The 72,089-nt window shown below is 47.8% G+C and overlaps 1 protein-coding gene across 2 annotated transcripts; it reads right to left on the bottom strand.

Moving 5' to 3' along the window:
* Window positions 1–27,451: 27,451 nt before the first annotated feature.
* On the bottom strand, window positions 27,452–70,016 carry LOC135056964 (zinc finger protein 271-like). Of its 2 annotated transcripts, none has more exons than XM_063962760.1 (7): window positions 69,776–70,016; window positions 64,767–64,860; window positions 32,489–32,667; window positions 31,890–31,968; window positions 31,672–31,769; window positions 30,873–31,554; window positions 27,452–29,605 (listed from the first exon to the last, which is right to left on the bottom strand). In XM_063962760.1, the coding sequence occupies exons 4-7, from the start codon at window positions 31,921–31,923 to the stop codon at window positions 27,948–27,950; spliced, it is 2,472 nt and encodes an 823-aa protein (XP_063818830.1). In that variant the 5' UTR covers window positions 31,924–31,968; window positions 32,489–32,667; window positions 64,767–64,860; window positions 69,776–70,016; the 3' UTR covers window positions 27,452–27,947. The 2 variants fall into 2 exon arrangements, with proteins under 2 accessions (XP_063818830.1, XP_063818831.1); XM_063962761.1 differs by having other exon boundaries at window positions 27,452–29,602.
* Window positions 70,017–72,089: the final 2,073 nt, after the last annotated feature.

The raw sequence follows: 72,089 nt of genomic DNA, 5'->3' as shown, positions 1-72,089 counted from the left end.
TGTTAACTTTTTCTTCAAGGTCCTTAGTATCCACAGGGCACCCACCCTGAGGCACTTACCTTCAATGGGTACTCTTCTCGGTCACCAGTTTCCATCTCCTGATGAGAGTGTGTTTTCTGTGTGTACCACCCTTTCTTCTATCTCCAGCTCCTGCTTTGGGCTTGTTAACTTAAACTGGAAAGCCTAAGCTGTGGGCAGGGTATGAGGCAGAAGGACCAATGCATCTTGGGAGCTCTTATTTTTACTCATGACAGCAACGAGTGCTATGTGTGCAGACGCCCTATTACACACCTCATATACCCACCAAGCCAGCGCATTACACATGACTTACTTGGGAGGTCATTCCGAGTTGTTCGCTCAATATTTTTCTTTCACAATGGAGCGATTAGTCGCTAATGCGCATGCGCAATGTCCGCAGTGCGACTGCGCCAAGTAAATTTGCTATGAAGTTAGGTATTTTACTCACGGCATTACGAGGATTTTTCATCGTTCTGGTGATCGTAATGTGATTGACAGGAAGTGGGTGTTTCTGGGCGGAAACTGGTAGTTTTCTGGGTGTGTGCGAAAAAACGCTGACGTTCCTGGGAAAAACGCGGGAGTGTCTGAAGAAACAGGGGAGTGTCTGGGCGAACACTGGGTGTGTTTGTGACGTCAAACCAGGAACGACAAGCACTGAACTGATCGCAGATGCCGAGTAAGTCTGGAGCTACTCAGAAACTGCTAAGAAGTGTCTATTCGCAATTTTGCTAATCTTTCGTTCGCAATTTTACTATGCTAAGATTCACTCCCAGTAGGCGGCGGCTTAGTGTGTGCAAAGCTGCTAAAAGCAGCTTGCGAGCGAACAACTCGGAATGAGGGCCTTTATGAGCTACGTGCTGCCGATGTCAAATGTAGGAGGTGGTCATAATAATGACTTCACCGTGTAGGAGCTCTAGTTTTTGAGATATTGCTGACATCATTACCTATTGTTATGATTACTTTATATATACTTTCCGTACACTTGGTTGTAACATGAGCATCAAAGTGAATTACCTCCACAGTCATGTGGATTGATTTCCACATTGGGGGTCATTCCGAGTTGATCGCTTGCTAGCTACTTTTAGCAGCACTACAAACGCTTTTCCCCCGCCCACCGGGGAGTGTATTTTCGCTTAGCAGAAGTGCACACACTTGTGCAGCAGAGCACCTGCAAATCCTTTTTGTGCAAAACAAGACCAGCCCTGGACAAACTCTACGTGTCCGTTGATTTTAACGTTCGAGGGTTGGCTTTTGACGTCACACACCCGCCCAGCCACGCCTTCATTTTCCCTGGCACGCCTGCGTTTTTCTAAGGACTCCCTGAAAACGGCCAGTTGACACCCAGAAACGCCCCTTTCCTGTCAGTCTCCTTGCGATCGCCAGTGCGAATGAAATGTTCGCTAGAACCTGTGCAAAACCACAATAGACGTTGTACCCGTACATCGCGCGTGTGCATTGCGGTGCATGCGCAGAAATTATGTTTTTTAGCCACATTGCTGCGCTGCGAACGGCAGCTAGCGATCAACGCGGAATGACCCTTATTGTCTTGGTGATGTAAGCAATGAACATTGTGAACAATTTCACCAGGAAATAAGGACCATGGAAGAATGTCCAGGAACATCTCATCACAGGATATCATAGAAACGTGGTGTCAGTGACATGACTATGAAGATACTTTTGTTTTGTTGTTCGCGTTCTAGGCTTCTTGGGATTGATCTTCGTACCTTCATTTGGTTGGCATTAATTACATGTATAATACAATATGTATAAATGTGTACAGGTATATGTTATATATTTGTATAACTGTGCACTATTTTCTGTTTTACATATGTTATACAGTATCTTGATAAGACCAGATGGACAAAAACTAATGTCATTTCCAGAATCTACAACACTAAAAAGTGTCTAACATCTCCATCGCCAATCTCCAAGTCTATATTCACAATTATCCACAATTTAGAATAGCGGGTTTAAGGTTTGTTTTATTGTTTATATCCACCTTATATAGTGTGTTTCCGTATATTAGTTCATGAACTCCTTTTCCAGAGTTTGGCCCCACTTCCTTATATTTCTCTTACGTCCTAGAGGATGCTGGGGACTTCGTAAGGACCATGGGGTATAGACAGGCTCCACAGAAGACATGGGCACTCTAAAGACTTTAGTATGGGTGTGCACTGGCTCCTCCCTCTATGCCCCTCCTCCAGACCTCAGTTAGCTCTTGTGCCCAGAGGAGATAGGGTGCATTACAGGGGAGCTCTCCTGAGTTTCTCTGAAAAATAATTTTGTTTTTTATTTTCAGGGAGCACTGCTGGCAACAGGCTCCCTGCATCGTGGGACTGAGGAGAGAGAAGCAGACCTACCTAAATGATAGGCTCTGCTTCTTAGGCTACTGGACACCATTAGACCCAGAGGGTCGGAACGCAGGTCTCACCCTCGTCGTTCGTCCCAAACCGCGCTGCCGTCCTCCTCACAGAGCCGGAAGATAGAAGCCGGGTGAGTATAAGAAGTAAGAAGACTTCAAAGGCGGCAGAAGACTTCAGATCTTCACTGAGGTAACTCATTGCTCCCACACACAACGGGCACTGTAGGGTGCAGGGGGGGGGGGGGGGGGGGCGCCCTGGACAGCAATAATAAACCTCAAGGGACACTGGCTATATTGGCTATATATATATATATATATATATATATACATACATACATACATACATACTGCGGAGGCAGTATATTAAATAAACCCCCGCCAGTATAAAGGATTTGAGCGGTACCGAAGCCCGCCATTGAGGAGGTGGAGCTTGATCCTCCAGCACTAACCAGCGCCATTTTTTCCACAGCACACTGCAGAGAAGCTGGCACGGTTACAGAGGGGAAAAAAGAGGGGGGGGGGCACATTTAATTGGCGCAGTGAGTATATATATATATATATATATATATTTTTTTTTTTTTTTTTTTTTTTATATATAAAAGCGCTGTCCTAACTGGGATTTTACTCCAGTGTCCGGTGGCGCTGGGTGTGTTCTGGCATACTCTCTCTCTGTCTCTCCAAAGGTCTTATTGGGGAACTGTCTCCATATAGATTTTCCCTGAGTGTGTGTGGGTGTCGGCATGTCTGAGGCGGAAGACTCATCTAAGGAGGAGGTGGAGCAGATGATTGTGGTGTCTCCGTCGGCAATGCCGACACATGATTGGTTGGATATGTGGAATGTTTTAAATGCAAATGTAAACTTATTACATAAGAGATTGGACAAAGTAGAGTCCAGGGATACAACAGGGAGTCAATCCACGGCTTTGACTGTGTCACAGGGCCCTTCAGGGTCTCAGAAACGTCCCCTGTCCCAAGTAGCAGACACTGATACCAACACGGATTCTGACTCCAGTGTCGACTACGATGATACGAGGTTACACCCAAGGGTGGCCAAAAGTATTCATTATATGATTATTGCAATAAAAGATGTTTTACATATCACTGATGACCCCTCTGTCCCTGACACGAGGGTGCGCATGTATAAGGAAAAGAAACCTGAGGTAACCTTTCCCCCATCTCATGAGCTGAACGAATTATTTGAAAAGGCTTGGGAATCTCCAGACAAAAAACTGCAGATTCCCAAGAGGATTCTTATGGCGTATCCTTTCCCTGCACAGGACAGGTTACGGAGGGAATCCTCACCCAGAGTGGACAAGGCTTTAACGCGCTTGTCCAAAAAGGTGGCACTACCGTCTCCAGATACAGCAGCCCTCAAGGATCCTGCAGATCGCAGACAGGAAACTACCTTAAAATCAATTTATACACATACGGGTGCTTTACTCAGACCGGCAATAGCGTTGGGTTGGGTTTGTAGCGCAGTTGCAGCTTGGACAGATACCTTGTTATCTGACATTGATACCCTGGATAGGGATACCATTTTATTGACCTTAGGTCACATTAAAGACGCAGTCTTATATATGAGAGACGCTCAGAGAGACGTTGGGCTGCTAGATTCGAGAGCCAACGAAATGGCGATTTCTGCTAGGCGAGCCCTGTGGACGGGTGATGCTGACTCAAAGAGGCATATGGAAGTTTTGCCTTACAAAGGTGAGGATTTATTTGGGGAAGGTCTCGCGGACCTGGTTTCCACAGCTACCGCAAGTAAATCTACTTTTTTGCCTTATGTTTCCCCACAGCAAAAGAAAACCCCACAATATCAGATGCAGTCCTTTCGGTCGCATAAGTCCAGAAGAGGTCGGGGCTCTTCCTTCCTCGCCAGAGGTTAGGGTAGAGGGAAAAGAATGCCTGCTACGGCTAGTTCCCAGGAGCAGAAGTCCTCCCCGGCTTCTACTAAATCCACCGCATGACGCTGGGGCTCCACTGATGGAGTCTGCGCCGGTGGGGGCACGTCTTCGACTCTTCAGCCATGTCTGGGTTCAGTCAGATGTGGATCCTTGGGCAATGGAAATTGTATCCCAGGGTTACAAGCTGGAATTCGAAGATGTGCCTCCTCGCCGGTTTTTCAAATCGGCCCTGCCAGCTTCTTCCCCAGAAAGGGAGATAGTTTTAGCTGCAATTCAAAAACTGTGTCAACAACAAGTGGTTGTAGAGGTTCCCCTAGTTCAACAGGGAAAGGGGGTACTATTCAACCCTATTTGTGGTCCCGAAACCGGATGGCTCGGTCAGACCCATTCTAAATTTGAAATCCCTAAACCTGTACTTGGAAAAAGTACAAAATCAAGATGGAATCGAAACGGGCAGTTATCTCCAGCCGGAAAGGGGGGATTTTATGGTGTCACTAGACATAAAGGATGCATACCTTCATGTCCCCATATATCCCCCTCATCAAGGGTACCCGAGATTCGCTGTACAGGACTCTCATTACCAGTTTCAGACGTTGCCGATTGGGCTTTCCACGGCCCCGAGGATTTTCACCAAGGTAATGGCGGACATGATGATGCTCCTGCGCAGGCAGGGAGTCACAATTATCCCGTACTTGGACGATCTCCTGATAAAAGCGAGATCGAGAGATCAGTTGCTGAAAAGTGTGTCGCTCTCCCTGAGAGTGCTGCAGCAACATGGCTGGATTCTAAATCTACCAATGTCACAGTTGGTTCCAACGACTCAGCTATCTTTCTTAGGCATGATTCTGGACACGGAACAAAAGAGGGTTTTTCTCCCGATGGAAAAAGCCCAGGAACTCCAGAACATGGTCAGAGACATGTTTAAACCGAAAAGAGTGTCAGTCCATCAATGCACTCGAGTACAGGGAAAGATGGTGGCAACCTACGAGGCCATCCCCTTCGGCAGGTTTCATGCGAGGACATTTCAGTGGGACCTTCTGGACAAGTGGTTCGGGTCCCATCTTCAAATTCATCAAAAAATAAGCCTGTCCCCCAGGGCCAGGGTGTCTCTCCTGTGGTGGCTGCAGAGTGCTCACCTTCTAGACGGTCGCAGGTTCGGCATTCAATACTGTGTTCTGGTGACCACGGATGCAAGCCTCCGAGGATGGGAAGCAGTCACACAAGGAAAACATTTTCAGGGAACATGGTCAAGCCAGGAGGTTTGTCTACACATCAACATACTGGAATTAAGGGCCATATACAACGGCCTACAACAAGCGGAGAATCTTCTTCGCGAACTACCGGTTCTGATTCAATCAGACAACGTCACAGCCGCGGCTCATGTAAACCGCCATGGTGGGACAAAGAGCAGAGTGGCAATGGCAGAAGCCACACGGATTCTGCGCTGGGCGGAAAATCACGTAAGCGCTCTGTCAGCAGTCTTCATTCCGGGAGTGGACAACTGGAAAGCAGGCTTCCTCAGCAGACACGATCTCCATCCAGGAGAATGGGAACTTCATCAAGAAGTTTTTGCAGAGATAACAAGTCTTTGGGGACTTCCTCAAATAGACATGACGGCGTCACGCCTCAACAAGAAGCTTTGCAGGTATTGTGCCAGGTCAAGGGATCCTCAGGCAGTAGCGGTAGACGCCCTGGTGACACCATGGATGTTTCAGTCGGTCTATGTATTCCCTCCTCTTCCTCTCATCTCAAAAATATTGAGAATCATAAGAAGAAAAAGAGTGCAGACATTACTCATTGTTCCAGATTGGCCTCGAAGGGCCTGGAGATGATCACAGAAGATCCATGGCCTCTTCCTCTCAGGGAGGACCTGTTGCAGCAGGGGCCCTGCGTGTTCCAAGACTTACCGCAATTACGTTTGATGGCATGGCGGTTGAACACCGAATCCTAGCTGGGAAAGGTATTCCGGAGGAAGCCATCCCTACTCTGATGAGGGCTAGGAAGGAGGTGACGGCGAAACATTATCACCGTATCTGGAGGAAGTATGTTTCTTGGTGTGAAGCCAAGAATGCTCCTACGGAAGATTTCCACCTGGGCCGTTTTCTCCACTTTTTACAGAAAGGAGTGGATATGGGCCTAAAGTTAGGCTTCATTAAAGTACAGATTTTGGCCCTATCTATATTCTTTCAGAAGGAATTGGCTTCTCTCCCTGAAGTCCAGACGTTTGTAAAGGGAGTGCTGCACATCCAGCCTCCTTTTGTGCCCCCAGTGGCACCATGGGACCTTAACGTGATGTTACAGTTCCTTAAGTCACACTGGTTTGAACCTCTTCAAACAGTTGAGTTGAAATTTCTCACTTGGAAAGTGGTCATGTTGTTAGCCTTGGCATCTGCGAGGCGGGTGTCCGAATTGGCAGCTTTGTCTCACAAAAGCCTGTATCTGATTTTCCATATGGATAGAGCAGAGTTGAGGACTCATCCTCAATTTCTGCCTAAGGTGGTTTCATCATTTCATATGAACCAACCTATTGTGGTGCCTGTGGCTACGGGGGACTTGGAATCCTCCAAGTCTCTTGATGTATTCAGGGCCTTAAAAGTTTATGTAGCCAGGACGGCTCGGATTAGGAAAACAAAGGCACTGTTTGTCCTGTATGCAGCCAACAAGGTTGGCGCCCCTGCTTCTAAGCAGACTATTGCCCGCTGGATCTGTAACACGATTCAGCAGGCTCATTCTACGGCTGGATTGCCGGTACCAAATTCGGTAAAGGCCCATTCCACTAAGAAGGTGGACTCTTCTTGGACGGCTGCCTGAGGTTTCTCTGCATTACAACTTTGCCGAGCAGCTACTTGGTCGGGTTCAAACACTTTTGCTAAATTCTATAAGTTTGATAGCTTGGCTGAGGAGGACCTCATGTTTGCTCAATCGGTGCTGCAGAGTCATCTGCACTCTCCCGCCCGGTCTGGAGCTTTGGTATAATCCCCATGGTCCTTACGGAGTCCCCAGCATCCTCTAGGACATAAGAGAAAATAAGATTTTACTTACCGGTAAAGTTATTTCTCGTAGTCCGTAGTGGATGCTGGGGACTCCATAAGGACCATGGAGAATAGACTGGCTCCGCAGGAGACATGGGCACTTTAAGAAAGAATTTAGGATCTGGTGTGCTCTGGCTCCTCCCTCTATGTCCCTCCTCCAGACCTCAGTTAGAGAAACTGTGCCCGGAAGAGCTGACAGTACAAGGAAAGGATTTTGGAAATCCTAGTGGAATTGGCCTTAACTGATTTTGGCAGCGGCAATCCAGCCGCAGAATGAGCCTGCTGAATCGTATTACAGATCCAGCGAGCAATACTCTGCTTTGAAGCAGGCGCCCCAAGCTTGTTGGAAGCATACAGGATAAACAAAGATTCTGTTTTCCTGACCCTAGCCGTTCTGGCTACATAAACCTTCAAAGCCCTGACCACATCCAGTAATTCGTAATCCTCCAAGTCAGTAGTAGCCACAGGAACCACAATAGGTTGGTTCATATGAAAGGATGAAACCACTTTTGGCAGAAATTGTGGGCAGGTCTGCAATTCTGCTCTATCCGCATAGAAAACCAGATAAGGGCTTTTATGTGACAAAGCCGTCAATTCTGACACCTGCCTAGCCGAAGCCAAGGCTAGTAGCATGACCACTGTCAGGTTCGGTCTGGTTTGTGTCCCCGGAGGGGGCGCTAGTGGGTCAGTGGAGGTAGGATGGAAGAATGGAGGAGACTGGATTGGATTCCCGCGCATGTGCGCAATGTTATTTATTAACATAAAAGTTCACACAATAAGGCAGCAGAATAACGAGCAGGAATAAACAATAAAAAGTATGCACCGGAAATGGTGCAGCTTGGAAGCTGAGAGTCTATGGAAGGAATGGTAATATGACAGTATGATGGATAAGTCCACTGGTGTGGAAACCAGAGTGGTTTAAAACGGGGAGCCAGCAGAGATGGTAATAAATGTATAGCAACCTGGTAGCAGATGCAGGAGACTCAGGTGAATGTTCACAGTGCAGTTCGTTAAGCACAGGCAGCTAGCAAGCTGCTTCACAGGTGAGGTAATGGAATGCACCTGGAGAGAGTCTCTACTGCTGAGGCTGAAGCACACTGTGGTTGTAGATAGGTGTGGAGCCAAATACAGATGCAGGGGTTGCTGATGCTTGTAGTTCCACGGAAATGCAGGAAGGTAACCAGGAACACGGAGGATCCAGGAAGGTAACCAGGAACACGGAGGATCCAGGAAGGTAACCAGGAACACAGGGGAACTGGAGACTGGAACACAGGAACTTGCACACTGAATGTCACAGGAGAGCTGGAGTGGTTGCTGGAACTTGTAGTTCCACAGGAACAGCTGGAAACTGGAACGGAACTGGAACAGCTGGAACCTGTAGTTCCACAGGTCCAATACACAAGGATATCTCTGTAGACAGAGGATTGCAAACAGGAGCCGCCTGTTCACAGAATGTGACGTGTTGTCCAAGGCGATGTGAGAGAGCCACAAACTGGAAGTTATACGTCCTGCCCAGCAGTGATTGGACACAAACTGCAGGCAGAGATACTAGCTGGATTAGGTGTCCAGATCAGCTGTGAGTTAGCTGAAGCACTCCAGGCTGCAGAGGACTGAAAACTAGAACTGGAACAGAACTGAACTGCTGGAACCTGTAGTTCCACAGCAGTGATGCGATGGAAAATGCAGATTCCTGACAACCACCTTCCACGTGAGATATTTAAATTCCAACGACTTGAGTGGTTCAAACCAGTGTGATTTCAGGAAACTCAACACCACGTTAAGATCCCAAGGTGCCACTGGAGGCACAAAAGGGGGCTAAATATGCAGCACTCCCTTTACAAACGTCTGAACTTCAGACAGAGAAGCCAGTTCTTTTTGAAAGAAAATGGATAGGGCCAAAATCTGTACCTTAATGGAACCCAATTTTAGGCCCAAAGTCACTCCCGACTGCCGGAAGTGAAGGAAACGGCCCAGCTGGAATTCCTCCGTAGGGTCATTCCTGGCCTCACACCAAGCAACATATTTTCGCCATATACGGTGATAATGTTGAGCCGTCACGTCCTTCCTAGCCTTTATCAGCGTAGGAATGACATCATCCAGAATGCCTTTATCTGCGAGGATCCGGCGTTCAACCGCCATGCCGTCAAACGCAGCCGCGGTAAGTCTTGGAACAGACAGGGCCCCTGTTGCAACAAGTCCTGTCTTAGAGGCAGAGGCCACGGGTCCTCTGTGAGCATTTCTTGCAGATCTGGATACAAAGTCCTTCTTGGCCAATCCGGAACAATGAGTATTGTTCTCACTCCTCTTTTTCTTATGATTCTCAGGACCTTAGGTATGAGAGGAAGAGGTGGAAATACATAGACCGACTGGAACACCCACGGCGTCACCAGTGGGTCCACAGCTATCGCCTGAGGGTCTCTTGACCTGGCGCAATACTTCTGTAGCTTTGCAGGAAGGTAACCAGGAACACGGAGGAACATGAAGGTAACCAGGAACACGGAGGATCCAGGAAGGTAACCAGGAACACAGGGGAACTGGAGACTGGAACACAGGAACTTGCACACTGAATGTCACAGGAGAGCTGGAGTGGTTGCTGGAACTTGTAGTTCCACAGGAACACTGGAACAGCTGGAACGGAACTGGAACAGCTGGAACCTGTAGTTCCACAGGTCCAATACACAAGGATATCTCTGTAGACAGAGGATTGCAAACAGGAGCCGCCTGTTCACAGAATGTGACGTGTTGTCCAAGGCGATGTGAGAGAGCCACAAACTGGAAGTTATACCTCCTGCCCAGCAGTGATTGGACACAAACTGCAGGCAGAGATACTAGCTGGATTAGGTGTCCAGATCAGCTGTGAGTTAGCTGAAGCACTCCAGGCTGCAGAGGACTGAAAACTAGAACTGGAACAGAACTGAACTGCTGGAACCTGTAGTTCCACAGCAGTGATGCGATGGAAAATGCAGATTCCTGACAGTACCCCCCCTTTTATGGGTGGGCACCGAACACCCACGCTGGAACTTGGAGGAACCTTGAAAAAGAACTTAGGAAAACACAAAAGCAGAGGTCCTCAAAAGTCTTCCCAACTTTCATCTTCAGAAGACAGATTTTCCTCGTCAGAACAAGTAGACCATTCAGGGTCATTTGAGACAGAATTTACTTCCTGGGAAAAGGCATAGCTAGGAAGGATAGAACCTCCCATAATGTAACTTGAGTCTTCATCAACAAACTCACTTTCAGAGTCAGAGTCCAGGTCTAGTGTGGTCATGGGAGCCTTTTGTTTAGGAACAACAGAATCTGAGACAATCTGTGGACCAGTGAATTTGAAACTATATGAGACACCAAGACTAGGGGTAACGGCAGCATAGCCAATACTTACATCCACAGATGGTAGACTTTGAACTGGTTTTTGAGCTCTCCAATTCTTATAATTCTTGAAATCTCTGATACATTGATTCAACAGAACCTGATCGTGTTTGGAAAGAGTTGAGTCGAAAAACTGAGAACTGGAAGACTGATCAGAAGATGGAGCAGATGTTGAATCCGGGAAGTCAATACTTTCAGAAGTGTTGCTGTAGGATGGAGACACGGAAGTATATGCCACTTTCAAATCTGAAGTCTGAGAACCTTGTCTTGACTTTGCAGCTTGGAAACCTTTAATAGCTTGGTCTAATGTATCCTGATCTTGCACAGAGAGAGATGTTGGAGAGGATTTAGCAGTAGACAAACTGTTGACAAATTGGGCAGAATGCCCAAATGACTTTGAATGCATAAACTTTGGAGCAAACTCCTGTTTTACGGCTTCGCAGAAAGCGGGAAGATCACTCAGTAGCGGATCTTTAGATTCAATGAGAGGATTCGCCCAGTCCAGTGCTCTACCTTTGAAGAACAGGAGGAAGTATCTAATTGCATTGGCTGGAGTAATACTCACTGAAGATTCTGACTCAGTAAAAGCGAGGTATTGGCTCGCCACTGCACGGAACTGAGCATAGTCACCATCAAAGTAGACTGGAGCTTTTGTATCTAGCGGACACGTGGAAGGCTGAATGTCAGTTGAAGTCTTGGAAGACAATGTAAGACACTTGAGAGTAGAGGACTGGAATAAGCATTCAGAAGCAGGAGTAGAATCAACTTGAAATGCTCGAGGGTGGAGAGAGGACGTCATCTCCTGGATTGACTGACGGGAATTCTCTGCTGAGGTTGACAGAACGCCAGAAGCTTCATCTTGGGGTGAGATGCTTAGAGCCTCCATCTGAGTTGAGGCAACTGCAACATCTGCAAGAACTGTAGACTCTGGACATAGCGACAGGAGTTGCTTACTTGAAACACTGGAGAGAACCACACCGGGTTCAGAGGAACTGGAATCGGCAGGAACCGACGAGAACTTTGGACAAACGGATGGAACAGGGATTTGTCCAGGACTACTTGAATTGACTTGAACTGTAGGAGGCTGATCTGGACAGACGGATGGGACCGGATTGGGTCCAGATAAGCTTGAACCGGCTGGAACCGCAGGAGTCTTCGGACTGACGGATAGAACCGGATTTGATACAAAGAGACTGGAATTGGCTGGAACCGAAGGAGTCCTCGGACTGACGGATAGGACCGGATTTGATCCGAAGAGACTGAAATCGTCTGGAACCGAAGGAGTCCTCGGACTGACGGATAGGACCGGATTTGATCCGAGGATCCTGGAATCGGCTGGAACCGAAGGAGGTAGTTCAGCATTGGAAACAGAGCTACTCGGGCTGGATGGAACCAGAGGAGGCTGATCCGGACAGACGGATGGGACCGGATTGGGTCCGGAAGAGCTTGAACCGGCTGGATCCGGAGGAATCTTCGGACTGACGGATAGGACCGGATTTGATCCGAAGATGCAGGAATCGGCTGGAACCGAAGGAGGCTTACTGGAATCGGCTGGAACCGAAGGAGACTGATCCGGACAGACGGATGGGACCGGATTGGGTCCGGAAGAGCTTGAAGTGGCAGGAACCGGTGGAGTCCTCGGACTGACGGATAGGACCGGATTTGATCCGAGGATTCTGGAATCGGCTGGAACCGAAGGAGGTAGCCCATCATTGGAGCCACTCAGGCTGGCTGGAACCAGTGGAGACTTTGGACCGACGGCTGGAACCGGGCTAGGTCCATTGACACTTGACTCTGTATAGACAGAATCCGGATGTTCTGATGATCCCTCTTGGAGTGGTACTGAGCTGGTAGCACTCTCTGAAGTTGGCAAACAATAGTTCATGTCTGTATCTGTGGCTTTAAGAATTCCTCCTGGGATCTTGGCCCTGGATTCCTCACTTGAGGCTGAAACTCCAAAGACCCCTCCTGGGGTTAATAGATCAGACACACTTCTTTGAGTTGCATGCCCGGATGCCACTTCTGGAACCTGAACATCAGATGCCCCACCTGGGGCTGTAGGCACGGATGCCCCTTCTCGGGCTGTAGGCACGGACGCCCCTTCTCGGGCTGTAGGCACGGACGCCCCTTCTCGGGCTGTAGGCACGGACGCCCCTTCTCGGGCTGTAGGCACGGACGCCCCTTCTCGGGCTGTAGGCACGGACGCCCCTTCTCGGGCTGTAGGCACAGATGCCCCTTCTCGGGCTGTAGACACAAACTACTTTAGTTATGGGTAACATAGATAGTCTCTGTTGATTTCTGAACTTGGGATTGGGTCTATTTGTCACAGGACCCCAATTGTAGACTTTTTGGACACTCCTGGCCCGGGTAAAGGAACTTGAAACTTTAGAGGATATGTTGGAAGGTTTGCAGGTGAAAACACTGTGATGTTGGGACCTGTCACCAACTTTTGAGTTGCGGAAGGAACAGTCCTTAATAAGATGACTAGAACTTCCACAGTAAAAGCAGAGGTGAAGCTGCTTGCGATGCCGGCGTTCAGCTTCCGTGAGTTTGGAGCGCGGGTAGCTCTGGAATCTGCCCTCTCTCTGCATAGGAGAAGAGACTTTAGTTTGAAAAAAAGTTGACACGGAGGTCGCACTAGTCTCAATACTTTGAGCAGTACTCTTCACTGCGTTTAAAGCACCACCCAGGATTTCTGGCATCATTGGAATGATTTTTGTTAGGAGACTTTGAAGTTGTTCCAATAGATGATAAAGAGTGCTTATTGGTTCAGAGTTTACAGCAGACAACAAAGGAGACTTGAAGCTTTCAAAGGAGGAAGTCGCTCTCTCAGGAGAATTAGCTGTGAAGGAAATGCCATAGGACTGACTTGAGCAAGATCCATCCACAGGAACGGATTGTGCAGGGAAAGTTGAAATGACTGGAGCAGGAGTGACTTGAACAGGAACTGGAGAAACAACAGAACTTGGAAGGGATTGCTGCAAGGTATCCAAACGGATAGACATTCCCTGTAGGAACTGGAACATCTGCTGCTGCGCAGCCTCTTGACCATCCAAACGGGAGACCAGATTTTGTAAGGCCCCTGACCCCACATTCTGACCACCACCCGAGTCCATGGGCCTTGGACAAACTGACAGGTTCGGTCTGGTTTGTGTCCCCGGAGGGGGCGCTAGTGGGTCAGTGGAGGTAGGATGGAAGAATGGAGGAGACTGGATTGGATTCCCGCGCATGTGCGCAATGTTATTTATTAACATAAAAGTTCACACAATAAGGCAGCAGAATAACGAGCAGGAATAAACAATAAAAAGTATGCAATGGAAATGGTGCAGCTTGGAAGCTGAGAGTCTATGGAAGGAATGGTAATATGACAGTATGATGGATAAGTCCACTGGTGTGGAAACCAGAGTGGTTTAAAACGGGGAGCCAGCAGAGATGGTAATAAATGTATAGCAACCTGGTAGCAGATGCAGGAGACTCAGGTGAATGTTCACAGTGCAGTTTGTTAAGCACAGGCAGCTAGCAAGCTGCTTCACAGGTGAGGTAATGGAATGCACCTGGAGAGAGTCTCTACTGCTGAGGGCTGAAGCACACTGTGGTTGTAGATAAGTGTGGAGCCAAATACAGATGCAGGGGTTGCTGATGCTTGTAGTTCCACGGAAATGCAGGAAGGTAACCAGGAACACGGAAGATCCAGGAAGGTAACCAGGAACACGGAGGATCCAGGAAGGTAACCAGGAACACAGGGGAACTGGAGACTGGAACACAGGAACTTGCACACTGAATGTCACAGGAGAGCTGGAGTGGTTGCTGGAACTTGTAGTTCCACAGGAACAGCTGGAAACTGGAACGGAACTGGAACAGCTGGAACCTGTAGTTCCACAGGTCCAATACACAAGGATATCTCTGTAGACAGAGGATTGCAAACAGGAGCCGCCTGTTCACAGAATGTGACGTGTTGTCCAAGGCGATGTGAGAGAGCCACAAACTGGAAGTTATACGTCCTGCCCAGCAGTGATTGGACACAAACTGCAGGCAGAGATACTAGCTGGATTAGGTGTCCAGATCAGCTGTGAGTTAGCTGAAGCACTCCAGGCTGCAGAGGACTGAAAACTAGAACTGGAACAGAACTGAACTGCTGGAACCTGTAGTTCCACAGCAGTGATGCGATGGAAAATGCAGATTCCTGACAACCACCTTCCACGTGAGATATTTAAATTCCACCGACTTGAGTGGTTCAAACCAGTGTGATTTCAGGAAACTCAACACCACGTTAAGATCCCAAGGTGCCACTGGAGGCACAAAAGGGGGCTAAATATGCAGCACTCCCTTTACAAACGTCTGAACTTCAGGCAGTGAAGCCAGTTCTTTTTGAAAGAAAATGGATAGGGCCAAAATCTGTACCTTAATGGAACCCAATTTTAGGCCCAAAGTCACTCCCGACTGCCGGAAGTGAAGGAAACGGCCCAGCTGGAATTCCTCCGTAGGGTCATTCCTGGCCTCACACCAAGCAACATATTTTCGCCATATACGGTGATAATGTTGAGCCGTCACGTCCTTCCTAGCCTTTATCAGCGTAGGAATGACATCATCCAGAATGCCTTTATCTGCGAGGATCCGGCGTTCAACCGCCATGCCATCAAACGCAGCCGCGGTAAATCTTGGAACAGACAGGGCCCCTGTTGCAACAAGTCCTGTCTTAGAGGCAGAGGCCACGGGTCCTCTGTGAGCATTTCTTGCAGATCTGGATACAAAGTCCTTCTTGGCCAATCCGGAACAATGAGTATTGTTCCCACTCCTCTTTTTCTTATGATTCTCAGGACCTTAGGTATGAGAGGAAGAGGTGGAAATACATAGACCGACTGGAACACCCACGACGTCACCAGTGGGTCCACAGCTATCGCCTGAGGGTCTCTTGACCTGGCGCAATACTTCTGTAGCTTTTTGTTGAGGCGGGATGCCATCATGTCCACCTGTAGCAGTTCCCACCGACTTACAACCGACGTGAAGACTTCTTGATGAAGTCCCCATTCTCCCGGGTGGAGGTCGTGCCTGCTGAGGAAGTCAGCTTCCCAGCTGTCCATTCCCGGAATGAACACTGCTGACAGTGCGCTTACGTGATTCTCCACCCAGCGAAGAATTCTGGTGGCTTCTACCATCGCCACCCTGCTCCTTGTGCCGCCTTGGCGGTTTACATGAGCCACTGCAGTGATGTTGTCTGACTGAATCAGAACTGGTTGGTCGCGAAGTAGGGACTCCGCTTATCGCAGGGCGTTGTATATGGCCCTTAGTTCCAGGATGTTGATGTGGAGGCAAGTCTCCTGACTTGACCACAGACCTTGGAAATTTCTTCCCTGTGTGACTGCCCCCCACCCTCGGAGGCTTGCATCCGTGGTCACCAGGACCCAGTCCTGAATGCCGAATCTGCGGCCCTCGAGGAGGTGACCACTCTGCAGCCACCACAGGAGAGACACCCTGGCCCTGGGGGATAGGGTGATTAACCGATGCATCTGAAGATGTGATCCGGACCATTTGTCCAGTAGATCCCATTTAAAGGTTCTTGCATGGAACCTGCCGAAGGGAATGGCCTCGTATGATGCCACCATCTTTCCCAGGACTCGCGTGCAGTGATGCACCGACACATGTTTTGGTTTCAATAGTTCTCTGACCAGTGTCATGAGTTCCTGAGCCTTCTCCATCGGGAGATAAACCCTCTTCTGGTCTGTGTCCAGAATTATGCCCAGGAAAGGCAGACGAGTCGTAGGAATCAACTGCGACTTTGGAATATTTAGAATCCAGCCGTGTTGTCGTAACACTTCCAGAGAGCGTGCTACGCTGGTCAGCAACTGCTCCCTGGACCTCGCCTTTATGAAGAGATCGTCCAAGTATGAGATAATTGTGACCCCTTGCTTCCGCAGGAGCACCATCATCTCCGCCATTACCTTGGTAAATATTCATGGTGCCGTGGAGAGACCAAACGGCAACATCTGAAATTGGTAATGACAATCCTATACCACAAATCTGAGGTACGCCTGATGAGGTGGATAAATGGGGACATGAAGGTATGCATCCTTTATGTCCAGAGACACCATAAAATCCCCCCCTTTCAGGCTTGCGATGACCGCTCTGAGCGATTCCATCTTGAACTTGATCCACCCTAGGGGAGGATTCCCACCGTAACCTGTCCATTCCGTTTGGAAATCTGCAGTTTTTTATCTGGAGATTCCCAAGCTTTTTCACATAACTCATTTAGCTCGTGTGAAGGGGGAAAGGTCACCACCTGCCTTTTTTCCCCATACATATGAACCCTCTTGTCTGGGACTGGGGTTTCCTCTGTGATGTGCAACACATCCTTAATTGCTATAATCATGTAACGGATGGATTTAGCCAATTTAGGCTGTAACTTTGCATCATCGTAATCGACACTGGAGTCAGAATCCATGTCGGTACCTGTGTCAACCATTTGGGATAGTGGGCGCTTCTGAGACCCTGACGGCCTCTGCGACATAGGATCAGGCACGGGCTGAGACCCTGACTGTCCTAAGGTTTCAGCTTTATCCAACCTTTTATGCAAGGAATTAACATTATCATTTAAAACCTTCGACATATCCATCCAATCAGGTGTCGGCGCCGTCGGCGGAGACACCACATTCATTTGCTCCCGCTCTGTTTCCACATAGCCTTCCTCGTCAAACATGTCGACACAAGCGTACCGACACAACACACACACAGGGAATGCTCTGTTTGAAGACAGTTCCTCCACGAGGCCATTTGGAGAGACAGAGAGAGAGTATGCCAGCACACACCCCAGCGCTATATAACCCAGGAATAAAACAGTAACTTAATGTTAACCCAGTAGCCGCTGCTATATTGATTTTTGCGCCAAATTATGTGCCCCCCCCCTTTCACTTTTTACCCTCTTCTACCGTGTATCTGCAGGGGAGAGCTTCCTCTCAGCTGAGCTGTGGAGAAAAAATGGCGCTGGTGAGTGCTGAGGAAGAAGCCCCGCCACCTCAGCGGCGGGCTTCTGTCCCGCTTTAATATACAATTATTTGGCGGGGGCTCATACATATATACAGTGCCCGACTGTATATATGCAAACTTTTGCCAAAGAGGTCCTAAATTGCTGCCCAGGGCGCCCCCACCCCGGTGCGGCTCTGGGATCGGACGACGAGGGTGAGATCCTGTGTACGATCTCTCTGGAGCTAATGGTGTCCAGTAGCCTAAGAAGCAGGACCTATCTGCAGAGAGTAGGGCTGCTTCTCTCCCCTCAGTCCCACGATGCAGGGAGTCTGTTGCCAGCAGAGCTCCCTGAAAATAAAAAAAACCCTTACAAAATACTTTCTTACAGCAAGCTCAGGAGAGCTCACTGAACAGCACCCAGCTCGTCCGGGCACAGATTCAAACTGAGGTCTGGAGGAGGGACATAGAGCACACCAGATCCTAAATTCTTTCTTAAAGTGCCCATGTCTCCTTTGGAGCCCGTCTATTCCCCATGGTCCTTACGGAGTCCCCAGCATCCACTAGGACGTTAGAGAAAATAAGATTTTAAACCTACCGGTAAATCTTTTTCTCCTAGTCCGTAGAGGATGCTGGGCGCCCGACCCAGTGCGGACAAAATTCTGCAAGGCTTGTATATAGTTATTGCTTACATAAGGGTTATGCTACAGTTTTGATCAGTCTCTTACTGATGCTGTTTTGTTTCATACTGTTAACTGGTTGCATATATTCCATGTTATACGGTGTGGATGGTGTGGGCTGGTATGAATCTTGCCCTTAGATTAACAAAAATCCTTTCCTCGTACTGTCCGTCTCCTCTGGTCACAGTTTCTCTAACTGAGGTCTGGAGGAGGGGCATAGAAGGAGGAGCGTTGCACACCCATTCTAAAGTCTTTAGAGTGCCCATGTCTCCTGCGGAGCCCGTCTATACCCCATGGTCCTTACGGAGTCCCCAGCATCCTCTACGGACTACGAGAAAAAGATTTACCGGTAGGTTTAAAATCTTATTATTTCTCTTCTCTTTTTCATTCATTTCTAAGCTGTTTTTATTTTATTCTTTTATAAACATAATGGCTATATTTGAAAAATCATTGAACACCCTTGTTTATTTTATAGTTTTTCTTTTTTTTTATTATGATCACAGTATTTACTCCTATAGTATTAGTTTATTTCTTAGACTTGCTCTTCTGTATTTTGGTATTTAGAATAAAAATAATAATCTTAAAATAAAATTAAAATAATCTTGGGATATAAATGCAAAATATTTATAGAAAAAAAATACCAAATTGAGATTAATTCAGAAATTCAATTTACACATATATCGTAAATAGAAAATCCCCCACAGGAAGCCTTCCCTGATGCCTGAATACTGGAAATCTGAAGAATTTAAATGTTTCAGAATAAGTCCAACAGGCCATCTATTCACCTTTTTATTAGTAATGATTTAGGCCCTCATTCCGAGTTGTTCGCTCGCACGCTGCTTTTAGCAGCTTTGCACACGCTAAGCCGCCGCCTACTGGGAGTGAATCTTAGCTCATCAAAATTGCGAACGAAAGATTAGCAAAATTGCGAATAGACACTTCTTAGCAGTTTCTGAGTAGCTCCACACTTACTCGGCATCTGCGATCAGTTGAGTGCTTGTCGTTCCTGGTTTCACGTCACAAACACACCCAGCGTTCGCCCAGACACTCCCCCGTTTCTTCAGACACTCCCGCGTTTTTTCGCACACACCCACTTCCTGTCAATCACATTACGATCACCAGAAAGATGAAAAAAACTTGTAATGACGTGAGTAAAATACCTAACTGCATAGGAAATTTACTTGGCGCAGTCGCACTGCGGACATTGCGCATGCGCATTAGCGACTAATCGCTCCGTTGCGAAAGAAAAATAACGAGCGAACAACTCGGAATGACCACCTTAGTGCAGTGGTTATCAAACTGTGTGACGTGGCACCCCGTGGAGCCTCAGGGCACTTGCAGGGGGGCCTTGGATTGGTGATCCAGGACCAATTGAAATTATTTATGTTCAATGTAATGGGCAAAACCAGTCCTGGTGGCTGCCAATCATAAAATATGTGGTCAAACAGAAGCAACTCTTATCCCTCACCACACAATAGAATCTGAGGATGATATATAAACACTATTTACTTAATTTCACATTTCTGTCTAAATATCTCAATAAGAAACTTTTGGTCTAGGGGTGCCGATAAAAAATATTCTGATACGGGGCGTGGCTTGGTGTTAAACCCAGGCAGACGTGTGGTATCAGAACTCCTGCCTGAGATACCTGTTTAACCCTGCTAAGTGGTGGTCGGGGTCCCTTTTCTTTGTTTTCACACCCCTATCCCTCTTCTCCCCTGGGCACAGTGGTCTGTGGAGCCGGCGGGTGCCTCCTGCACCCGTGCAGGTTGCGGCCTACTTGCCCACCCGAAGCCTGGGCCTCAATTTCCCACTAACCCGGACCAGAAGTGACCGGTCGGTGCCCCGCCGGAGTGGAACGGTGATTCCCCCAACCCTTCCTCACCTTTACAGCGCTCCCCCGTCTGGCCGGCCCGGCTGAAGAGCTCCATCTGCTCTGTGCGGCCCGGGGCGAAGACTCGCTGATTGGCGGCGGAGCTGGCGTTGCCATGCGCAGGAGTGCGCCGGACCCCGCCAGCCTGGCTCAGCCTCTGGACCGCCTCGGTGGCTGGGAGGTCCCTCTCCACTACCACCAACGATACAGACCGCTCCAGGAGCGCAACAAATAAGCCGATCCCGAAGGCCCTGTACTTGAAGCCGACGCCGCCATATTGGTTGAGGGCTGTATGCCCATTCTGCTTACCAACACACAGACGGAGGTGAGATCTGGGCCTTCGCCTGTCGTACACTGCTGGCCATGGGGGCTACTAATCCCCGTTCCACACACTGTGCTTGCAGCCTGGCTGCTTATGGAATACTCTGCTGAGTATTATTAGATTGAGGACGGCCGGGGATTGGATGTGTGCAGTGTCCCTGCTGCCCCCCCCCCTCTCCTGGCCTCCGTGTCTCTGATATATTTTCATTGTCCGGCATTCTCACCTGCTGAGGGGCACACAGACAGTTTCACCTCTCTATACCCTGCACCATTGTTGGGACTGGATCTCCCTCTTGTGGCGACTCCCTGAATAGCACCCTTTCCTCAGACTTTCTTATACTACATTGGGGAGATAGCGGAGACCCCCCCTCTCCTACTACTGCTCTACCTGCACTTCTGGAAAGGAGGCTCTGAGCGCAGCAAGATGGGTTAGCGGTATGCCGGCACCCTCCAACTACAATACTCAACCCTCCACACCATGGTGCCTGATCCTTAAATTACAATGACCTGATCAAGACACGCTGGGGGGAACGCGTGATATGTCACCTATAAGTGGATACCCAGTTCAACGATAACTCCTTCTGACCACGCCTAGCACTGTGCCTCATGCCGGGCAGACGGTCTACCAAGAAAAGGTCAGCTGCTTCAGCCAACTCATCCCGAGCCAAGGCTTTTCAGACTCTATTCAGACCACCACTAACTGCCTCTACCTCAGCCAACCCTTCCTCGTCCTCCTTGCCCTCCAGAGTCATGGCAGGCAAGGCGGTTGGGGGGCAACCTGCTCTCCTTCCGCCATCTTCTCCTGTGGTGGAGTCCTCGGACTTATCTACCATTCTCTCCACATTACGGTCCCTCCCTACTCGCCAGGACCTGCAGCAAGACCTTCAATCCATGGAACAACGGATACAGGATTCCATTCAGACCCGTCTCTCTTCCTTACAGTCCGATATCGCACAGGTCGCAGATAGAGTAGTAAAACTAGAAGATTGCTCTGAGAAGACGGATTCTAAAATTTCTGATCTACATGATCACATCTCTCGGCAGTCGTGTTCTCTGTTAGCCATGGGCCGACGACTCGATGACGTGGACAACAGAGGTCGCCGGAATAACCTGCGAATACGAGGCTTACCTGAGGACGTCGCGCCCCAAAATGTTGAACCTGCTCTAACCAAAATATTCAATGAACTTTTGGAGATGGACTCTGACTACCAGATGGTGTTTGACAGGAGCGCCGACGGAACGACCACGAGACGTTATCTGCAGACTCCACTACTTTCAATAGAAGGAGGAGATTCTTAGAGCAGCCAGACGGGCACCGGACATTACTCTTGAGGGCAATAGGATACAAATCTTCCCGGACATTTCGCGGTCTACCTTACAACAGAGGCGTATACTCCGCCCCCTCACAGATGAACTTAAAAGCCGTAACATCAAATTCCGGTGGGGTTTTCCAATATCTATCCAAGTGACCTACAAAGGATCCCTTTATGTTCTGCAGGAATATGATGGCAATAAGGACTTCTGCTTAGCCCTGGATATCCCGGCCCCGAGTCTCCCTAACTGGCTGGACCCGTTTGAACTTTCATTGGCTCCACCACCCCAAAAGGAACAGTGGCAGAGAGTCCGTAATCCTAGGAGGCGGCGACGGAATGATACGTCCGGGGAATCTTCATGTGTGCCTGCTGCTACAGTTACCACAGATGGCACGGGGTAACGAGGACGGACAGGATCTCCGGCTACGATTTACAAAGACACGTGACTATTGGATATACTTATTGGGTATATGATATGTTGTTTTCTCTTTTACGATGTCCTTTCACTGCAGGTTGAATAGTCTATGCCAGTGACTACTTCAGTACTCGTTTGCCACTCATGGATGTTTACGTACTGATACCTCCTGCCAAATTATGTACTTTGATTTTTGTATTTGTTTCTTGGTTTCTAGGTTGTCACTCTTATATTGGATTGACGTTCCCTGTTACGTTGTCTTGCCTCCAAGTATATAATGCCCTGCTTGGTTTTTGAAGCTTACTGATTTAGTTTCTTCTTTACTCAAACTGCTCTATCCACTGAATAATTTTGAATAGTTTTGTTTATACCTCAATGCTACTTGTGGTGGTGTGTCCCGGTTCCCCCCAGACCCCCCCTTGCTCTGCTATACATCTGTAGATCATGGGCTGTTTCTGGTCTCCCATGACTAACGACGCAGAGTATTGCTGTTGTATTGACAGCTGTTTTCTTTATCTCTTATTGTCTCTGTTACTTCCCTCCCGTCCTTCCTCTTGTTTTCCTACCCCCCTCCCCTTACTCGGATGAGGTGTTCTGGGCGGTTGCTCTTTCAGTAGGGTTGTGTGGGTGCCACAGCGAGTTAGCAATGCTGGTATTCACGAGTATTAGATTATTATGGCTAATTTAAAATTAATATTGTTTAATGTAAAAGGCCTTAACATCCCCGAGAAGAGGTCCCGGCTCCTACACTCTTTGTATACCGACAAAGCGGATGTGGTGTTCCTTCAGGAGACGCACTTTAAAAGAGGTGCCTCTCCGAAGCTGCACTCCCATCATTTCCCGCAGGGATATTATAATGATTTCTCTGGGGCTAAGGCCAAGGGGGTTGCAATTTTGTTTGCTAAACATATTAGACTACATGACGTATTAGAAATCCCTATTGGAGATGGGAGGAGCCTGATGGTGAAGGCTACTATCGCTGACCAAATTTTTACATTTGTTAACCTTTATCTACTTAATCAGGGCCAGATCCGTTTTATGAGGGAGGCTTTGGAGCCGATAGAGCAATCTCTGGCGGAGGTATTAGTGATAGGTGGCGACCTTAACTGGGCATTGGAGCCTCTTCTAGATACTTCAACTGGAGCACCTAGATCCTCATTGAATGATGTTAGACGCTTTAAGTCAATTTTACATGATTTTCAGTTAATGGACACCTGGCGCCTGCTCCATCCCAAAGATAGAGACTACACGTTTTATTCTCACCCACACAATTGTTACACCCGTATTGACTATCTCTTTGTAGACCATAACTCCCTCGATTTTCTTGTAGATGCCACAATAGGTCAAATAGTCGGCTCTGACCATGCCCCAACTACTGTTATCCTGTATTTGCGCCAACCCCCCCCCCCCCCCGCGCCAGTGGCGTTGGCGCTTTAACGAGCATTTTCTCAGGGATCCAGACTGTCGGGCCCAATTGGACAGTGCTATTGAGGATTATATAGCTCTTAATATGACTGATGAAGTCTCCCCAGTGACGGTGTGGGAAGCCCATAAATGTGTGATTAGGGGCAAATGCATTCAACTGGGCTCCCTCCTTAAAAAATAAAAAAATGAATGTCTGTGAGCTCTACTTGCTAAAATTAAAAGACTGGAACTCATTCATAAATCCACACTAACCTCAGACGTGTTAGCAGAGCTGCAAGACGCTCGATCTTCTCTTAATAACTTTCTGAATGAAGGCATCCGTAGGGCATTCCGCTGCTGTCGACACAAGTTCCATAGGTGGGGTAACAAACCCGGGAAACTTCTTGCCCGCACTCTTCGTGCCCAAAGAACCCTGATTTATGCTTCTGATGGTAAGATGGCTGAGATCTTTCATGCGTACTATACGAAACTCTATAATTTGGCGTCACAGTGCTCCCATTGTGAGCAGTCATTACATGGGAAGGCAGTGGAGGATTACCTGGAAGAGATTGAATTCCCGTCCCTCTCCCCAGCTATAATTGAGGCCCTTGACGACCCTTTTACAGCCAACGAATTGCTGTCCGCTCTGAAGTCCTATTAGTCTTATTACAAAACATTTCAAGATAAACTTCTCCCTCTCTTGCTCCGCGCTTGCAATTCTGTCTCTCCGCAGGCCCCCTTCGCGAACCAGTCCTTGGGGGCTCATGTCACGGTCATCCCTAAAGACGGAAAAGACCTATCATTGCCATCCAGTTATAGGCCAATCTCCCTCCTTAACGTTGATATTAAATTGTATGCTAAACTCTTAGCAAACTGCCTGTGTCTGTTGCTGCCAACAGTGATACACCCGGATCAGGTTGGTTTCGTTCGAGGTAGAGAAGCGAGAGACAACACCATACGAGTGATTGACCTGATAGCCCATGCGAGCTCCGCTAAGGTTCCCATGATGCTTCTCTTCATAGATGCTGAGAAAGCCTTCGACTGGGTCTTTATGGAAAAGACTTTGCGACGGCTGGGCCTGGGAGAGGTGTTCTTGCAAAAAAATCTTGGCGCTATATAGAGCACCCTCGGCGCAAGTGCGGGTAAATGGAATACTTTCTGACCCGATAGCCATCTCTAATGGGACTAGACAGGGATGCCCGCTGTCGCCATTGATATATGTTATCTACATGGAGGCTCTGGCTAGAGCCATTCGGTAGAACCCTGATGTCACTGGCCTGAGGGTGGGCGGAAACGAACATAAACTTGCATTATTCGCAGACAACCTTTTGGCGGTCGTTACAAACCCTGCTGTTTCCCTGTCTGGTCTTATAAAAGAATTTGCATGCTTTGGAACATTGTCCAATTTCAAGATTAACTATGCTAAATCGACGGCCCTTAGTATCTCTCTCACCACGGATTTAGTCTTGTATCTAAAGACTGCATTCCCCTTTATCTGGCACCCCTCACACATTAAATACTTAGGCATTCTGATCCCCTCCTCCCTCTCGGCCACGGTCACTCTAAACCACCTTCCTTTATTGCGCAAGCTGCGTAAGAAAATGTTGCAGTGGCTCCAACAGAAGTTCTCCTGGCTAGGCCGTATGAACATTGTGAAAATGAATATCCTGCCACGGCTGCTTTATCTTTTCCAAACTATCCCCTTAAAGCTCCCCCATCAGTTTTTGGTAAGTGCACACAAAGCTATCAGCCACTTTGTTTGGGGTGGCAGAAAACCCAGGTTCAAACATTGCTACTTATTCTTAAGGAAGGCTCAGGGGGGCGAACTGCTGTCCATGGTTTCGGCATATTATCAGGCTACAATTTTGAATAGGATTCTGGATTGGTCACAATCTGGCACTGGCTCTAAACAGTGGGTTGACTTGGAGACGGTCCTCGGGTCTACATTTACAGGCAGTACCCTGGCTTGGAACCATTGGCCGCTCCTCACATCTGACGGTTGGACCCACCTTGGCTCTGTGGAGAACACTGAGATTTAAAATGGGTCTTTCCTCATCAACTTCCCTGCTTCTCCCGCTCCTTGACAACACACTGTTTGGACCGGGTATGGGTGTGGTCCGCTAGGTGGAGCAGGGCAGGCTTGACTAGAATAACACATTTGCTCTCTGGGGGGAAGATCAAAGCTTTTAATGACCTTAGGGAGGGAACTGATATTCCTGCGACTGACTTCTGGTTCTATCTCCAAACTCGCCATTTTATTTTGTCTCACAGGACAGCTGCTGCATTGACTGGTAGTCTTACCCCTTTTGAAGCAATGTGCTCCCAATCCTCTGAACCCTCACATGTTGTATCAGGTATCTATAAGATATTGCTACATGGTCGTTTCCCCAGTGACCCTGCTTTCTGCGCGAAATGGGATGCTGATCTCACACCTAGAGGGATACATATTAACTGGAAGAAACACTGTGAAGCTATGTCTTGTTGCTCTACAAGCCTAGAAGTTATTGAAACAGTATAAAACTGCTTACTAGATGGTATCGCTGTCCCTCCCTTTTGCATAAATTCTTTCCTTCAGTGTCCCCCTTGTGTTGGAAATGTGGAAAGGAGTGTGGCACCCTTATTCATATATGGTGGGACTGTCCCCTGATCGCTAGCTTTTGGGGCCAGATAATTCAAATCTCCAAGATCCTGGGGTTTCAGGCTCCTAATGGAATTGACTTCTGGTTGCTCTCCCACATTACAATTCCACAAGCAAAGTATAAACACTCCCTTCTCAAACACCTCAATAACGCAGCGAGAGCGGTGGTACCGGTCCATTGGAAGTCTCCCCCCCCCCACCGATTATGGGAATGGTTCCAGTGGATAGAATTTTATAGATCAATGGAGGATATTTTTCATTCAGTCCTTGACTCACATGCCGATGTCGCCACGTGGTTTTCTTGGATGGAATTTAAATCTACCTCTACCTACAAAGACCAGATCCCGCTAGACTCAGCATGATGCCGCTTATCAGTGTAGTCCGCCTCGCTGTACGGAACCCAAACTTATATCTAGTTAAGATTGATTAGCTCGCTCATTCCCCTTCCCTGATTTTATTCCCATTTCCCTCCTCTAACCATTGTCTTGTTTTTTGTGTAGATTTTGGATGTTTTATATTTTACCGGTCTATTGACCCATGTGTTTCTACATTGTACGACTTGTTGTACTCTTGGTAATGTCCTTATTTCTTCTGTAAACCCAAAATAAAGAATATATAAAAAAAAATATTCTGATACTCTAGGGTGCCGTGATTCAAAATAATTTGGGAACAATGGACTTGGAGTATGCCTAGGTCTACACACATGGTCCGGTTATGGAAATTGTCTCTGAAAGTATGCAAACCATTGTGTGCTAAGTTGTGCACCACCCGCTAATATAATGGTTATGGATCAAAGGGTCTACAGTCAATAGGTTGACACCAAATGGTAAACATGCACAATATCGACACGGAAATGGTCAACACACGAAAAGGTCAACAGGAGCTTTTGAGGGCTTTGTGTGTCAAAATTTCCCTTCTAGCATGTGGACTCCAAATTAGTGAACCACGTCCCCTCGCATTGGCGCACAAAACTTTGGGGAAGGTGCCTCAATCTGCTTGGCACAGGTTACCGTTCTGGATGGTAAAGTGAAAAAGTCCTCAAAATGTAACAAAAACAAAAATATGCAAAAAAGTCATGTCGACCAATATGACGTCAATAATTTAAACCTGACAATTTTTCATATACATGTAACCCATTTGGTGTCAACCTATCAACAAGATACCAATATAATAAGCTCAACATCTTTATTAATGCAAACATTTTCCAAATTCTACTCATTGGGAACTAAGGGCTAATAGGGATCTCACAAATAATTGAGCGGATGATGTCAATGTGAATAATTCCTACATATACCACGGATGAACTCTCAAACCCTCTACCAATATATGGTCTCAAGTGTTTCAATCAGCCCACGCGTGGAGCTTTTTCTAAGTAATTCCTTTCAATTATAAGAGACACTATATATTATATAGAGGGTAGATTGATACATTGTTTCAAAGTAGGCCTCCAGTGAGGAATACAAATTGTTACATGTTTTGATGTGTTGCTGCTAAAGTATTTCTTAAAGTCACAGGATGTTCAGGTTTTCTCAGAATTCTTAAATGTGATTAAGGTCATTTTAATAAAATATATTAATACTTTTTAGTGACAGCACTTATCTCTGTGGTTTATATTATCATGTATGTGAAAGATTTGGACCACATTCAGAGCATGGAAATGGCTTCTAAACTGTGTGATGTCTCTGATGTTTAACAAGATCTGATTTCTGTGTAAAACATTTCCCACACTGAGAACATGGAAATGGTCTCTCACCTGTGTGATGTCTCTGATGTTTAACAAGATTTGATTTCTGTGTAAAACATTTCCCACACTGAGAACATGGAAATGGTCTCTCACCTGTGTGATGTCTCTGATGTTTAACAAGATGTGATTTCTGTGTAAAACATTTACCACACTGAGAACATGGAAAAGGTCTCTCACCTGTGTGATGTCTCTGATGTTTAACAAGATTTGATTTCTGTGCAAAACATGTCCCACACTCAGAGCATGAAAATGGCCTCTCCCCTGTGTGTCTTCTCTGATGTAGAACAAGATTTGATTTCTGTGTAAAACATTTCTCACACTCAGAACATGGAAATGGCTTCTCACCTGTGTGACTTGTTTGATGATTAACAAGATGTGATTTCCGTGTAAAACATTTCTCACACTCAGAACATGGAAATGGCTTCTCACCTGTGTGAATGTTTTGATGATTAACAAGATGTGATTTCTGTGTAAAACATTTCCCACACTGAGAACACTGAAATGGTTTCTCACCGGTGTGACGTCTCTGATGTTTAACAAGATTTGATTTCTGTGCAAAACATGTCCCACACTGAGAGCATGGAAATGGCTTCTCACCTGTGTGACTTGTTTGATGAATAACAAGATGTGATTTCTGTGTAAAACATTTCTCACACTCAGAGCATGGAAATACTTTCTCAGCTGTATGAATTTTTTGATGATTAACAAGATGTGATTTCCGTGTAAAACATTTATCACACCCAGAGCATGGAAATGGTTTCTCAGCTGTGTGAATTTTTTGATGATTAACAAGATGTGATTTCCGTGTAAAACATTTCTCACACCAAGAGCATGGAAATGGTTTCTCACCTGTGTGACTTCGCTGATGTATAACAAGATGTGATCTTTGTGTAAAACATTTCCTACACTGAGAGCAGGTAAATGGTTTCTCACCTGTGTGATATCTCTGATGTTGAGCAAGATCTGCTTTCCGTGTAAAACATTTCCCACACTCAGAGCATAGAAATGGCCTCTCACCAGTGTGGCTTCGCTGATGTATAACAAGACCTGATTTCTGTGTAAAGCATTTCTCACACTCAGAGCATGGAAATGGCTTCTCACCTGTGTGACTTCGCTGATGTGTAAGAAGACCCGATTTCTCTGTAAAACATTTCCCACACTCGGGACATGGAAATCGCCTCTCACCTGTGTGACATCTCTGATGTGAAACAAGACCTGATTTCTTTACAAAACATTTCCCACACTCAGAACATGGAAATGGCTTCTCACCAGTATGTATTCTCTTATGTATAATAAGAGACGATTTGCGTGTGAACCATTTCCCACATTCAGAACAGGAGAAGAGTATATCACCTCCATGAGTTCTACTATTTGTAGCAATATCTGAGCTATCGGGGGAACGTTCCTCAGGACTAGATGGCTCAGGTGATGTAGCTGCACTGTCAAGTACTGAATTTATATTCTCATTAATGGGTTTTTCTCTTGGGAAATGTTGTGGGATGATTTCATCTTCAATTTTAAAATCTGAAGACAAAATGATATGTCCCTCCAAGGTGTTCTTCATTATGCGTCCATCTGCTGGGAAACAGGAAATTATAATTAAGGGCGATTCTACTACATACATCATGGGAGAACTTACACTAGGTTAGCTGCCTTGTAAGTTGGGTACGGCACAAAATGAATGGTATATAATGAGTGGGCTCCAATTATCCTATGTCTCCATGTGTATCTAGAAGAAAACCTGCCTGTAATTATTAATCACAGTTTTCCCTTTCAATAATCCACGGCAGCCCTTCCAATGGAACGTTACTGATCAATGCAAAAGGGAGGGCCACAAACAAAACTCAAACCAAACATGCTGCAATATCAAACATTTACATGGCTGTGTGGGGGATAGGTCTCTAAAACTGTGAATCAGCAGAGAACATATCCTACAGATAATACTTAGGGAAGGTGGATCCTCAGAATGTCAACATGTTCACAAGATCGATATCTAAAATGTTTCCATGTTGAAATGTCGTTGGGGTCAGGAATTCGGGATAGTAGAGTAAATGCTCACTGGAACACTGATTGTCAGACGTCTGAGCTGGAGCTTCCCATCACATGACCGTTGGGACCAGGTGATGGACTGCTGGCCAGCACATAATGTATGCGGTATATTATAGAGTGTGGGGAGGAGACTGGTCAGATATCTGGGCTGGTAACACACAGTGACATGAAGTGAGGGGAGAGCAGGAGTATAATAGCGGCTGATGGCTCCTGGTGTATGAGATACACCAGAGAATGTGGGGAGGAGACTGGTCAGATCTCTGGGCTGGTAACACAGTGACATGATGTGAGGACAGCAGGACTAAAATAGGGGCTGAAGGTTCCTGATGTATGAGAGACACCAGAGAGTGTGGGGAGGAGACTGGTCAGATCTCTGGGCTGGTAAAATACAGTGACATGATGTGAGAGGGAGAGCAGTAGTATAATAGGGGCTGATGGCTCCTGATGTATGAGATCACCAGAGAGTGTGAGGAGGAGACTGGTCAGATCTCTGGGCTGGTAACACACAGTGACATGATGTGAGGGGAGAGCAGGAGTATAATAGGGTCTGATAGTTCCTGATGTATGAGACACACCAGAGAGTGTGGAGAGGAGACTGGTCAGATCTCTGGGCTGGTAACACACAGTGACATGATGTGAGGGGGAGAGCAGGAGTATAATAGGGGCTGATGGCTCCTGACTCCTCCACTGGGCAGGTACATTTCCCTTATTAGTTTGTACGGACAGAGAAGGGTGTAGGATGCGATTATTGTGGAGAATGTGTGACTATTTTATGTAATAAGTGTTTATTACTCACCTGTGCTGATAACTGTAGGGATTTCCTCCTCCTTACACTGCTGATCACCCTTCACATACGTCTCTTCTTCTCCCTCTATATCTTCTGCCTTCATATCAGTCACATACGTCTCTTCTTCTCCCTCTATATCTTCTGCCTTCATATCAGTCACATACGTCTCTTCTTCTCTCTCTATATCTTCTGTCTTCATATCAGCCACATGCGTCTCTTCTTCTCCCTCTATATCTTCTGCCTTCATATCAGTCACATACGTCTCTTCTCCCTCTATATCTTCTGCCTTCATATCAGTCACATACGTCTCTTCTTCTCTCTCTGTATCTTCTGCCTTCATATCAGTCATATTCGTCTCTTCTCCCTCTATATCTTCTGCCTTCATATCAGTCACATGCGTCTCTTCTTCTACCTCTGTATCTTCTGCCTTCATATCAGCCACATACGTCTCTTCTTCTCCCTCTATATCTTCTGCCTTCATATCAGCCACATACGTCTCTTCTTCTTCCTTTATATCTTCTGCCTTCATATCAGTAACGTACGTCTCTTCTTCTCCCTCTATATTTTCTGCCTTCATATCAGTCACATACGTCTCTTCTTCTCCCTCTATATCTTCTGCCTTCATATCAGTCACATACGTCTCTTCTTCTCCCTCTATATCTTCTGCCTTTATATCAAAAAGGGCCTCACGCTAAATAACATTAGTATTAAGCAATATATCATCAGTGGGGAAAAAAACACAGCTTCCCTACAGATCATATAGTGACAGTCACTTTGGTATATTGGCGAGACCCTAAATCCCACCTACCTGATCCTCCTGTGGGATTCTGTGATTCTCCTCTGTACAATCCTGGGAATACAGAGGACGGGGACATCTCTCTGGAGTATCTCTGTTACTGGGCCCATCTGTAGGAGACACACAGTGACTGAGTACAGTGTATATATGTGAATATCAAATGATGTGTGTGTATATAGGGGCCCCAAGACCTACTTTCCCCTGTACAATACATGACAGTCTGCTCTTACCCAGTGATGCGAGGGGCTGGTGATTTTCCATCATCACGTCCTTGTACAGACTCCTGTTTTCCTCTATATACTCCCCCTCCTGCATGGAGAGATAGACAGTGACATCCTGACACTTTATAGGAACCTGACACACACAGTGATACAGTCATCACTCAGACACATCCCCTGGTGTTACTGTATAATGCACCATTCCCAGCAGCCACCTCTCCAGTCATCACCCAGACACGTCCCCTGGTGTTACTGTATAACGTCCCATTCCCAGCAGTCACCTCTCCAGTCATCACCCAGACACATCCTCTGGTGTTACTGTATAATGCCCCATTCCCAGCGGTCACCTCTCCAGTCATCACCCAGACACGTCCCCTGGTGTTACTGTATAATGTCCCATTCCCAGCAGTCACCTCTCCAGTCATCACCCAGACACATCCTCTGGTGTTACTGTATAATGCCCCACTCCCAGCAGTCACCTCTCCAGTCATCACCCAGACACATCCCCTGGTGTTACTGTATAATGTCCCATTCCCAGCAGTCACCTCTCCAGTCATCACCCAGACACGTCCCCTGGTGTTACTGTATAATGCCCCACTCCCAGCAGTCACCTCTCCAGTCAACAGCTGAATGATCTTGTTGATGAGTTCCAGGATCTACTGGTCATTGTTTCTCTCATGTATCAGTGAGTGAGGTCGAGGCACCGTGATGGGGCTCTGGGTCCTGCTCAGTCCTCCTGACACACAGGGATGGCTGCTGGGTGTTTCACACTCACCGGATGTCTTCTTCACTATAGTATGAATTTGGGTATTAAAAAGCCAAAAATAAACTTAAAATTGTGTATTTATGTAAGAAAAGTGTTTAATAGACATTAGTGACATCACTGTGACACTCCCAGAACCCCTCACCTCCCCAGTCATGTCCCTGTACTATTACTATAGCTATACGTGATGTCACTGTGACACTCCCAGAACCCCTCACCTCCCCCGTCATGCCCCTGTATTATTACTATAGATATAAGTGGCATTACAGTGATGCTCCCAGATCCCCTCACCTCCCCAGTCATGTCCCTGTATTATTACAATAGATATAAGTGATGTCAGTGTGACGCTCCCAGATCCCCTCACCTCCCCAGTCATGTCCTTGTATTATTACTATAGATATAAGTGACATCACTGTAACACTGTGTAGACCAATAGGGGTCGGCACCGCACTGGATTTGATATCGCAAGGAGTTGTGTATATATACCCTTGCGAATGGACCAACAGTGTTTAACAATAGAAGGATCCCTGATAAGGGTGCTTGATGTAAAAGTTGGTGGTACTCCCAGAGTCAGTGGTATAAATTATAGTGTACAAATAAAAAACCAAGACTCAATGTTGGGGCACACTTGATGGATATAAAATATGTTAAAACTTAACTTTTATTATGGTTAATAATAAAAGAAGAATGGACACAGACCTACATACAAAAATCAGTCACCTTAGGTGGGGATGAATGGTATTAGTATAAGGGGTTGACATGCCCCATGTTGACACCAAGCAAATCGCTAAGTGTACATAACCAATTCCAATACGCCTCTGGTGAAAAATATTAAAATCAAAGCTATGTATAATATGTTAGGACATCAGGAATGTAATATCGTTATGGAGGAAAATTATTTTCAATAATGGTAGATATACTCCTTGATAATGGCTCCCTTGGTATTTGTAATGGTTGTGCTATTGAAGCGTCTTTCTCTGGTAGGTGGTCTTGCAAAAATTGTAGTTATAATTAGTAGAATAGGTATAGAGGTAAGGCCAATGTTTTCTCCACCACTTCTGCTGTTTGTTGATGATTGGAGCTACTGCACCTGATATTCCAAGATAGTCACCTGACCTTGTACTGATCAGGCCTGTCACTGCTTTGCTTCCAAGATCAACCGGATTTGGGCGTAGCCAGTGAAGTATGGCAGTAGTAATATGATTCAAACAAATGAGAGAGCGTGTGGTTTCGGCATTTATACCAAGTTGAGAACTTCTGCTGTCCCGCTGATCTGCCCCAAGTCCCTGTTACAGTTGCATTGCAGGGAACTTGATATCTGGCAGTGGATGAGAGGGTTCTCGGAAAAAAAAGAAAGTGGAGAGAGAGAGAGTGCCCCAACATCTGCTGTTCACCATCATATAGAATTATAGTGGACGGTGAATGAGAGAGAAGGGGTATAGAGAGGCAAAGGAGGTGGTGAGCTGAGACTCCCCAAAATTACCATGAATAAGTGTCTATCACTGACAATATTGGACCTCTGCTCTCAAAGGCATTGTGAAAAACCGATAACCTCCCAGATCCTCTCCCCTCCCAAGTCATGTCCCTATATTATTACTATAGATATAAGTGACATCACTGTAACACTCCCAGATCCTCTCACCTCCCAAGTCATGTCCCTGTATTATTACTATATAGATAATAAGAGTTATGGTAAACTTACCATGGTTAACTCCATTTCTTCAAGGTCCATAAGCTCCACAGGATTACCGTGGGGTTTAGCTGGTCTGGATCGGGCCGGGAACCGAACAGTTAAAGCTTTTCAGTCCCAGAATGCACCGAGTCCTCCTCACCTATAACCCCTCCCCAGCCCATTCAGTTTAGTAAACAAGCCCAAGGCAGGAGCAGGACAGATGAGAAGGAAGAATAGAACACTCAAGAAACACACTCATATTAAAAGAGGAGATTTAGTGACCATATAATAATAGTAATACCCACAAGCCAGGTGCGTCAGGGTGGGAGCTCTGTGGAACCTAAGGACCTCGAAGAAATTGAGTTAACCATGATAAGTCTACCATAACTCTTATTTTCTTCTTCATAGGCTCCACAGGATTACCATGGGGATGTTCTAAAGCAGTATATCCTAAGGCAGGCATGTCCAAACTGCGGCCCTCCAGCTGTTGTGAAACTACATATCCCAGCATGCCCTGACAGTTTTGCTGTCAGAGAATGCTAAAGCTGTGTCAGGGCATGCTGGGATGTGTAGTTTCTCAACAGCTGAAGGGCCGCAGTTTGGACATGCCTGTCCTAAGGGAAGGGACGCTTCTGAGCAGAACGGAGAACATATCACCCAAATGCAGCATCCATGAAGGCCCCACAGACCGAGCGGAATAAGCCTTGAGCACCATAGGAACAGGTGGATCCACTTCTATATATGCCTGAGCAATGCTCATTTGATCCCATTGAACCAAGGTCTGCTTGTTAGCAGGCCATCGTCTTTTGTGAAAACCGTACAAAAGAAAAAGAGCACCAGATTTACGGACAGACTTAGTTCTCTCCATATAAATCTGAAATGTTTGCACCACATCCAACAATACATCACTGGTGGAGGGGTTTGGAGATTATAAGGCTGGAACCACAATTTCTTAATTGATCTGAAAGGTGGAGAACACCATAGGAAGGTATACAAACCTAGTCCCAAGGACAACTCTGTCTGAATGAAAAAAAATAAAAAATAAAGATTTATAGTAGACTTACCATGGTTAAATCTCTTTCTGCGAGTTACACTGGATTCCACAGGGAATACATCGGGGAGTAGAGTTGGATCTTGATCCGAGGCACCAACAGGCTAAAGCTTTGACTGCTCCCAGGATGCATTGCACCGCCTCCTCTATAACCCGCCTCCAGGCACTGGAGCTCAGTTTCGTTAACCAGTCCAATACAGTAGCAGGTAAAAGAGATGGTAGAGGTTAGTCACATAGAACCACATTTGCATGACAGGAGAAGAGACTAGCGGCTAATGCCATACAAACCCAAAGAAGCTACGTGCGTCAGGGTGGGCGCCCTGTGGAATCCAGAGTACCTCGCAGAAAGAGATTTAACCATGGTAAGTCTACCATAAATCTCCTTTTCTGCAGCGGGGTACACTGGGATTCCACAGGGAAAACATCGGGGATTTCCTAAAGCAGTTCCTCATGGGAGGGGACGCACCGTAGCGGGCACAAGAACCCGGTGTCCAAAGGAAGCATTATGGTAGGCGGAAGTATCAAAGGCATAGAACCTGATGCACGTTGTCACGACGCTGCTGGCCAATTCCACAAATACACCAATTTGAGAATTGCAACATGCGCCGTACGGGGTCACTTTTGACACACGGGGTTACATAAATACTTTCAGCTGCCACCAGCACAGACTTTTCAATGTATTACGGACGTTGCAGGCATCTTTAGCTTTACCTGTCACACACACACTGCAATACTTAGAAAAATAGGTAGGTGTGAGCCACACAGGCGTTGAGTTCATAAGAACAACAGAAATCAGAACTAAAATTAGGATTTTAATTTCAAGAATACTTCAGAGCTTTGGTCACAAAAAGGTTACAAAGATTATTAAGAATATTTTAAAAACACACACAGAAAATAGCAATCTCAATAAATGAAAAGGAAATAAAACTTACAGAAGCCCTACTCCAGGCTTTTTCAACCAGTGTGCCATGGCACACTAGTGTGCCGCGACCAGTTGCAAGGTGTGCCGCGGAGCCAGAGCAGCTTCCTGCACCTTCAGAGTGAACTGTTGGCCCGGGCTCTTCTTAGAGGATCATTCATGCTCCGGCTGTGACTTGTGCCTTGATGACGCGGTGGTGTGATATCATAGGTCACGGCCACCGCATCTCACCACCCAGCCAGCCCATTCGCCTGCATACACATCTTCCAGTTCCCGCCTGCATCCACAGCTTTTCTTGCCCACCCACATCTACACCTGCCCGACCATCCGCTGCTCAGTATTCGCAGCACTCCACTATGAACAACCTCCGCCACTGAGGGACAGGGAGGTGGACAGCTGACCGGTAGGGGCTAATATTTGTTATGTTTTCTCTGACGTCCTAGTGGATGCTGGGACTCCGTCAGGACCATGGGGAATAGCGGCTCCGCAGGAGACAGGGCACAAAAGTAAAAGCTTTAGGATCAGGTGGTGTGCACTGGCTCCTCCCCCTATGACCCTCCTCCAAGCCTCAGTTAGGTTTTTGTGCCCGGCCGAGAAGGGTGCAATCTAGGTGGCTCTCATAAAGAGCTGCTTAGAGTAAAAGTTTTGATAGTTTTCTTATTTTCAGTGAGTCCTGCTGGCAACAGGCTCACTGCAACGAGGGACTTAGGGGAGAAGAAGTGAACTCACCTGCGTGCAGGATGGATTTGCTTCTTAGGCTACTGGACACTAGCTCCAGAGGGACGATCACAGGTACAGCCTGGATGGGTCACCGGAGCCGCGCCGCCGACCCCCTTGCAGATGCCGAAGTAAGAAGAGGTCCAGAAACCGGCGGCTGAAGGCTTTTCAGTCTTCATGAGGTAGCGCACAGCACTGCAGCTGTGCGCCATTGCTCTCAGCACACTTCACACCAACGGTCACTGAGGGTGCAGGGCGCTGGGGGGGGCGCCCTGGGCAGCAATGTTAATACCTTTTCTGGCTAAAAAGAATACATCACATATAGTCCCTGAGGCTATATGGATGTATTTCACCCTTGCCAGGTCTCAGAAAAAAACGGGAGAAGAGCCCGCCGGAATAGGGGGCGGGGCCTATCTCCTCAGCACACAGCGCCATTTTCCCTCACAGAACTGCTGGTGGGAAGGCTCCCAGGCTCTCCCCTGCACTGCACTACAGAAACAGGGTTAAAACAGAGAGGGGGGGCACTTATTTGGCGATATGATTATATATTAAGATGCTATAAGGGAAAACACTTATATAAAGGTTGTCCCTGTATAATTATAGCGTTTTGGTGTGTGCTGGCAAACTCTCCCTCTGTCTCCCCAAAGGGCTAGTGGGGTCCTGTCCTCTATCAGAGCATTCCCTGTGTGTGTGCTGTGTGTCGGTACGTGTGTGTCGACATGTAGGAGGACGATGTTGGTGAGGAGGCGGAGCAATTGCCTGTAATGGTGATGTCACTCTCTAGGGAGTCGACACCGGAATGGATGGCTTATTTAAGGAATTACGTGATAATGTCAACACGCTTCAAGGTCGGTTGATGACATGAGACGGCCGGCAAACAAATTAGTACCTGTCCAGGCGTCTCAAACACCGTCAGGGGCTTTAAAACGCCCATTTACCTCAGTCGGTCGACATAGACACAGACACGGACACTGACTCCAGTGTCGACGGTGAAGAAACAAACGTATTTTCCTTTAGGGCCACACGTTACATGTTAAGGGCAATGAAGGAGGTGTTACATATTTCTGATACTACAAGTACCACAAAAAAGGGTATTATGTGGGTGTGAAAAAACTACATGTAGTTTTTCCTGAATCAGATAAATTAAATGAAGTGTGTGATGTTGCGTGGGTTTCCCCCGATAGAAAATTATTGGCGGTATACCTTTCCCGCCAGAAGTTAGGGCGCGTTGGGAAACACCCCTTAGGGTGGATAAGGCGCTCACACGCTTATCAAAACAAGTGGCGTTACCGTCTCCAGATACGGCCGCCCTCAAGGAGCCAGCTGATAGGAGGCTGAAAAATATCCTAAAAAGTATATACACACATACTGGTGTTATACTGCGACCAGCTATCGCCTCAGCCTGGATGTGCAGCGCTGGGGTGGCTTGGTCGGATTCCCTGACTGAAAATATTGATACCCTTGACAGGGACAGTATTTTATTGACTATAGAGCACAGAGAGGTATTTGCACTCTGGCATCAAGAGTAAGTGCGATGTCCATATCTGCCAGAAGATGTTTATGGACACGACAGTGGTCAGGTGATGCAGATTCCAAACGGCACATGGAAGTATTGCCGTATAAAGGGGAGGAGTTATTTGGGGTCGGTCCATCGGACCTGGTGGCCACGGCAACAGCTGGAAAATCCACCTTTTTTACCCTAAGTCACATCTCAGCAGAAAAAGACACCGTCTTTTCAGCCTCAGTCCTTTCGTCCCCATAAGGGCAAGCGGGCAAAAGGCCAGTCATATCTGCCCAGGGATAGAGGAAAGGGAAGAAGACTGCAGCAGGCAGCCCATTCCCAGGAACAGAAGCCTTCCACCGCTTCTGCCAAGTCCTCAGCATGACGCTGGGGCCGTACAGGACCCCTGGATCCTACAAGTAGTATCCCAGGGGTACAGATTGGAAATTCGAGACGTCTCCCCCTCGCAGGTTCCTGAAGTCTGCTTTACCAACGTCTCCCTCCGACAGGGAGCCAATATTGGAAACAATTCACAAGCTGTATTCACATTATATTGTGGTACTGAAGCCAGACGGCTCGGTGAGACCTATTCTAAATCTGAAATATTTGAACACTTACATACAAAGGTTCAAATCAAGATGGAGTCACTCAGAGCAGTGATAGCGAACCAGGAAGAAGGGGACTATATGGTGTCCCGGGACATCAGGGATGCTTCCTCCATGTCCCAATTTGCCCTTCTCACCAAGGGTACCTCAGGTTCGTGGTACAGAACTGTCACTATCAGTTTCAGACGATGCCGGTTGGATTGTCCACGGCACCCCGGGTCTTTACCAAGGTAATGGCCGAAATGATGATTCTTCTTCAAAGAAAATGGACAATATCCTGATAAGGGCAAGGTCCAGAGAACAGTTGGAGGTCGGAGTAGCACTATCTCAAGTAGTTCTACGACAGCATGGGTGGATTCTAAATATTCCAAAACCGCAGCTGTTTCCGACGACAATTTGCTGTTCCTAGGGATGATTCTGGACACAGTCCAGAAAAGGGTGTTTCTCCCGGAGAAGAAAGCAAGGGAGTTATCCGAGCTAGTCAGGAACCTCCTAAAACCAGGAAAAGTGTCAGTGCATCATTGCACAAGGGTCCTGGGAAAAATGGTGGCTTCTTACGAAGCGATTCCATTCGGCAGATTTCACGCAAGAACTTTTCAGTGGGATCTGCTGGAAAAATGGTCCGGATCGCATCTTCAGATGCATCAGCGGATAACCCTGTCTCCAAGGACAAGGGTGTTTCTTCTGCGGTGGCTGCAGAGTGCTCATCTACTAAAGGGCCGCAGATTCGGCATTCAGGACTGGGTCCTGGTGACCACGGATGCCAGCCGGAGAGGCTGGGGAGCAGTCACACAGGGAGAAAAAAAAAAAAATTTTTTCCAGGGAGTGTGATCAAGTCTGGAGACTTCTCTCCACATAAAACAATGCTCTAAGCTTAGCAAGACCTCTGCTTCAAGGTCAGCCGGTATTGATCCAGTGGGACAACATCACGGCAATCGCCCACGTAAACAGACAGGGCGGCACAAGAAGCAGGAGGGAAATGGCAGAAACTGCAAAGATTCTTCGCTGGGCGGAAAATCATGGGATAGCACTGTCAGCAGTGTTCATTCCGGGAGTGGACAACTGGGAAGCAGACTTCCTCAGCAGGCACGACCTCCGCCCGGGAGAGTGGGGACTTCATCGGGAAGTCTTCCACATGATTGTGAACCGTTGGGAAAGACCAAAGGTGGACATGATGGCGTCCCGCCTGAACAAAAAACTGGACAGGTATTGCGCCAGGTCAAGAGACCCTCAGGCAATAGCTGTGGACGTTCTGGTAACACAGTGGGTGTACCAGTCGGTGTATGTGTTCCCTCCTCTGCTTCTCATACCCAAGGTACTGAGAATTATAAGACGTAGAGGAGTAAGAACTATACTCGTGGCTCCGGATTGGCCAAGAAGGACTTGGTACCCGGAACTTCAAGAAATGCTCACAGAGGACTCATGGCCTCTGACGCTAAGAAGGGACTTGCTTCAGCAAGTACCATGTCTGTTCCAAGACTTACCGCGGCTGCGTTTGACGGCATGGCGGTGGAACGCCGGATCCTAAGGGAAAAAGGCATTCCGGAAGAGGTCATTCCTACCCTGGTCAAAGCCAGGAAGGAGGTGACCGCACAACATTATCACCACATGTGGCGAAAATATGTTGCGTGGTGTGAGGCCAGGAAGGCCCCACGAAGAAATTTCAACTCGGTCGATTCCTGCATTTCCTGCAAACAGGAGTGTCTATGGGCCTCAAATTGGGGTCCATTAAGGTTCAAATTTCGGCCCTGTCAATTTTCTTCCAGAAAGAATTGGCTTTACTTCCTGAAGTCCAGAAGTTTGTCAAGGGAGTACTGCATATACAACCCCCTTTTGTGCCTCCAGTGGCACTGTGGGATCTCAACGTAGTTCTGGGATTCCTCAAATCACATTTTAAACCGCTCAAATCTGTGGATTTGAAATATCTCACATGAAAAGTGACCATGCGGTTGGCCCTGGCCTCGGCCAGGCAAGTGTCAGAATTGGTGGCTTTGTCTCACAAAAGCCCATATCCGATTGTCCATTCGGACAGGGCAGAGCTGCGGACTCGTCCCCAGTTTCTCCCTAAGGTGGTGTCAGCGTTTCACCTGAACCAGTTTATGGTGGTACCTGCGGCTATTAGGGACTTGGAGGACTCCAAGTTGCTAGATGTTGTCAGGGCCCTGAAAATATAAGTTTCCAGGACGGCTGGAGTCAGGAAAACTGACTTGCTGTTATCCTGTATGCACCCAACAAACTGGGTGCTCTTGCTTCTAAGCAGACGATTGCTAGTTGGATGTGTAGTACAATTCAGCTTGCACATTCTGTGGCAGGCCTGCCACAGCCAAAATATGTAAATGCCCATTTCACAAGGAAGGTGGGCTCATCTTGGGCGGCTGCCCGAGGGGTCTCGGCTTTACAACTTTGCCGAGCTGCTACTTGGTCAGGAGCAAACACGTTTGCAAAATTCTACAAATTTGATACCCTGGCTGAGGAGGACCTGGAGTTCTCTCATTTGGTGCTGCAGAGTCATCCGCACTCTCCCGCCCGTTTGGGAGCTTTGGTATAATCCCCATGGTCCTGACGGAGTCCCAGCATCCACTAGGACGTCAGAGAAAATAAGAATTTACTTACCGATAATTCTATTTCTCGTAGGCCGTAGTGGATGCTGGGCGCCCATCCCAAGTGTGGATTGTCTGCAATACTTGTACATAGTTATTGTTACAAAAATCGGGTTATTATTGTTGTGAGCCATCTTTTCAGAGGCTCCGCTGTTATCATGCTGTTAACTGGGTTCAGATCACAGGTTGTACAGTGTGATTGGTGTGGCTGGTATGAGTCTTACCCGGGATTCAAAATCCTTCCTTATTGTGTACGCTCGTCCGGGCACAGTATCCTAACTGATGCTTGGAGGAGGGTCATAGGGGGAGGAGCCAGTGCACACCACCTGATCCTAAAGCTTTTACTTTTGTGCCCTGTCTCCTGCGGAGCCGCTATTCCCCATGGTCCTGACGGAGTCCCAGCATCCACTACGGACTACGAGAAATAGAATTATCGGTAAGTAAATTCTTATTATTTCTCCTGTGCGGAGCAATAGGATTTATGGGGGGAACAATGTGAATAACTCATGTGGGGAGCAATAGGATTTATGGCGGGAGAAATGTGATTGATTTATGTGTGAGCAACATGATTTATGTGGGGAGCAATGTGATTGATTTATGTGGGGAGCAATAGGATTTATGTGGGGAGCAATACGATTTATGCAAGGAGCAACATGATTTATGTGGGGAGCAATGTGATTGTTTTTTTCTGTGTAGACCGATGTATGTGTGGATTTTTTATTACTGTGAGGGCCAATGTGTGTGTTTTAGTTTTTTTTTCTGTGGGGAACGGATGGTGTGCCTTGGCAATTTTAAAATATTGTTCGGTGTGCCGCGAGTGAAAAAAGGTTGAAAATCACTGCCCTACTCACTTACGCAAGCGAATTTTAGATTTCTGCCGAGGGGGACTTCACAGAATAACTCAGGTCATCTCCAGCATACTAGCTGTCCCCAAGAGATCACAACTCCTATTTTCATGAGTGGGACAGATATAGTCTCCAGCTTCATCAGGCCCCCTCGGGATTTTTAACCACTTCTGTGCTGGACTGTATCTACACCAGGTTTTACATACTTGATGCTTGGCAACAGCCAAGGGGGGAGGTAAGGGGTGTACTGTATGAATCTCTTTCAAAGAAAGTGAGGTTTATGACATTAGCCAGGAAACAGGATCCCTGGTCTGTTTACAGCCCCTCTGTTGACCCAACAAACAAAATTGGCCTTATCATCCCTCAATGTCCAGAGCTTGCAAATCTCTGCTTTTGATGTAGAAATGGCATCCCCCTTTACAATGGTCCAGTCAGGCACATGTCTTCTCAACTTTATGGTCTGCAGATCTCTCCCAGCCTGGCCTATTGGGGTCAAATGCAGGATATTGCCTGTCAGCCATGTTGTCACATCTCGGCTGAAAAGAATACAAAATTATATATATACAGTCACTTGAAAACATTATTGATTATTCCTGCAGGTAATCACCACATCTTCGATCACATATAATTTGTGATCCTCCTTTCTGTATTTAAACGTGACAAACGTGTTCACTGAGGACCACGTAGCCACCTTGCACAATTGTTCAGCAGACGTGCCTCGGCGGGCCACCCAAGAAGATCCAACAAACAGAGTAGAATAGGCTTTAATAGCAGCAGGAGCTGGAAAACCAGCATGTGCATAGGCTTGTGCAATCACCATTCTAATCCATCTGGCCAAGGTTTGTTTATTCGCAGGCCAGCCAACGTTTGTGAAAACCAAAAAGTACACAAAGGGTATCTGACAACCTGAGGGAGGCAGTGCTCTCCACATATATACAGAGAGCCCGTACCACATACAAAGACCGCTCTTTGGAGAACAAACCAGAAGAGATAAAGGCCGGAACCACAATCTCTTGGTTAAGATGAAAAGATGATACCACCTTAGGTAGATAACCGGAGCGAGTTCGTAGAACTGCCCGGTCACAGTGAAAAATCAGAAAGGGTGGACGACAGGACAAAGCGCCTAAGTCTGACACCCTCCTAGCAGAGGCAATAGCCAGTAAAAACACAACCTTAAGTGTAAGACATTTAAGGTCCACAGACTCAAGATGTTCAAATGGAGACTCTTGTAGGGCATTTAAGACAAAAGACAGATTCCATGGAGCCACAGGAGGGACATAGGGAGGCTGAATCTGTAAAACACCTTGAGTGAAAGTATGATCATCAGGAATAGATGCAATTTTACTCTGAAACCACACCAACAAGGCAGATATATAAACCTTGAGAGAGGCCAGACAAAGGCTTAAATCTAGGCCTTGTTGCAGAAAAGCCAAAAGCCTAGAAGTTCTGAACGAATACGCATCATAATTCTTAGCAGAACACCATGTGAAGTAAGAGTTCTAGACCCTGTAATAAATCCCTGCAGAAGCCAGTTTGCAGTCTGAAAACCCGCCTCAGAGAATCCCTTGGCCCTCAGGAGTGAAGCTTCATGAGCCACGCCGTCAATGCCAGTCTGGCCAGGTCCGGATAGACACAAGGGCCCTGAACGAGGAGGCCTGGACGTTGAGGAAGCAGAAAAGAACGCTCTATCGATAGACCCTGCAGGTCTAAGAATGAATGCCGTCTGGGCCACGCTGGAGTGACTAGAAGTAGCATTCCTCTTTCTTGCTTGAACTTCCGTAATACCCTGGGCAGGAGTGACACTGGAGGGAACACTTATGGCAGCCGAAAGTTCCATGAAATTGCCAGTGCGTCCACGAACGCTACTTGAGGATCCCTTGACCTTGATCCGAAGACCGGAACCTTGTGATTGTGTCGAGATGTCATCAGGTCTACATCTGGTAGGCCCCACTTGTCCACTAGGAGTTGAAAGACTTCTGGATGAAGACTCCACTCTCCAGCGTGAACGTCCTGATGACTGAGGAAATCCGCCTCCCAGTTGGAGGACTCCGGGAATGAACACTGCCGAAATTGCTGGCAGATGGCGTTCCGACCAATGTAGGATTTTCGATACTTCCAACATTGCCATGCGGCTTCGAGTGCCGCCTTGATGATTTATGTACGCCACCGTGGTGGCGTTGTCTGATTGTATTTGAACAGGCCTGTTCTGTACTAGAGGCAGGGCTAGTGTCAACGCATTGAACACTGCCTGCAATTCCAGAATGTTTATCGGGAGGAGAGATTCCTCCGTGGTCCATGGACCCTGGAGAGAATGTTGCACCAAAACCGCGCCCCAACCCTGCAGACTGGCATCCGTTGTCAGGAGGACCCAGTTGGAGATCCAGAAGGGACGGCCCCTGCTCAACTGTTGGTCCTGTAGCCACCAGCTCAGTGACAGATGAACCTCCGGAGTCAAGGAGATCATTTGAAACCTGATCTGAGGAGGCAGGCCGTCCCACTTGGAAAGGATTAACCTCTGCAGAGGGCGGGAAGGAAATTGAGCGTACTCTACCATTTCGAAAGCCGACACCATGAGGCCTAGTACTTGCATCGCCGAGTGTATCGACACTCTTGGGCGAGAGAGGAAATATCTTATCCTGTCCTGAAGTTTCAGGACTTTCTCTGGAGACAAAACAATCGTTGGCTGTGTGTGTCCAGCAGTGCCCCCAGGTGCACCATGCTCCGGAGCAGGGACCAGCGAGGACTTTTTTACAGTTGAGCCACCCGTAGGCTTGTAGAAATTGGACCGTCAGTTCCAGATGACGGATTTCCTGACGGCGGAGAAGGGCCGTCATTACGGCCATCACTTTGGTGTATATCCGAGTGGCCGTGGTCAATCCAAAAGGCAAGGCCCGGAATTGATGTAGGTTGCCAATAGCAAACTGCAGATATTGCTGATGTGACATGGCAATAGGTAAGCATCCTGTATGTCCAGGGATACCATATAGTCTTTGTGTTTCATGGCCAGCACAATGGAGCGCGCAGTTTCCATACAGAATTTGGATACTCTCACAAATTTAGTGTAGAGCTTGTGTAGAGCTTGCGCTTTTAACGGATCCGAAGGGATAACAGTCGTGCAGAACTGGCGAGGGGGACGTCTCTTGAAAGAGATTGCGTACCCGTGAGAGACAACTTCCCGCACCCAGGCGTCCGAAGTGGTCGTGAACCATGCCTGGGCGAACTGCAGAAGTTGGCCTCCCACCTTGGGATTCCCCAGGGAGAGGCCCGTCCCGTCATGCAGCAGGCTTGTCTTGTTTGGAAGCAGGCTGACGGGCGGCCCAGGATTGTTTAGATTTGGGCTTTGGGGTTGGGGTTTTGGAAGCAAGAGCCTCTCGGGTACGCCTGACCTTTTGCTTTTCCTGGAAGTCGAAAGGAACAAAAAGTGGTACTCTTGACCTTCGGAGCAGAAGGTTTAGTACTTGGGAGAAACGCAGTCTTGGCAGTCACCAAGTCAGTCACAATCTTGTTCAGATCCTCCCTAAATATGATGTCTCCCTTAAAAGGGAGCATCTCCAAGGTCTTTTTGGAGTCCAGGTCAGAAAAATCCAGAGGCAGCTCATCCTCAATTGCCTGAACCCATGCTTCAATTCCTTTCGCAGTCCAGGAGGCTGCAGGCTGCAATAGTGGGTCTATGTAAAGCACCAGTAAGAGTGTAAATAGACTTCAAGCAACCCTCCACCCGCTTAACCATCGGTTCCTTCAGTGAGGTGACAGTGGTTACCGGCAGAGTAGATGACACCACAAGACGTGCGACATGAGAGTCCACCGGCGGTGGAGTTTCCCACTTGTTACTCAACTCCAAAGGGATAGGATAACGAGCTAGCATCTTTTTAGACAGGGAAAAATTATTTCCTGGAGACTACCAGGATTCCTGACGTATGTAAATTAAATGGTCAGAATGTGTAAGACTACTTTAGTAACCTTCTGATGTTTGAATTTATCAGGTTTCTTAGATGTAGTAGGCTCGATCTCATCATCTATTTGTAGAATCAGCTTAATAGCCTCTACTAGGTCAGGAACATCAACCTGGGTTGTAGATTCCTCATCAGACGCAACTGTATCAGTGTCTGATGGATCAGTATATTCCTCATCCTCATCGGAAGAATTATCTGAAATATTAGTGGATTGTGAGGAAGAAATGGCTCGCTTAGATGACCCCTTGGCCCCAGAGGGGCGTGCGGTAGACTTGTGTCTAACCAAAGATTGATTCAATTGTTGTAACTGGGTAGACAGAGTGTCCGCCCAGGGCGGATTAACTACAGGGACAATATGTGGCTGTAATGGCACAGCAGGTCCCACAGGAGGCGTAAGACGTGTTACAAGTGTATTGAGAACGCTGCCCAAAATGGGTCCTAATTGGCCACAGGTGCTGCGGGTTGACTGGGAGGTGTATGGCACCGAGCGCCTGAACCAGCAGCTAACACTTCCCCCTCAAGTAAATCCATGGTGCCAGCACTGCAGGATGCAGAAGCGTCCCCGGGTTTCCCGCCCTGTGTGGCAGACATTATAGGGAATGTAGCCTTAGAGCGTGACAGTACAAAATAGCCAGACAAACACAGTACCGGACAATAACCCCCTGTGTTACGGGACAGTAAATACAGGACAGAAACAGAGGATTTAAGCGGTATGAGGTGAGTAAAACACACAGTAAAAAATACCAAACCGTATATTCTGTGTAGCACTATGTATATATGTAAGGGACCCTGACACACCTAGCCTCCCAGGGTACAGAATATAGTGATAGCAATATGAGTGATACAGGAGAATGAAATCCACACAGCAGCTACATGCACAATCAGTCACAGGTGCAATGCAGAAGTTAATACAGATAAACAATCAAACTGCACTGGACTATTAAAACTACATATAAATATGTATGAATATAGATATAAAAATGCACAGTAGATACTGGATGTATATCACAGAACACTTGTACTAAATATTCAGATAGCAGCACAATTGTTCGTAACTAACACTGTCTAAAATGAAACGCAGAAAACTTAAGTGTCTGTAAATGCACAGCGCTGATGAGGCAGGTGGCTTTACAGAGGAGACAGAGCCCTGCAGTCCTGGACATCAGCCCAGCTAGTAGTGAAGATGGCACCAAAATCTCTGTCAGGGAGTGAGGGAGAGTGAAATGCAGCTCCAGGGCGGGAACACCAGCAGTAGATGGCGCCCGGAGTTGGGGGGAGGGGCTACAGGTCAGCACCTTATCCCCTATGCTGGTCCTCACCACCGGGTACTGTGGAGCATATATAAAATAAGATTTTACTTACCGGTAAATCTATTTCTCGTAGTCTGTAGTGGATGCTGGGGACTCCATAAGGACCATGGGGAATAGATGGGCTCCACAGGAGACATGAGAACTTTAAGAAAGAATTTAGATTCTGGTGTGCTCTGGCTCCTCCCTCTATGTCCCTCCTCCAGACCTCAGTTAGAGAAACTGTGCCCGGAAGAGCTGACAGTACAAGGAAAGGATTTTGGGAATCCAGGGTAAGACTCATACCAGCCACACCAATCACACCATATAACTTGTGATAACTTTACCCAGTTAACAGTATGAACAATCACAGAGCATCAGATCAACCCTGATGCAACTACCTGTATAACATAACCCTTATTTAAGCAATAACTATATACAAGCATTGCAGAAGTCGTCCTCACTTTGGACGGGCGCCCAGCATCTACTACGGACTACGAGAAATAGATTTACCGGTAAGTAAAATCTTATTTTCTCTAACGTCCTAGTGGATGCTGGGGACTCCGTAAGGACCATGGGGATTATACCAAAGCTCCCATCCGGGCGGGAGAGTGCGGATGACTCTGCAGCACCGATTGAGCAAACACAAGGTCCTCCTCAGCCAGGGTATCAAACTTGTAGAACTTTGCAAAGGTGTTTGAACCTGACCAAATAGCCGCTCGGCAAAGCTGTAATGCCGAGACCCCTCGGGCAGCCGCCCAAGAAGAGCCCACCTTCCTTGTGGAATTGGCCTTAACTGATTTAGGCCGCGGCAACCCAGCCGCAGAATGAGCCTGCTGAATCGTGTTACAGATCCAGCGAGCAATAGTTTGCTTTGAAGAAGGCGCCCCAAGCTTGTTGGAAGCATACAGGATAAACAAAGATTCTGTTTTCCTGACCCTAGCCGTTCTGGCTACATAAACCTTCAAAGCCCTGACCACATCCAGTGACTCGGAATCCTCCAAGTCAGTAGTAGCCACAGGCACCACAATAGGTTGGTTTATATGAAAGGATGAAACCACTTTCGGCAGAAATTGTGGGCGGGTCCGCAATTCTGCTCTATCCGCATGGAAAACCAGATAAGGGCTTTTATGTGACAAAGCCGCCAATTCTGACACACGCCTAGCCGAAGCCAAGGCTAATAGCATGACCACCTTCCACGTGAGATATTTAAATTCCACCGTTTTGAGTGGTTCAAACCAGTGTGATTTCAGGAAACTCAACACTACGTTAAGATCCCAAGGTGCCACTGGAGGCACAAAAGGGGGCTGAATATGCAGCACTCCCTTTAAAAACGTCTGAACTTCAGGCAGAGAAGCCAGTTCTTTTTGAAAGAAAATGGATAGGGCCGAAATCTGGCCCTTAATGGAACCCAATTTTAGGCCCAAAGTCACTCCCGACTGTAGGAAGTGAAGGAAACGGCCCAGCTGGAATTCCTCCGTAGGGGCATTCCTGGCCTCGCACCAAGCCACATATTTTCGCCATATACGGTGATAGTGTTGAGCCGTCACGTCCTTCCTAGCCTTTATCAGCGTAGGAATAACTTCATCCGGAATGCCTTTTTCTGCTAGACCGACTGGAACACCCACGGCGTCACCAGTGCGTCCACAGCTATTGCCTGAGGGTCTCTTAACCTGGCGCAATACCTCTGTAGTTTTTTGTTGAGGCGGGATGCCATCATGTCCACCTGTGGCAGTTCCCACCGACTTGCAACCTGCGTGAAGACTTCTTGATGAAGTCCCCACTCTCCCGGGTGGAGGTCGTGCCTGCTGAGGAAGTCTGCTTCCCAGTTGTCCACTCCCGGAATGAACACTGCTGACAGTGCACTTACGTGATTCTCCGCCCATTCTGCCATCGCCACTCTCCTCCTTGTGCCATCTTGGCGGTTCACATGAGCCACTGCGGTGATGTTGTCTGACTGAATCAGAACCGGTTGGTCGCGAAGTAGGGACTCCGCTTGACGTAGGGCGTTGTATATGGCCCTTAGTTCCAGGATGTTGATGTGAAGGCAAGTCTCCTGACTTGACCACAGACCTTGGAAATTTCTTCCCTGTGTGACTGCCCCCCACCCTCTGAGGCTTGCATCCGTGGTCACCAGGACCCAGTCATGAATGCCGAATCTGCGACCTTCGAGAAGGTGAGCACTCTGCAGCCACCACAGGAGAGACACCCTGGCCCTGGGGGATAGGGTGATTAACGGATGCATCTGAAGATGTGATCCGGACCACTTGTCCAGTAGATCCCATTGAAAGGTCCTCGCATGGAACCTGCCGAAGGGAATGGCCTCGTATGATGCCACCATCTTTTCCAGGACTCGCGTGCAGTGATGCACCGACACCTGTTTTGGTTTTAATAGGTCTCTGACCAGTGTCATGAGCTCCTGAGCCTTCTCCATTGGGAGATAAACCCTCTTCTGGTCTGTGTCCAGAATTATGCCCAGGAAAGGCAGACGAGTCGTAGGAATCAACTGCGACTTCGGAATATTTAGAATCCAGCCGTGTTGGGTTGTAACACTTCCAGAGAGCGTGCTACGCTGATCAGCAACTGCTCCCTTGACCTCGCTTTTATGAGGAGATCGTCCAAGTATGGGATAATTGTGACCCCTTGCTTCCGCAGGAGTACCATCATATCCGCCATTACCTTGGTAAATATTCTCGGTGCCGTGGAGAGACCAAACGGCAGCGTCTGGAATTGGTAATGACAATCCTGTACCACAAATCTGAGGTACGCCTGATGAGGTGGATAAATGGGGACATGAAGGTATGCATCCTTTATGTCCAGAGACACCATAAAATCCCCCCCTTCCAGGCTTGCGATGACCGCTCTGAGCGATTCCATCTTGAACTTGAACCTTTTCAGGTATATGTTCAGGGATTTTAAATTCAATATGGGTCTGACCGAACCGTCCGGTTTCGGTACCACAAACATGGTTGAATAATAACCCTTCCCTTCCCTTGACCACCACCTGTTGAAGATACAATTTGTGAATTGCAGCTAACACTATTTCCCTCTCTAAGGGGGAAGCTGGCAGGGACGATTTTAGGTAACGGTGAGGGGGCATCTCTTCGAATTCCAGCTTGTATCCCTGAGACACAAACTTTATTGCCCAGGGATCCAACTGGGAGTGTACCCACTTGTGGCTGAAATTTCAGAGACGCGCTCCCACCGGGCCTAGCTCCGCCTGTGGAGCCCCAGCGTCATGCGGTGGATTTAGTGGAAGCCGGGGAGGACTTCTGTTCCTGGGAACTAGCTGCGTTGTGCAGCTTCCTTCCTCTGCCCCTGGCAAGAAAGGACGCACCTCGGACTTTCTTGCCTTTTTGTGATCGAAAGGACTGCATTTGGTAATACGGTGCTTTCTTAGGTTGTGAGGAAACATATGGAAAAAATGTGACTTTCCAGCAGTAGCTGTGGAGACCAGGTCCGAGACACCCTCCCCAAACAATTCCTCACCCTTGTAAGGTAAAACCTCCATGTGCCTTTTTGAGTCGGCATCACCTGTCCATTGCCGAGTCCACAAGACCCTTCTGGCAGAAATCGACATAGCATTTATCCTCGAGCCCAGTAGACTAATGTTTCTTTAAGCATCTCTCATATATAGGACAGCGTCTTTTATATGCCCCAGGGTCATTAAAATAGTATCCTTGTCTAAGGTATCAAGTTCCTCAGATAAGGTATCTGTCCATGCTGCTACAGCACTACATACCCAGGCCGAAGCAATTGCCGGCCTTAGTAAGGTACCTGAATGTGTATAAATGGACTTCAGGGTACCCTCTTGCTTTCTATCCGCAGCATCTTTCAGGGTGGCCGTATACTGTGACGGCAGGGCTACCCTCTTTGATAAGCGTGTTAAAGCTTTGTCCACCGTTTGGGAGGATTCCCAGCGTAACCTGTCCGTTGGCGGGAAAGGATACGCCATAAGCATCCGTTTAGAAATCTGCAGTTTTTTATCTGGAGATTCCCAAGCCTTTTCACATAACTCATTTAGCTCGTGTGAAGGGGGAAAGGTCACCACCTGACTTTTTTCCCCATACATATGAACCCTCTGGTCAGGGACTGGGGTTTCCTCTGTGATGTGCAACACATCCTTAATTGCTATAATCATATAACGGATGGATTTAGCCTATTTAGGCTGTAACTTTGCATCATCGTAATCGACACTGGAGTCAGAATCCATGTCGGTATAAGTGTCAACAATCTGGGATAGTGGGCGCTTCTGAGACCCTGACGGCCTCTGCGACATAGGATCAGGCACGGGTTGAGACCCTGACTGTCCTAAGGCTTTAGCTTTATCCAACCTTTTATGCAAGGAATTAACATTATCATTTAAAACCTTCCACATATCCATCCAATCAGGTGTCGGCGCCGTCGGCACCACATTCATTTGCTCCCGCTCTGTTTCCACATAGCCTTCCTCGTCAAACATGTCGACACAAGCGTACCGACACACCACACACACAGGGAATGCTCTTTTTGAAGACAGCTCCCCCACAAGGCCCTTTGGAGAGACAGAGAGAGAGAGTATGCCAGCACACACCCCAGCGCTATATAACCCAGGAATCACACAGTAACTTAGTGTTAACCCAGTAGCAGCTGCAATAATGATTTTTGCGCCTAATTATGTGCCCCCCCCCCCCCCACCTCTATTTTTTACCCTTCTACCGTGTATCTGCAGGGGAGAGCCTGGGGAGCTTCCTCTAAGCGGAGCTGTGGAGAAAAAATGGCGAAGGTGAGTGCTGCAGAAGAAGCCCCGTCCCCTCAGCGGCGGGCTTCTGTCCCGCGTTTATGTACAATATTATGGCGGGAGCTCATACATATATACAGTGCCCAACTGTATATATGTCAAACATTTGCCAAGAGGTCCTAATTGCTGCCCAGGGCGCCCCCCTGCGCCCTGCACCCTTACAGTGACCGGAGTATGTAGATGTATGTGGGAGCAATGGCGCACAGCTGCAGTGCTGTGCGCTACCTCAGTGAAGAACGGAGTCTTCTGCCGCCGATTTCGAAGTCTTCTTGCTTCTTATGCTCACCCGGTTTCTGTCTTCCGGCTCTGCGAGGGGGATGGCGGCGCGGCTCTGGGATCGGACGACGAGGGTGAGATCCTGTGTACGATCCCTCTGGAGCTAATGGTGTCCAGTAGCCTAAGAAGCAGGACCTATCTGCAGAGAGTAGGGCTGCTTCTCTCTCCTCAGTCCCACGATGCAGATAGTCTGTTGCCAGCAGAAGCTCCCTGAAAATAAAAAACCTAAAAAAATACTTTCTTACAGCATGCTCAGGAGAGCTCACTGAACACAGATCCGGGCACAGATTCAAACTGAGGTCTGGAGGAGGGACATAGAGGGAGGAGCCAGAGCAAACCAGAATCTAAATTCTTTCTTAAAGTGCCCATGTCTCCTGCGGAGCCCGTCTATTCCCCATGGTCCTTACGGAGTCCCCAGCATCCACTAGGACGTTAGAGAAAACAGATTTTAGTAAATCTGACCTGTGCTCCCTGTCCTGGTGGATATAGTGGGGTCCCTGTGCAGTACAGTGTCCACGCCAGTGGCGCGGTCCATCTCCCGGGGCCGTGACCGGACCGTGTTTAGCCAGCGGGTCCCACCTTGGGGACCCTCTTACCTCCTTCCTGATCAGCCACGTGATACTGGAGAGAGTCAGCGGTGTTGTGCAGCGCTGCTGGGGAGGTGATGGAGCCGCAGCACAGAATGTCAGATTGACATAAATATTGCTGCAGCCCTTGAAGTCTTCTTAAAAAGCTCTTTTCAGGGCAGCCTAGCGCAGCCCCACCTGTTAATGACCTGCACTGCAGGCACCAACTTACAAACTGAGCTCCAGTGCCTGGAGGCGGGGTTATAGAGGAGGCGGTGCAATGCATCCTGGGAACAGTCAAAGCTTTAGCCTGTTGGTGCCTCAGATCAAGATCCAACTCTACACCCCAATGTATTCCCTGTGGAATCCCAGCGTACCCCGCTGCAGAAAGAGGAATTTAATACCTACCAGTAATTCCTTTTCTCGTAGTCCGTAACGGATACTGGGAATTGAAGATTACCATTGGGTATAGATCGGGTCTACTGGAGCCTGGCCCTTTAAGACTTTAAATAGTGTGTGCTGGCTCCACCCCTCTGTGCCCCTCCTAGCAGACTCAGTCTAGGAAAACTGTGCCCAAGGAGACGGACATACTTTGAGAGAAGGATATAACACAAACAGCGGTGAGGTAACGAACCAACACACACAATAACAAAGACAGCAGAGCTAACCAGAATAGAGGAAAGCAACGCTAACTATAGAAGGATAGCAACGCTAACCAAACATGAAACAGGGAAAGCAACATCAAACCCACCCAAGAACACTTACGACCAGGTAAGCAGGAAACAAAGCACTGGGATGGGTGCCCAGTGTCCACTACGGACTACGAAAGAAAGAATTACCGGTAGGTATTAAATTCCCCTTTTCTCTAATGTCCTAGTGGATACTGGGAATTGAAGAGTACCATGGGGACGTCCCAAAGGTCCCAGAACGGGTGGGAGAGTGCTGAGACCCCTGCAAAACCACTAGACCAAACTGAACATCATCCTTGGCCAAGGTGTCGAACCTGTAGAACTTTACAAACGTGTTTGAACCAGACCAAGTAGCAGCCCGGCACAACTGTAAGGACGAGACACCCCGGGCAGCCGCCCAGGAAGAACCCACCGACCTTGTGGAGTGGGCCTGAATATAACTCTGCAGCGGTAGAGCTGCTGAAGAGGCTTGTTGAATAGTCAATTTGAGCCACCTAGCAAAGGACTGCTTAGAGGCAGGGCGACCAATTTTAGTAGGATCATAAAGGATAAAAAGCGAATCAGACTTCCTGTGACGAGCAGTCCTTTTGATGTAGATCTTCAAAGCCCTAACCACATCCAGGGACTTTGAAGCAATGGAAGTGTCGGATAACATTGGAACCACAATTAGCTGATTCACATGACAGGCCGACACTACCTTCTGCAAAAAGTGTGGGCGAGTTCCGAGCTCTGCCCTATCCTCGTGAAATATCAAGTATGGGCTCTTATAGGATAAGGCCCCCAATTCCGACACACATCGAGCAGAAGCTAAGGCCAGTAACATAACTGTCTTCCACATTAGGTATTTCAAGTCTACCCTATGTAAGGGTTCAAACCAATCCGACTGGAGGAAGGTCAAGACCACATTGAGGTCCCACGGAGCGGTGGGAGGGACAAAGGGTGGTTGAATGTGCATAACCCCCTTTAGAAAAATCGGTACTTCTGGAAGTAACGCCAGTTGTTTCTAGAAGAAGATGGAGAGAGCCGAAATCTGAACCTTGATGGAGCCTAATCTTAGGCCCTTATCCACGCCTGCTTTCAGGAACAGTAGAAACAGGCCCAGACGAAATTCCACAGGGGAATTTTTTCTACCCTCACACCAAGAAACGTATTTCTTCCAAATACGGAAGTAATATGTTTGGATGTAACCACCTTACGGGCCTGGACCATAGTTGAAATAACCTCGGATGGGATACACTTTCTAGTTAAAATCTCCCTCTCAACTTCCAAGCCGTCAAACGTAGCCGCTGTAAGTCTGGATAGACAAACGGTCCTTGTTGAAGAAGGTCCTTGTGTAGCGGCAGAGGCCAGGGTTCCTCCTGAGACAAAGTCATACCAGGCCCGTCGAGGCCAATCTGGGTCAATTAGAATTGTCTGAACTCTTTCCTTTTTGATTCTTTTTAAAACTCTTGGAATGAGAAAAAGTGGAGGAAACAGGTATACAAACTGGTAAGTCCACTGTGTCGTCAGAGCGTTCACCGCTATCGCCTGCAGGTCCCTTGTTCTGCAGCAGTAACCACAGAGCTTCTTGTTGAGACGAGAAGCCATCAGGTCGATATACGGAAAGCCCTACCGGTGAATCAGTCGTTGAAACACCTAAGGCTGAAGGCCCCATTCCCCCGGATGTAGGTCGTGCCTGCTTAGGAAGTCCGCAAACACAGCTGTCCACTCCTCGAATGTATATGGCTGAGATGGCCCTTGCGTTGGCTTCCGCCCAGAGGAGTATTCTTGACACCTCTCGCATTGCGGCCTTGCTTCTTGTTCCTCCCTGTTGATTGATGTACTTCACTGCCGTGGCATTGTCCGACTGCACCTGGATGGCCTGATTCCGAAGGAGGTATGAGGCTTGCAGGAGAGCATTGAGTTCCAGGATGTTGATTGGAAGTGCAGATTCCTGACAAGACCATTTCCACTGGAACTGCGCCCCTTGGGTCACAGCCCCCCAACCCTGGAGGCTAGCATCCGTTGTTAACAGAGTCCAAGACTGGGTATTGAAACTCCGACCCTCCACAACACGGGAGCCTTGTAGCCACCATAGTAAGGATATCCTTGCCTTCGGCGACAGGGTTATAGTATGATGCATGTGCAGATGAGAACTAGAGCTGAGCGGGTTCGGGTTTTACTTGGTTCTCAAAACGGCATCTTATTGGCTCACGGGTGTCTCGTGTTTTGGATAGCCAATAAGATGCCGTTTTGAGAACAGAGTAAATCTGAATAAAACGCAAACCCGCTCATCCGTAGTGAGAACTCGGCCATTAATCCAACAGATCCAGTTGAAATGGCCGTGCATGAAACCTGCCGTACTGTATTGCCTCGTAAGAGGCTACCATCTAGACCAGGAAGCGAATGCAAAGATGAATTGAGATCCTGCGTGGTTTTTATACCAAACGGACCGTAGACTGAATAGTCAAGGTCTTGTCCATTTGAAGGTAAACCTTCTGAGACACCGTATCCAGGATCATTCCCAGGAACTGCATTCTCTGCGATGGTTCCAGGTAAGATTTTTTTAAATTGAGGACCCATCCGTGATCTGTAAGTAGACGAGTGGTCAAGCTGATGCTGTGCAGCAGCTGTTCCCGGGACACAGCCTTTATCAGGAGATCGTCCAGGTATGGGATTATGTTGACACCCATCATGCGCAACTGCAGCATCAGCTCTGCCATGACCTTCATGAATACCCTTGGGGCTGTGGAGAGACCAAAGGGTAAGTCCTGAAACTGGAAGTGTTGGTCCAGTACAGCGAACCGTAGGAACGCCTGATGAGGTGGCCATATTGGGATATGAAGGTATGCATCCTTGACATCCAGGGATACCAGAAACTCCTCATCCTCCAGACTTGCTATCACTGCTCTCAGTGATTCCATCTTGAATTTGAACACTCGAAGATAAGGGATTTGAGGTTCAGGATTGGTCGTACAGAGCCGTCCGGTTTCGGGACTACAAAGAGGCTTGAATAAAACCCCTTTGTGTGGAGCGAAGGAGGTACTGGAACAATAACTCCAGTTGAAAATGGTTTTTGAACTGCATCTTGCAAGGTAACCCTTGCTAAAGGTGAAGCTGGTAAGCCCGACCTGAAGAATCTGAGAGGAGGGAGCTCCTGGAATTCCAGCCGGTACCCTTGGGATACGAGATCTCTCACTCAAGGATCCCGGCAGGACTCTGCCCATATGTGGGTGAAGTGTTGAAGGCGAGCACCTACCTGAAAATCGCCTTGCTGCTGGGGCCACCCGTCATGTGGAGGGCTTTGTGGAAGAGGATCCGGAGGCCTGGTCCGAAATTCCAGCAGCCGCTGGTTTACGGGACTTACCACGAGTTCCTCTAGCAGCACTGGAGGCACCTTGGCTCTGCCTCTAAATCTGGCCACTCGAAAGGACTGCAGAGAGGGCCCAGGATGGGGACTTCTAGCAGGTGACGCAGCAGACGGCACATATGTAGATTTACCTGAAGTCGCCTGAGATATCCACTTGTTCAGTTCTTCCCCAAACAAGGCATCACCTGTAAAAGGAATGTTCTCTACCCCTTTCTTAGAATCAGCGTCTGCTGACCATTGTCGCAGCCACAGGGCTCTGCGAGCCGATACCGCCATAGCCGAGATACGGCTGTTAATGATACACAATTCCTTAACAACCTCATGTTTGTAGCATCTTGGATATGTTGAAGTAATGTAACTATCTCCTCCTGAGTTAGTGTATGCAACCCTTTTAAAATAACATCAAACCACTTGACCATCGCTCTGGAAATCCAGCCGCACACTACGGTAGGGCGTTGGGCTACACCCGCTGCAGAATAAATAGACTTAAAAGTGGTCTCCATTTTGCAATTAGCTGGGTCTATGAGAGAAAATTTTACGTGACAGCCTGGACACAGATGTATCCACTGTAGGGGGGTTTTCCCAGATTTTCCTATCCTCTATAGGAAAAGGAATTAATACCCGTTTAGGAGTACTACATTTTTTGTCAGGATTTAACCATGCTGCGTTTGCCAGGGAATCTAATTCCTTAGAAAGTGGGAAAGATGCAGAGGATTTTGGTTTTACATTAAAATACAATTCCTCTGTTCTGCTTCCTTATCTGGAATATTGAGAACCTCCCTAATAGCAAAAATTAGGGCCTCAATTCCCAGGGACAGGGAATTCTCCTCATCCGTCCCTAAAGGACCCTACACACTGGCAGATAACACTGCACGATATGAACGAGAACTCGTTCATATCGTGCAGTGTGTAGGCACTAACGATGAACGATGTGCGGCCTCGCGCTCGTTCATTATTGGTGCCCCGTCGCTTATGCATGCAGGCCAATAAGGACAATCTCGTCCATAATAGCATGCATTGCTATGGAGCCGGGGGACGGGGGGGGGGGGGGGGGGGGAGTGAAGAAACTTCACTCCCCGCGTCATCGTCGTCCCCCCCATCCCCGCCGCCGGGTCACCAGTTGGCCGGATCGCAGAGTCTGTAGGGGGCATTACTCATCCTCATCTAATTCTGGCAATTCAGTATCAGAGTCAGACTGCAATATCTGTGGGAGAGTGCGTTTATGAGAGACCACCAGGGGGGGCTGGGGAGCCTGTCAGTGGTCGGCAGCAGCTAACATGAACGTGTCCATAGACTGTTTCAAGGTTTGCCTTTCTAAATGAATCCATCCACTCAGGTTCCTGCACATCACTACCCTGTGAAGGTAGTGAGCATTGGGAACACATGAGAGACCCCTGGGAGGAAGGTGTAAACCTAGCCCTGCATGCAGTACACACTGACTAATTAGCAGACATGTTTTTGCAGAAAACACAGTTAAGAATGAAACACAGGCCCTCATTCCGAGTTGTTCGCTCGGTAAATTTCATCGCATCGCAGCGATTTTCCGCTTAGTGCGCATGCGCAATGTCCGCACTGCGACTGCGCCAAGTAAATTTGCTATGAAGTTAGTATTTTTACTCACGGCTTTTTCTTCGCTCAGGCGATCGTAGTGTGATTGACAGGAAATGGGTGTTTCTGGGCGGAAACAGGCCGTTTTATGGGCGTGTGGGAAAAAACGCTACAGTTTCCGGAAAAAACGCGGGAGTGGCTGGAGAAACGGAGGAGTGTCTGGACGAACGCTGGGTGTGTTTGTGACGTCAAACCAGGAACGACAAGCACTGAACTGATCGCAGATGCCGAGCAAGTGTGAAGCTACTCTGAAACTGCTAAGAAGTTTGTAATCGCAATATTGCGAATCTTTCGTTCGCAATTTTAAGATGCTAAGATTCACTCCCAGTAGGCGGCGGCTTAGCGTGAGCAACTCTGCTAAAATCGCCTTGCGAGCGAACAATTCGGAATGACCTCCACAGTGCAGTATTATAGAGACAGCACACTTATTCCAGACAACCCGTAATGGAGTTACACAGAGAGGAGTTGGACCAGCACACATACCGCAGTCAGAGCAGCGCCCCGCCGGGTATGTGTGTAATTTACCTCACAGCGGTAAAATCGCTGACAATGTGCTCCCCCCTTCAATACTATTATTATTGGTGATTCAGTGGGTCCTGTAGAGGAGCAGTCTCCGCATGCAGTGTGTACAGCAGAAGCAGTCAATGGCGCCTCAGAGCCACTGGTCCTGCTCTCCGAGAAGCCCCGCCCCCATAATGGCATGCGGTCCCTCTAATATATTTATACTTGCATCTCCATTATTAGAAAAAAGTGAGCGCGCAACCCCTTTTTTTTTAACAAATCGCCAGTGTGGGTACCTAGCCGGCACCGCAGCCCGCAGCTGGGTGACCACTGTCCCTTCATGCCACCATTTGCGCCGGGAACCTGCTAACCGGGACCCCGGCGCACTATTCACCGCACCTCGTCCTTCGGCATCTGTTAGGGGTGGCTTCATGATGCCTGCGTGGGCTCACACCCGAGTGGTATGAGAAACATCACCTCAGGAGCTCAGTGTCCTGTCAGCGGGGATACGAACCATTAACTCTGAGGAAGTTAGTTCGCCCCCCCCCTAAGTCCCACGACGCAGGCAGACAATGCTTTAAGTACTGTCTTGACAACCTAGCTCGAGAAGCCCTTAGATTTTAAAAGGGATGTCTCAAGAGCCACTGAGAGGAGTGTTGAATGACAGACCAGCGGGTCTGCAAACCAAGGACACCTTGGCCAGTTTGGAGCTATGTGAAGCATTGTGCCTCCCTCCTGCTTGAACTTGCGAAGCACCCTCAGACAAAGTGAAACTGGAGGGAAGATTTTAAGTCCGATTGTACTGACAGAGCGTCTACAAAGGTGGCTGAGGGATCCCCAGTCATGGACCCGTATACTGGTAGTTTGTGGCGTAAAGCCATGAGATCCACTTCTGGACTATCCCACTTGCTCATGTGAAGACGATGCTGTCCATTCCATCTTGACATAATCAGGTGTAGCAAAGGTCTGGAGTGAAATTGGGCGTATTCTACAGTGTCGAAGGTAGAAACCCAGGACCTGCATGGCTGAGTGTATGAAACTCGCTGGAGTTGAAGAAAACTGTGCAGACGAAAGTGGAATACCGTTATCTTGTCTTCTGGCAGAAAAGTCCTCTGAGCCTGAGAATCTAGGATGGATTCTAGATGTAATATTCTTTTATAAGCAGCCAGGAGGATTTCTTTTAGTTGATAATCCAACCGTGCATCTGCAGACAGGCAATGGACTAATGAAGATGCTGTTGCAGACCCTCCGGAGACCAAGCCAGGGTCAGTATATCATCTAAGTAGTAGAAAATCCAGACTATTCGATGCCTGAGATGTGCAGCCATGACTGCCATCATCTTGGTAAAGACCCGAGGGGCATAGAGAGCCAGAAGGGCCCGAAACTGATAATGCAGGTGAAGAATGGCAAACCTGAGATAACGCTGATGAGATAACCAAACCTAAGATAACGCTGAGATAACACATTGATAGGTACATCCAGGTAAACCATAAAATTCCCAGGGTCCAATGCCAGGACAATGGAATGGAGGGTTTGTATGTGAAACCTGGGCACTCGGAGAAACTTGTTGAGAGCCTTGAGGTGGAGTTTGGGTCGAAAAGAGCCATTTGGTTTACGCACCAGGAACAGTGTGGAGTAAAACCCTGTCTATTCTTGACGTGACGGAACTGGCATTATAACTCCAGCCTGTAGAAGGGCATGAATTAGAAGTATGAAATAGAGTCAATGACTTAAGAGTATCTGCCACTCTGGGGTCTCCCAGAATGAGGCCCGTTCCGTCAGGCAGAGGGTTTGTCGTCTGGTAGCCCAAGATTGCTTTTTTCTTGGCTTACCCTTATGGAAACTGGACTCATTGGGAAAAGCTAGCCTCTTGGCTTTTCACTGCAGCCGAAAGAACCTAACGCATGATGCCTTGGTCTTAGAAGCCACAGCCGAAGGCAGGAAGGCTGTTTTGGAAGCTGCTGCAGTGGCTACCATTTTGTCTAGCCCAGAGCCAGATAAAAATCTCTCCTGTAAAAGGCAATGATTCCAATGCTTTCTTGGAATCGGAGTCCGCCCTTCAAGAGCAAAGCCAAAGCACCCTTCTAGCAGGTATAGGGGCTGCTGATACCTTGGAAGTAAATATTCCTGTATCCTAGGCTGCTTCCCCAATATATGAGGAATATAGGAGAGCCGTTCCCAGGTATCCTCCGCACAGAGACTGCCCTCCAGTGCGTCCACCCAGCCCTCAATGGCTTTTGTTACCCAAGCAGTAGTCATGGCTGGGAGAGTAACAGCTCCTACCTGAGAAAAAATGGTTCTGAGGAAAATCTCTATTTTCCTATACGTTGCATCTTTAAAAGCGTATGTGTACTCCAGGTTTCACACATGAGCTCAGTGCCCTGGAACTCCGCCTTAACGACTCACTGTCGCTTAAGGATACTGTAGGACCCTTAGGCCTAGAAGCTGGTTCATCCTCCTCTATGTCAAGTATAGTTTTGACTGCCCTGACTAAGGCAGGGATATCCACCTTAGTACGCTGTTCTGGACAAAACCAAAGTCTGAGGCGTCGTCTTCTTCCTAATCAGAATCTGAGGCCTGCGCTGACTGAGATCAGAGTGTAACTCGTTCGGATGCTTTAGCAGTCCCTGGTCTACCACCCTGTAACATATCTAAAATGTATCTGACGTTTGAGCTAGTCTCTGTACAGCCTGTGAAAATATGTCCATCCAAGGAGGTTGCACAGGGGGCCAACAATGAAACCCTAGATCAGGCATGTCCAAACTGCGGCCCTCCAGCTGTTGTGAAACTACATATCCCAGCATGCCCTGACCCAGTTTTGTTGTCAGAGAATGCTAAAGCTGTGTCAGGGCATGCTGGGATATGTAGTTTCACAACAGCTGGAGGGCCGCAGTTTGGACATGCCTGCCCTAGACTGTTAAGGCATCCCCTGTTGTATGTAGAGTCAGAGTAGGCACGGGTAAGCATTCTACTAACTGAGTCATAAACTGAAATACAGAAGCCATCAATGGTGGTTCTAGGACAGGTGCTGGAGTCACCGTATTGAGTGATGGTGCAGCATTACACCTCAAACAGAAAACACCTTGCACAAACTTGACTGAGCAGGTCCTGCAAGAAACTAGTAAAGGAGCCACAGACTCCACCTTGGTCTTGCCTTTGATCATAGTTACACACAAACGCAGAGTGCAACTATAATAATAATATGCAAATGTGACACCACTTACAAATTACAAGTAAAAGTGAGGTACACCACCCCCCAGGCAAACCTACCCCCACAGCCACAAAACTAAGGGGGCAACCCCCGGCATACCAGTTCTCTGCATCCACACTACAGAGCAGTGCAGCTACCCTCCAGCCAAACAACAACCACCCCACATTAATGAGCAGTTAACCCCCACGGCCACATAAATAAGGGGTTACCTCCAGGCAAACAACCACTCCACAGGCTCCCCCCGAGGCAAACAATACCTCCTACCCTGTGGACACATCACTAACCCTCCGAAGCCGCAATCCTTGGCCACGCACAGACCCTCTTACTGGAGATCTCTATGCAGTCAGAGTTTGGAGACAGCAGTCAGTGCAGGCCGGGACAGACACTCAGCACATGCAAGAAATGGCTGCCGCAATACAAGCCTGCCTCCAAAAATCTCCGCTGGGACTTTTAGGGCTAAAGAGTATCTGCTTCCTCCCTCCAACATCTGGTAGCCAGGCAGCAAAATCTAGGGGCCATGGCTATCTGGCCCCTGGGATTTGTTGAACCCTGCCTTAACATCTGGTATGGGAATAGGAGGTGAAACACAGGGACAGTATAATAAATACAGAAGAGTTTTTTGTAGTTAGTAACAAGTAACATACAATGCATATAACACTGGGCACCGACTCAACTACACAACCTCAGAGGGTGGTAGGATAAGTGCTGTATAACCTGTCCCCAGGGAAAGGTATACAGGGAGACTGGACCCGAGCTCCTGAGACCTCTGAAGCCAGCACTGTCTGAGTGTGACTGGGGGAGGAGGAGGGTAGTATCTTACGTCCCAGAAAAAGCGGGAAAACTCTCAAAGAACCACGCCCTGAGCTGGGGGAGGGGCTAACGTGGAGAGCCTACCTCCCCTATGCTGATATTCCCCCTCCCCCCCAGGCCTACCAGCTTACAAATGTCCCTATGCTAGTATATGTATGCCCTGGTGGTCTAGCGGAAGATGCGAGTGGCCCGGCTTACGCAATCAGTGCCTTCACAGCGCCTACAACTCTGGAGGCCTTGGACCACCACTTACCTTCCCCCGTTGTCCGGCTGCGGTCCTGGGCCCGGGAAAGCAATAGCTAGAATATGAATTACCGTTGCCCGCCGTAACACTGGACCTCGTCCAGAGCCGGAATAAGGGGGGGGCCCAGGGGGTCAGTACACCGGGCCCCCCGGCCGAAACTGGTAATCGCTGCTCTGGTGCTTTTGTCCCCTCTCCAGCCACCGCCGCCAGCAGCGGAGGCTGGAGATTGCTGCCTGTATCAGTCCTTGACACGCGCAACCCGTAAGGAGGGGGGAGGTAGCCGCACATTCCCGCTGGCAGCGGGTAGTCTTTCTCCCCTCCCCCATCTCCCCCCACTGCAGCGTGGGGCCTTTCCCTCGACAGCTCCTTTTGCTGGTGGCGGACTTTGTGTGGAGGGTGGATCAAAAAATGTTTTTTCAATGGCCGTGGTCCTTCGGCCGGCGTTCAGAACTCTGACCCATCATGGCTGTATGCCGCGATTGGGGAGGTCGGAGAAGAGGGGGCGGAGCTAATTATATATTTCTTAGATTCACATCATATTAGCTCCGCCCCCTTTATGCTGGCCCGCAAATCGCAACATTTTTGCTGTGGGGCCGGGGCCTAATGGTAAACTGTTGCCCTGGCTCCCAGCAATATTTGCCGCGGCATCTTTACCCCTTTCCTCAGGGCAGGCTTCAGTGTAAGTGTACGCACAGTTTGTGTTCTGTGTGTGTGTATATGTTCTATTTGTGTATATTTTCTGTGGTGTGTGATATAGATACATAAAAAAATATATATATATATATATATATATATATATATATATATATATATATATATACACACCATCAAACAGACGAGGCGGCACTACCAGATTCTTAAAGTGTAGAAAACTTTATCAACGTTTCAGGGGTCTCACCCTGTCATCAGGATAGTAAACAAACAAACATTTATACTCACGGACCTGCTACTCTCCCGCCCGCTGCAGTCACGGGACACGCGCGTACACTTCCGGCTTCCGGTCAATGACGTCACTGGAAGTGACGGTTCCACAGGACCTACGTCGGAAGGGGATAATAAAAGTATAGAGCACGTGAGTTGCTATACCAACAGTACTGTGAATAAACGACATGTTCAATACAGTGCAAAATACAATTAAGATGTGACAGAACCGTACAATGCAAATGCAAAATCCACATTATTTAAAGCTGTAATGTGTGTACCACAGTACAGAATACCACTAAATCATAACACCCGGACATACTAACACGCCAAAAGCATCCTACTTGGATGTCTCATGCATGTTACCGGTAAGTCAGGTAAATATTCAATATACAAACCAGCATAGAATTCAAAAATGAGACTATATAAACGATGATAGGCTCAGGCATTCATTCAGCCCCTGAGGGTTACCAGTATCCAGGGTACATATCCACCTGGCCTCAAGTTGGAGAAGTTTCTTTGCGCGGTCACCACCCCCTCAATGATTTTGGGGACCCGTGCAATCATTCTGTAGCGCAGTGTAGACATACTATGCTTAGCCAGCGCTAAATGTCTGGCGACTGCCTGGTCACTAATCCCCGCAATCAGCGCCACTCTGATAGCTGTCCTGTGCTGCACAATCCTTTCTTTGAATTGTCTCTCTGTCTTGTCCGCGTAGTGCAGGGCTGGCCAAACCGGTTCCAACAGTTCATGTTTTCCAGGCCTCCTGGAGATCTGTAGAATTGTCAGTTAGGAATGAATGCAGCACATCTTAATTAGTAATGACTACACCTGAGCACCAGCTAGGTGGTCTGGAAAATGTGACCTGTTGGTAGATCTTGAGGACTGGTTTGGCCAGCCCTGGCGTAGTGTAAACCACATGGGCAAGACAGAAGATAAACCACAAATTTCGATGTACAGGACAGGGATGGTTTGATGGTAAACTCTTTACCTGTATAAGGATGTCTAAACTTATTACCGGTGATCAGGGCACTACATGTAGTGCATCCCGTGCACCTATAACAACCCCCCTTTTTTTTGTTAGAAAATAATAGGGGGTCTGCTGCCCCATCCCTGTAATGTCCGTACGAACCACTAGATCCTTAATGTTGGGACCTCTAGTGTAACTCGGTAAGAGACATGTATTACGTAATGAGGGAAGCTCTGTCTCTGTTCTTATAATCGGCCACAGTTGTTTAGCTTTTCTACTCGTGACATTACTCTTATGGGTATATCTGTTACCCAGGGAATCACCTGTCGAGTTGATGGCTTACTGACTTTTTCCTGAATTCAAACGACAAAGCCTTTTGCTTAGCTTTGGAAAGTAACACCTTTGGATACCCCCTACCTAGAAATTTCTTAACGATCTTGTCCACTTGAACCTCTCCATCCTTGGGGTCACTTGTTATGCGACAGGCCGTCAAAAATTGTGAAAAGGGTAAACTGTCAATAGTTGCTTGAGGGTGGAAGCTATTATATCTAAGAATAGTATTACGATCAGTGGACTTAACATAAAGACTGGTCTGTAGCTGTTGATTGACTATCCTAATATCCACATCTAGAAAACACACCCTGTCTTGACTAATGCTGGCCGTCAGTTTAGCTGGACAGGCCGAAGCATTATGCTGTGCAATGATCTCTTCCAACTGAGAGACTTCTCCTGTCCATAACAGTAGAATATCATCTCTATAACGATAGTATTTAAACACATGCTGTCCAATGTCTGAATCAGAAAAGAATAACACATCTTCCACAGCATGCATACATGTATTAGCATACACATGGGCTACTCGACTCCCCATAGCGTACCCTGCCTGCTGCAGAAAAAAAACTACCGTCATATGGAAAATAATTATGCTTAAGCGTGAACTCAAGGAGTTGGATGAAAAAACACACATCAGGCCCTCAGGTCATCGGTGTCGCAGAACTGGCAGGAGTGATGGGGTTGCAGCACCTTTGTTCCATCAGCCACCCGACGCTGTCAGCTCTGGTACATAAAAGCTTGAGGCTGCCGGCACCAAAACAACACTGAATGGCCTGTGGCTGGGTTACAGGTAAGAAGGACCCAGTGCATTCTAGGACTGAAAAGCTTTCACTGTTTTGTGCCCGATTCGTTCCAAACGGTCTAAACCCCTTAGTAATCCTGTGGAGCCTTTGGACCCTGATGAAAAAATAAGTGATTTCACTGTGACGCTCTCAGATCCCCTCACCTCCCCAGTCATGTCCATGTATTATTACTATAGATATAAGTGATGTCACTGTGACGCTCCCAGATCCCCTCACCACCCCAGTCATGTCCCTGTATTATTACTATAGATATAAGTGATGTCACTGTGACGCTCCCAGATCCCCTCACCTCCCTAGTCATGTCCCTGTATTATTACTATAAATATAAGTGATATCACTATGATGCTCCCAGATCCCCTTACCTCCCCACTCATGTCCCTGTATTATTACTATAGATATAAGTGATGTCACTGTGACACTCCCAGATCCCCTCACCTCCCCAGTCATGTCCCTCTATTATTACTATAGATATAAGTGATGTGTCTGTGACGCTCGCAGATCCCTTCACCTCCCCAGTCATGTCCCTGTATTATTACTATAGATATAAGTGATGTCACTGTGACGCTCCCAGATCCCCTCACCTCCCCAGTCATGTCCCTGTATTATTACTCTTCATATAAGTGATGTCACTGTGACGCTCCCAGATCCCCTCACCACCCAAATCATGTCCCTATATTATTACTATAGCTATAAGTGATGTCACTGTGACGCTCCCAGATTCCCTCACCTCCCCAGTAATGTCCCTGTATTATTACTACAGATATAAGTGACGTCACTATGACGCTCCCAGACCCCTTCACCTCACCAGTCTCGTCACTGTATTTTTACTATAGATATGAGTGATGTCACTGTGACGCTCCCAGATCCCCTCACCACCCCAATCATGTACCTGTATTATTACTGTAGATATAAGTGATGTCTCTGTGACGCTCCCAGATCCCCTCAACTCCCCAGTCATGTCCCTGTATTATTACTATAGCTATAAGTGAAGTCTCTGTGAAGCTCCCAGATCCCCTCACCTCCCCAGTCATGTCCCTGTATTATTACTATAGATACAAGTGATGTCACTGTGACGCTCCCAGATCCCCTCACCACCCCAGTCATGTGCCTGTATTATTACTATAGCTATAATTGATGTCTCTGTGACGCTCGCAGATCTCTTCACCTCCCCAGTCATGTCCCTGTATTATTACTATAGATAAAAGTGATGTCACGGTGTCGCTCCCAGATCCCCTCACCACCCCAAACATGTCCCTGTATTATTACTATAGCTAAAAGTGATGTCTCTGTGACGCTCCCAGATCCCCTCACAACTCGTCATGTCCCTGTATTATTACTATAGATATAAGTGATGCCTCTGTGACGCTCCCAGATCCCCTCACCTCCCCAGTCATGTCCCTCTATTATTACTATAGATATAAGTGATGTCACTGTGACGCTCCCAAATCCCCTCACCACCCCAATCATGTCCCTGTATTATTACTATAAATATAAGTGATGTCACTGTGATGCTCCCAGATCCCCTCACCTCCCCAGTCATGTCCCTCTATTATTACGACGCTCCCAGATCCCCTCACCTCCCCAGTGATGTCCCTGTATTATTACTATAGATATAAGTGATGTCACTGTGATGCTCCCAGATCCCCTCACCTCCCCAGTCATGTCCCTCTATTATTACGACGCTCCCAGATCCCCTCACCACCCCAATCATGTCCCTGGATCATTACTATAGATATAAGTGATGTCACTGTGATGCTCCCAGATCCCCTCACCTCCCTAGTCATGTCCCTGTATTATTACTATAAATATAAGTGATGTCACTGTGATGCTCCCAGATCCCCTCACCTCCCCAATCATGTCCCTCTATTATTACGACGCTCCCAGATCCCCTCACCTCCCCAGTTATGTCCCTGTATTATTACTATAGATATAAGTGATGTCACTGTGATGCTCCCAGATCCCCTCACCTCCCCAGTCATGTCCCTCTATTATTACGACGCTCCCAGATCCCCTCACCTCCCCAGTCATGTCCCTGTATTACTATAGATATAAGTGATGTCACTGTGACGCTCCCAGATCCCCTCGCCACCCCAATCATGTCCCTGTATTATTACTATAGAAATAAGTGATGTCTCTGTGACGCTCCCAGATCCCCTCACCTCCCCAGTCAGTTGTAGCATGAGTGGCCAGCGGTCGGGATCCCAGGGGACAGTATATCGGCACCGGGATCCCGACCACCGGCATACCGACAACTGGGCAAGCGCTAATGAGGCCCTTGCTGGCACGGTGGCGCGCTACCACGCTATTTACTTTCCCTCCAGGGAAGTCGTGGACCCCTAGGAGGGAGAATAGGTGTCAGCATGCCGGCGGTCGGGATCTCGGCACCGGTATGCTGGTCACTGGTATCTCGGCCGGTGGCATACTGAAGACCACCCCAACAGTCATGTCTCTGTATTAGATATAAGTGATGTCACTGTGACACTCCTGACACCGTGACTATCGGTGTATATAGAGGCGGGGTACAGGAAGGTGTATATAGAGGTAGGGGTATGGGAAGGTGTATATAGAGGTAGGGGTACAGGAAGGTGTATATGTGTATATAGAGGTGGGGTATGGGAAGGTGTATATAGAGGTTGGGGTACAGGGGGTGAATATAGAGGTAGGGGTACAGGAAGGTGTATGTAGGGGTACAGGAAGGTATATATAGAAAAAGGTAGGGGAACATAAAGGAGCATATAGTGGTAGGGTACAGGAAGGTGTATATAGAGGTAGGGGTAAAGGAGGGTGTATATAGAGGTAGGGGTACAGGGGGGGTATATAGAGGTAGGGGTACAGGGGGTGTATACAGAGGTTGTAGTACAGGGGTAGTATGCAGTATAGAGAGAGGGTAACATATAATACAGATATATAACAATCAGGCATTACCAGGTGACGGTCACAGCGTCCGGGTTGAGGCTAGATCCAAGTGGCCTAAGGGACCTTTTCCGTCAGGGGGAGGAGTCACGACATAAGGGGAGGAGCTACGACAGCGGCACAGTTCCTCTAGTATCCACGCCACCAACAATCCGCTACGCTCGCCACAATGCCAGGAGCGTGGCGAGCGAATCGAGCCCGCGCCGTAGCTCCTCCGCCTCCAGGGTGACGCCACTTCCGGCCCAGAGAGTCCCCCACACTGACCATTCAGAAAAGCTCTATCGCAGACTGTCTACAGTAAAATGGCCGCCCGGAGCCTCCATCGCTGATTCCTGTGAAGCACGCGGGAACTACATTACCCGTGATCCTCCACCCATGCGTTCAAGATAACTTCCGGTTTTTGCGGTCCACATACCGGAAGTGACTGTGTTTTGGCCATCTGTAAGTTTCTGGAGTGAGAGGACTTGGAGGAAGCAGAGGAAATAATATATAAACCCTATCTATACTGTGCTCCTACATATACTGTACTTCTACATATACCCCATATATACTGTGCTCCAACATGTACCTCATATATACTGTGCTCCTACATATACCCCATATATACTGTGCTCCTACATATACTGTACTTCTACATATACCCCATATATACTGTGCTCCAACATATACCTCATATATACTGTGCTCCTACATATACACCATATATACTGTGCTCCTACATATACTGTACTTCTACATATACCCCATATATACTGTGATCCACCATGTACCTCATATATACTGTGCTCCTACATATACCCCATATATACTGTGCTCCTACATATACCCCATATATACTGTGCTCCTACATATACCCCATATATACTGCGCTCCTACATATACCTCGTACACCCCATATATACTACACTCCTACATATACCCCATATATACTGCGCTCCTACATATTCCCCGTATACCACATGGATACTGTTCTCCTACATATACCCCGTATACCCCATATATACTGTACTCCTACATATACCCCATATATACTGTGCTCCTACATATACCCCGTATACCCAATATATACTGCACTCCTACATATTCCCTGTATACCAAATGTATACTGTGCTCCTACATTTACCCTGTATACCCCATATATACTGTGCTCCTACATATACCCTGTATACCCCATATATACTGCGCTCCTACATATACCCAATATATATAATCTGCTCCTACATATTCCCCATATACCCAATATATACTGTGCTCCTACATATACCCCGTATACCCCATATATACTGCGTTCCTACATATTCCCCGTATACCACATGTACACTGTGCTCCTACATATACCCCATATATACTGTGCTCCTATATATACCCTGTATACCCCATTTCTCTGATGTCCTAGTGGATGCTGGGAACTCCGTAAGGACCATGGGGAATAGCAGCTCCGCAGGAGACTGGGCACAAATAGAAAGCTTTAGTACTACCTGGTGTGCACTGGCTCCTCCCCCTATGACCCTCCTCCAAGCCTCAGTTAGATTTTTGTGCCCGACCGACATACCCAAGGTACTGAGAATCATAAGAAGGAGAGGAGTAAGGACTATACTCGTGGCTCCGGATTGGCCAAGAAGGACTTGGTACCCGGAACTTCAAGAGATGCTCACAGAGGACCCGTGGCCTCTACCTCTAAGAAGGGACCTGCTCCAGCAGGGACCCTGTCTGTTCCAAGACTTACCGCGGCTGCGTTTGACGGCATGGCGGTTGAACGCCGGATCCTGAAGGAAAAAGGCATTCCGGATGAAGTCATCCCTACCCTGATCAAAGCCAGGAAGGATGTAACCGTGCAGCATTATCACCGTATTTGGCGTAAATATGTTGCGTGGTGCGAGGCCAGGAAGGCCCCTGCAGAGGAATTTCAACTGGGTCGTTTCCTGCATTTCCTGCAAACAGGACTGTCTATGGGCCTAAAATTAGGGTCCATTAAGGTTCAAATTTCGGCCCTGTCGATTTTCTTCCAGAAAGAACTGGCTTCAGTTCCTGAGGTTCAGACGTTTGTCAAAGGGGTACTGCATATACAGCCTCCTTTTGTGCCTCCAGGGGCACCTTGGGATCTCAATGTAGTTTTGGGGTTCCTAAAATCACATTGGTTTGAACCACTCACCACTGTGGACTTAAAATATCTCACATGGAAAGTGGTAATGCTGTTGGCCCTGGCTTCAGCCAGGCGTGTCTCAGAATTGGCGGCTTTGTCATATAAAAGCCCTTACCTAATTTTTCATATGGACAGGGCAGAATTGAGGACTCGTCCTCACTTTCTCCCTAAGGTGGTTTCAGC

Source organism: Pseudophryne corroboree, chromosome 3, assembly GCF_028390025.1.
Source record: "Pseudophryne corroboree isolate aPseCor3 chromosome 3, aPseCor3.hap2, whole genome shotgun sequence".
Lineage (NCBI taxonomy): Eukaryota > Metazoa > Chordata > Amphibia > Anura > Myobatrachidae > Pseudophryne > Pseudophryne corroboree.
Note: the sequence above shows the minus strand (reverse complement) of the source record. Positions and strands in the feature narration are given on the sequence as shown.

What these genes read in the sequence shown, in the direction of transcription:
- LOC135056964 (XM_063962760.1), bottom strand. Translation starts at nt 31,923, where the DNA reads ATGATGGAAAATCACCAGCCCCTCGCATCACTGG. An exon ending in CCAGCCCCTCGCATCACTGG is followed by an intron (nt 31,770 to 31,889) that starts GTAAGAGCAGAC and finishes TGTCTCCTACAG; the next exon opens with ATGGGCCCAGTAACAGAGAT. An exon ending in GAATCCCACAGGAGGATCAG is followed by an intron (nt 31,555 to 31,671) that starts GTAGGTGGGATT and finishes AATGTTATTTAG; the next exon opens with CGTGAGGCCCTTTTTGATAT.